At 35.0% G+C, this 60948-nt stretch overlaps 2 protein-coding genes across 2 annotated transcripts in view; one reads left to right on the top strand and one right to left on the bottom strand.

The window, feature by feature from the left end:
• LOC144450675 (2',5'-phosphodiesterase 12-like) overlaps positions 1 to 993 on the top strand; it is a 9861-nt gene extending 8868 nt beyond the window's left edge. The window contains exon 7 of the mRNA XM_078141327.1: positions 1 to 993. This exon is cut by the window's left edge and continues 813 nt beyond it. The gene's annotated coding sequence lies outside the window, so the exon portion shown is untranslated.
• A 2607-nt stretch (positions 994 to 3600) lies between these two features.
• Positions 3601 to 60722, bottom strand: LOC144450770 (uncharacterized). The gene is made up of 12 exons (XM_078141481.1): positions 60543 to 60722; positions 37297 to 37438; positions 15965 to 16124; positions 14697 to 14915; positions 12482 to 12626; positions 11162 to 11265; positions 10804 to 10919; positions 10290 to 10478; positions 9506 to 9636; positions 9012 to 9118; positions 7856 to 8049; positions 3601 to 5382 (listed from the first exon to the last, which is right to left on the bottom strand). The coding sequence occupies exons 1-12, from the start codon at positions 60658 to 60660 to the stop codon at positions 5352 to 5354; spliced, it is 1656 nt and encodes a 551-aa protein (XP_077997607.1). The 5' UTR covers positions 60661 to 60722; the 3' UTR covers positions 3601 to 5351.
• Positions 60723 to 60948: the final 226 nt, after the last annotated feature.

Genomic DNA, 60948 nt, shown 5'->3' on the forward strand with positions numbered 1-60948 from the left:
AATTTTCCCAACTTCAGTAATTGTATGAGGATTTATGATTGGCTAGAGCTCCTTCATCAATAAGCCAATGATAGGCTTCTTTGTTTATGAATAAATTAAAACTAAAAACATACGTCAATTCTAAAAACCAGTTGTTTGAATTATGCCACCTAGGTGAGTGTTAAAAACATACATCAATTCATAGAATTATGCCACCTAGGTGAGTGTTAAAAACCATAAGTTTTCCCTTGCATTCAACAAGATGGGAGGTTGTCCTGGGTGGATGAAAACAACGTAGTAGGTAGAATGAACTTTTTTTAGTCATGTGACTTGATAAATTAGACAAATAATCATATACCATGGTTCTTCCTATGTACTTGTTTGTGTTCATGGTCAAGTCAAGCCAATGGATGGCAATACATACGTACGTACACACACACACACACACACACACACATATACATAGACAAGCATAGCATACATACTCAATTACTTACAATCACAACATTTCAATTACAAAGTTTTTTTATTTTGTATATTTTATCACCATGCCTGCAAGGATATGATGACTTAAAAAGATACTGTACAACGTCTTCAAGAAAATGAAACTGGAAAACTGTCTTGTTCAATAAATAAAAGTCTGAGAATGATTGGAAGCTCCTAATAAGTCATGATTAAAATTTAAGTTACTCAAGTCATGTTATACTCTTATCTAGATGCAGAATAGAACGAAGACTAAAACATGAAAAAAAAAGTCACTTATTTTGACCATTAATGAACAAACTGTACTAGTGGTTTATGCAAATTACATATCTTTTGATTTTGTAGCCGTCTACTAGTGTATACCAACGATTTACCAGATTACACTTTTTTAGTTCAGATTACTAAATGTGAGTTACTTACCTTGTTACCATGACTACAAAATATACTCAGCACAACTGAGTATGTATACATTTAAATAATGTTCAACATTAAATCACAAGTTCAAAATCAAGAATGTAGTGATGTCATTCCTTTCTGTATTCGCAATGTGATGATGTCACAAATCTGTGTGCCCACAATGCAATGACATCATCAGTTTGTGTAGACCGATTACTGACATCACAAGTCTGTGTGCCCACAATGCAATGACATCAGTTTGTGTAGACAGATTACTGACATCACAAAACTGTGTGCCCACAATGCAATGACATCAGTTTGTGTAGACAGATTACTGACATCACAAGACTATGTGCCCACAATGCAATGACATCAGTTTGTGTAGACAGATTACTGACATCACAAGTCTGTGTGCCCACAATGCAATGACATCAGTTTGTGTAGACAAATTACTGACATCACAAATCTGTGTGCCCACAATGCAATGACATCAGTTTGTGTAGACAGATTACTGACATCACAAGTCTGTGTGCCCACAATGCAATGACATCAGTTTGTGTAGACAGGTTTGCTGTTATCATAAGATTATGTGCCAAAGATGCAATGACATAATCAGTTTGTGTAAACAGGATTACTGACATCACTAGTTTGTGTTCTCACAATGCAATGACATCATCAGTTTGTGTAAACAGGATTATTAACATCACTAGTTTGTGTTCTCACAATGCAATGACATCATCAGTTTGTGTAAACAGGATTATTAACATCACTAGTTTGTGTTCTCACAATGCAATGACATCATCAGTTTGTGTAAACAGGATTATTAACATCACTAGTTTGTGTTCTCACGATGCAATGACATCAGTTTGTATTAAAATGAAACTGAAGAATACTAGAGGTGACATACATTGTTGAAAATACCATGTGCTGACAATGACGACTAATGGTAACAAATAGAACAAATATATACAAACAGTTTGCTAAGTTAACATAATTGTGTGTTAGTTTTAATTTTTATAACTTTTTCTTCCATTACATTGATAAATGATTGATAAATGAACTTTGACCTTTCCACTGTAACAAAACATTTCACCCATCAATACTTGGAGATTGACGAGTAGTATAATACAGACTCAGAGTTTTGTTTTTATGATACAGATTCCGACACTCTGCAAGTACCAAACACGACATTCTCACAAAATAGAGTTGATATTTCTTCAGCAACACTGTAAAATATCAGTACCTCTTGACAGTGCATCTTGGACAGTGTCATAAAAGAGGCTATGATTTATGATGATGCAAACATGACTGATAAACAATGTAGCCTTCAGAACAGCTTCTAGTCTAGTTGCTATATGTTGGGCTTGATTTTCTATGATCTCTCTCTCTACCTTAGTCTAGTTCCTGACGGACCGTATTCCATACTACATTATCTTCATACTACGTCTAGTCAATCCTGTTACTCTCACACAGAATTCTGTGCTCCCCCCCCCCCTACAGTGTTCATTTAAACATGATGACATCGCATCCCAACGTGATTTTAGCTTAAACAGACTGGAGGTAGAGTCCATAATGTGACAACTTTCCAAAAATGTTATACAAAAGTTTCTAAATTTTGTGACAATTTTTGAATCTTTTTGACAACATATCCGATTTCAATATCTTAATGAAATAGATCAACTAACACAGAAGCAATCTATTGAATGGGAAAATATCTATGGCTGTGGAAGGGTCAAAGGTTAAAGGTCATAGCTGGGTCATTTGTGTTTTCTACTTGATTGTCTGTCGTTGCATGTACATTATTTCCATATCTTCTCAGTATTTAACTTTGCAATATACAATTTGAAATTTTCAGACTCAACTCTGGACGACAAATATACAACAGTATTAGATTTGATGGAAAACACAGACTTAAATAAACAAGACAGGCATATTTATATGTAAACCTCTTCAAATAAACGATTAAAAAATGGCTGGGTTATATGTTTGTACATTTATCTTACCAAAATATTGGATGGGACTGAACATTCCTTCAATAAATAAACAAGTTTAACACTTGGAGGAAAACAGTGAAACAAATTTTCCAAGATAGTGTAAAAACTTGTTTTCACTTATTTACTGTTTTTTATGATTTTAATCACATTATTTGCATAAAATTCAAATTGGCTGAATTCCTATAACGGAACCCCTAGGCTAGTCAATAAATATACTTAGAAAGGCCACTTAGCTGTAACATAATTGAGACTTTCTCATTGACTCCCTAGTTCCACATAATTTTAAAGTATGAAGCTATTGTAATATGAATGAGGCCACCTAACTTAAGCATATAAATTACCCCAAATAATGTATAGTATTGTCCATTACATTTAATCTTGAGAAAAAGCTATAACACAAATTGATGTTACATTTGGCTGTTCAAAAAACCACTGAAAAAAGTATCCTTTGACAGGGCTGTAAGCATAACAAAAAAACAAAATGTACATCACATGTACAGTATCTATTTTGTCCATTTTAGTATGTTATCTGTTATGATGATCACCATGGTTACATATTCCTGTGATCACCATGGTGATATGAATGTGTAGCAAATAATTCTGAAAGAGAAAATGTCTGATTGTTTTGATTGAATGTCACTTTAAATTGTATGAACAATAATAAGAAAGTGACTCCCTCACTTGTCTTGTCTCTTTGTGACACCCCCACCCCCCACCCCCCACCCCCACCTCTACTTGGGAATGTCACTCAACCCTCAAACACAAGACAGTATGTGATACTGTTGAGGTCAAAGGTCATCCACGGGATGAAGCAGAATTTACATACTCAAATGCAGCTTACATACATCTATATTGATCTATTTCAACTAATTTTGTCCTTTTTTAGGTGATTACAGGTTTAGTATTTTCTGGACTAAAATGACAAGATCTTGGTTACAAATACAATATATCAACTATTAAAAAAACCACAAATACAGTAACCAATTATTTACAACTACTAACCACTTTCTCAAAATGTTTACTTTGCATTTGTAATGCATGTGACTGTTTTTTTATTGTTAATCTTAGTCGTAACGTAATAAAAAAAATATTGGAAAATTAAAAAAATAAAATTCCATAACAACATCAGTTCAACAGTGGATATTCCTTTCTGAGATCTCAATCTGTTTGTTTTACTCTCAATGCTACACACCACCAAATTTGTATTCCGCACTGAAGCATGCCCTCTAGAGTTCACTAATCAAGAGACGTTTGTTTTTACTTGAAACACTTCACATCAGCCATTTACTGTGATTGTATCAACTAGTATTTCTGGTTGCCATTGGCAACCAAATGACACTAAATAAACACTCCTAGCAACAACATACTCTTGCTAAACATTTGAAGAACTAGGAAATACCAAGATGAAAAACATTCAAGCATCTAAAAAAAAATTGATAAACAAAAAGTTCTCTGCTCATTCTATTCAAAGATATGTACATTCACTGTAGAACTAAAAAATAGTCGGCCAAGAGTATGGCTTAGTCAAACGAAAAAATATTGAATATTTACACCACTTAAAACAAAGCACGCAGTTTTTGGTTAGAAATGGTCTACACACCCATTACCAAGATAGACAGAATAGACAGAATAGACATCTATATTCATCAAGGATATTGGATTTGAAAGTCTCACAAACCTTGAGTTGTACGGAACAAATAAAAAGACGATTCATCGTATCAAAAAAAAGGACTAGAATTATTTCAGACGACCAGTATGTGTTAAATGTACTGAGAAAAGAGTTCAAAGTCAACCCCAAGATATTTCAGAACTTCTTTTTCTAAGATGTGCATCCAATCTTCTGCAAATACGTTCTAACTCTATCCATCTTTCTAATGCTCCTCATAGTACAATTAGTCACGGCAATCAACTTCCATCATTCTGGTCATGTGATATGCATAGTGGGTCATGTCAGTCACATGACATCCAAGTCACTTCAGGGCAATCCTGTGATATGTCAATCGCATGACATTCAATCATATCAATAAGAGTGTATCAAATGACTTTAAGCCACTTTGATTAAGACAATTTTCACATATTTCCATATCCAGTCACATGTCGATCACATGACATTCCATGGACAGGCTGATCCATTTATCAAAGTTCTCTATATGTTCCATGTTTAGTCACTTTTATATCGTCATCTCAGGGCGTTCATTCTGATGAATCAAATTCTTATAGACCATGTGACTGTCATGTGATACTTGTCAGTCCAATCATGCTCCATCTGTTGACATTATATTCTTTATTCACCATGTGACCACCATGTGATACCTCTATCTGTCCAATCATGTCCCTCTCTAATGTCATGTGGTCCTTATCCACCATGTGATACTTCAGTCTGTCTGATTGTTGTCATGTACATATATTCCTATATACCACATGACCATCATGTGATACTTCAGTCTGTCCACGCATGTTCCTTCTCTGATGTCATGTGACTGCCCACGTGCCTCATTATCATAAAGATCCTTGAGACGAATAACTTTCCCTGCAATAACAATAAATCCACAAATCAGAAAAACTGTTCATACTTTTATTCAAAATCATTATACAGAAATTAAAATATGATAACAGAAAACTAAATTATTAGTGTGAGTAGACTAAATTACAAATATTTCTATCACATTAGTACAAGAAAATCATTATGTTTCCTTCATCTATTCCTGTTTAGTTTTTAAAATCTTACAACTCTGATTGTAAGGCTGGATAAATAAAGTTGTGTGCATCACAAGTTTAAATCTACAATACGTCAAACGGATAGAAATCACAATATTTATTTGGTTATCCACTTATTTCGGACTTTGTAAAAAAATGTATTTCTGTTCTTACTATTCTTCATACAGCAAAGAAATTCTCAAAATATTTCACAAGAAAAAGATTACAACATGGAGCACATCTGTGAGTGACATCACAACACAAGATGCACATCTGAAAGTGACATCACAACACAAGATGCACATCTGAAAGTGACATCACAACACAAGATGCACATCTGAGAGTGACATCACAACACAAGCACATCTGAAAGTGACATCACAACACAAGAAGCACATCTAAGAGTGACATCACAACACAAGAAGCACATCTGAGAGTGACATCACAACACAAGATGCACATCTGAGAGTGACATCACAACACAAGATGCACATCTGAGAGTGACATCACAACACAAGGAGCACATCTGAAAGTGACATCACAACACAAGAAGCACATCTGAGAGTGACATCACGTACAACACAAGATGCACATCTGAGAGTGACATCACAACACAAGAAGCACATCTGAAAGTGACATCACAACACAAGATGCACATCTGTGAGTGACATTACAACACAAGATGCACATCTGAGAGTGACATCACAACACATTAAGATGCACATCTGATAGTGACATCACAACACAAGATGCACATCTGAGAGTGACATCACAACACAAGATGCACATATGAGAGTGACATCACAACACAAGATGCACATCTGAGAGTGACATCACAACACAAGATGCACATCTGAGAGTGACATCACAACACAAGATGCACATCTGAGAGTGACATCACAACACAAGATGCACATCTGAGAGTGACATCACAACACAAGATACACATCTGTGAGTGACATCACAACACAAGATGCACATCTGAGAGTGACATCAATAAAATACAAAACCAAAAGTTGATCCACAACACAGCCAGAGTAGTGTTAACAATCTAAAACAAGATGGTGGCCTATAAAATAGTGTCAATGTTACCATAGCACACAATGTCACACACCATGACACAGTGTGACACACCACAGCACACATTGTCACATACAATGAGTGACAAACCACAGCAGTGTCATGTACCATGACACACGAGTGACAAACCACAACACACAATGTGTCACATACCATGGCACACACTGTGACAGATCACAGCACACAACACACAACAGCTGTACCTCAAAATTCCACACAATATTGAAGAGCTTTCCTAGCCTCTATTTCACGCCTGGTTTTACCAAGAGGTCTTGCATTGAAAAGAACAAAATATAATAGTTGGATTCTGATACTGTTATTAACTTTATGTCTCTATGGCAACAGATTTAACGATTTTTTTATAGACAAGGAAAAAACCTTATAATAACCTTTTTAAAAAGATCACAAAATATGAATAAAATAAAAATGAAATAAGACAAAATAAATCAAATTATATAAATACTATAATATAAAAGGAATATACATGAATGAATGAATAAATAAATAAAGTGAATGACGTGAATGAATGAATGAATGCATGCATGCATGAATGAATGAATAAATGAATAAAGTGAATGACGTGAATGAATGAATGAATGAATGAATAAATGAATGAATAAATAAATAAAGTGAATGAATGAATGAATGAATGAATAAATAAATAAAGTGAATGAATGAATGAATGAATGAATGAATGAATGAATAAATAAAGTGAAATTTAACGATATCTATAACAGCTTGTGAATTTTTAAAAAAAAATGCTTGTATAGTTCTTTTACACACTTCTATAATGAAATCCTTGGTTAGTTCTATGTTTTAATGATGGCTCAGTTAAAAACAAAGAAATAGTTTATGTGTATATATTGGTAATACTTTCAATTCCTAATTTCACTTTTACAGGCTGAATGACTTAGAGATGACAAAGTCAGGACACATACAACAACGTTTTATTTCAGTTCCTAAATTTCAGCAATAAATAATAATTTTCAGTTGGATACACATTTGTAGGGTCGCCATCTTACAAGCAGAGATGTTATAATTGTTGTCTAATGTACCACAGAGGGCATAATTCTGCTTTATTATATCGCCAGATTGAAGATATTTAGAATTGCAATGGTCAGGATATGGGAAACACAGAATTAACTAAGACCACCACCCTACAGTAAATATTACTTTATGGTATGCTTTCCAACTCACCAAACTGTCGTGTTTTTATGATTTCTTACCTTTTACTTTTTAAATTGTTAGTATCTGCAGAGATAAGTTTCCGTCCCGGAGCTGATTTGGTTCGTTTTCTATGTGAATTGTTATTACTATTATAAGTGCTACTACTTTGTATTGTCTTATTATTTGTCAAACTTTCTTCAGAAGTGCGACGAAATACACCAGTTTTTGGCCGTTGACTCAATTGCTGAGATAACTGTAAATAAAAAACAATGAAAACTTTAAAACAAATGCCATAATGTCCATAAATAGCGCCCTCTTGTGTTTGTTTAGCATCAAAGTATATAGTGCCCTCTTGTGTTTGTTTAGCATCAAAGTATACAGCGCCCTCTTGTGTTTGTTTAGCATCAAAGTATATAGTGCCCTCTTGTGTTTGTTTAGCATCAAAGTATACATTCGGTGGACTTGATTGATTCCCACAGTTTATCACGGTGTATTCCGGTTCAGTTTTTTTACACTTGTTTCAAACGGGGGTGTAGCGCACACCGTCATTCTTTCGGGGATACCCGAATAGCCCATCCGAATTTGTCGGTTATAGACGATCAAACATGGCGGTGGGGAGTGATAAATGTAATCTGAAAGTTTATATTTCTGTTATATGTACATAAAGTAGCAAAATAATGTACTTGCATATGAAGCTAAGAGTTGAAATATAATTTTAGAGTAGCTGTGCGAGTTTCATGACATCTATCAGGAGATGTCATATTTGAATAAGTGAACACTGTCAACTGACACTTGATTGGATTCGTTAGGCGTCGAACTATCCCAAGTGTGTGGTGGCATAAGCCGGTCGTGACCCCGTTGGAATCGACTGGGTCACTCAATCAAGTCCACCAACTACCCTCTTGTGCTTGGACGAGTTCAGGAAAAAAGCAGTTAGCGGTCTGTTAACTAGCCTGTCCATGGCACTAGCATAGTTTTCATCTGGCAAGAATGTCAGGAAACCTTTGTCAGCCATTTTGTTTATTTGCATGATGGGAGAAATTCTCTCCACCAATAGGAGAGCAGGCAATTTCAAAGCCTATTCATTGTACCTGTACAATTTACAATAGGAAACCAATTGAATGGCAATATTAATTGTGCTTTTAGTTCTTTTTTTAATGTTTTTTTTTCTGTGTAGGTGACCACTTGGAATGTATATTGGACAAAAAAACTGACCTTTTTGTTAATGACACAAATTACATCTTGCATTGGTAAAAAGACACCGTGATTGCGATGACACCAAAAATATCGTTTACCGTTCAAAAACCCATCATGGCGACCAACTACAGAACAAAGAAGAAATATTGCAATATTAAATGATTATAATCTCGAACTGATCAAATAAACAAACATCAAATAATCAAACAAAATAACTACATTACTTCAGATAACCAAACATTTCATATAAACAAATACTTAAGCTAACTAATCAGAATTCAGAAAAAAAAAACATTTCAAATTTCAAAGCACACAGGCTTTCACACTTCAGCAGGAAGAACTAAAAACATAGAAATCTGAATATTGACTATTTTAGCAAAATGCCAGACATGGTAAGGAAAATGTTGGAGAAAAACAAAGCACTCACACGACCAGATTCCAGGTTAAGAATTTTTGAACACTACTACTATTATAAAAGCACTTTTACACAACTTTATAATCTGTCAACTTACCGGGACTATCAAGCTGTAGTCCTACATATATAATATGAGTAGAACCTACATTGTCTAAGTGTCCAATATACCGAACATAACCAGTTCTCTCTCCCCTTACCACAACATGGTCATCCAACTCCAATGGTAACCTGAAAATAAGACACAGGAATGTGTGACCTTTGACCCTACAGAACGCACCTTAGATCACTCTTAATTATTTGAACGCACCTTAGATTACTCTTAATTATTTGAACACACCTTAGATTACTTTTAATTATTTTGATCACCATTCATTTAGTTAGTTTTATTCACTTTACCTTAACCATTTACTGCAATTATCTCAAAACACATTTGTTTAAAAACTAAACTAAAATATGAGATTCATTAGAAATACACAGAAACAACCACAAAACTATAATTTGTCACGATGGCAAATATGTTTTTTCTCGTGTACATCATACCTGAAAGAAGTACTTGAAAAATCACCACTTGTATTACATCATTATTTCAAATGTGTAAAAAAATTTATATATATAATATAAAAAATCTTAATATTCACTGAATTTATGATACTACTGTAGCCCATAAACACCTTTCAATATCTCACCTACTGTAGCCCATAAGCACCTCTCAATATTTCTACTACAGTAGCCCACAACTCTCTACTAATGCAGCCCATAAGTAACTCTCCAGCTCTCTACTACTGCAGCCTACAAGCCTTTAAATCTCCCTACTTCTGTCAATCCTAAGCAGTATTCAATAATTCTACTAGAATAGTCAAAGATAAATACTTGAATCTTACCTTCTATGATTAATGACGACATTTTTGTCCATCAAAACTTGTAGTGGCACTCGTTTCATACCGTTATTGTCCAGGGAATAACATGAATTGCATTTACATCCCTGTAAAGGCCCTGATACCGCTAGCAATGCTGGTGTACTCGTCCCCTGAGGTCGGGGTACCTTTGGTCGCTTCTTTTTAATATTCACACTAAACACACAAAAAATAACAACATTTCTCTTTATGTCTCCGTTGTACATGGTGTTTCATCCATAAAAATCTCTTTATTTCTCCATGGTACATGGTGTTCAATCTCTTAAAAATCTCTATTTTTCCATGCTACATGGTGTTTCATCTACATAAGACCTTACAAATTACTGCACAGTATTTAGAACTGATAAAAATGTTGTACATCTCATACTTCTGTTTTAAAATCATTTAAATATCAGAGGTCAGGAGTATGTCAGGGGGGTCAAGGGTCAAAGAGTAATCATGTCAGGGGTCAAGGGTCAAAGAGTAATCAAATTACACTTACCTATTGATATCAGGTAAATTAACAGACTCTTGCTCTGAACTATCGTTACTACCCTGGTCATCACCATGGTGACCTTCCACTTCATTTTCTATCCTTAATTCACAAATTCTTTCCCTCTGTAAGTGAAAAAGAGAATCCAGAATTAAAAGATTGCAGACAAACAATGAAACAAGGAAGGTAGGAACTTCCACGCTTGTAATCACACTGGCATCTTATCACAGTCACTGTTATGTTGCCAAGTAACCAAAGCACATTTTAGGCACTTCATGCATGTTGCCCTCTAGTGGTGAATTGGTGTTATTCTCTCTTTTAAGGCTGATGAGAACTTTCCATTCAGAACTCCTACTATAATACTTACATCTTCTAAGAGTTCTTCCATCACATGGACTTTACTTCCTAGCCTTTCAATTTCTTCTCTTGCAGACAACAATTCCTCTTGAAGCTGAACTTTGGCATTATTAGCTGGAAGGGAAAACAATTTTTTCATTAGACCAGTTTTGCATCTTCCGGCAACATCTAACCGAAAATTTTAGTGTTCTGAAACGTTATCAAGTTCATTTCTAAAGATTACATACAAAAGAATAGGAAACTTGCAATCCAGACTGAGCATGCTCAGATGCAAAGGACTATGGGATTATCTATGGTTATCGTAATATCTTATCTGAAGCTACCGATGCAATAAACCTCCCACACTGGTCAAGCTAAATATGAATTGATCATTTGTGGTATAAAAAATGTATCAACATTGTTTACAATACTAATTGATTAGTATATATCATCACATTTGGGGGGGGGGGGGGGGGTTTACTCCCTCCTATTGGGTATACGTATATGTGCCGCCCTTTGAGGTAGGGTTTTTCACCCTTTGGTTTTGGGTCAAAATTGGTGTAAAATGGGGTCTGGGGTTGACAGCATTGGCCACACACCTCTACTAGTCCTGGCCAGTGGTACCCCTCTTGGGGTGACAACCTCACATGTTGCTATTTTAACCATTCTCCGTGAACATACTATCATTTATCAGAATAATATTCTAGTGACAGAGTTATACAATCAGTTCATATGATATAACAGCATAAAGTGTATAAATGCAAGGCATGGAACATAAAGTGTATCAATGCAAAGCATGGAACATAAAGCTGTCGGGTTAAATAAACAATGAAATATAAGTCTGCACAGACACTCAATCTTAGATAAACCAAACTGAAATTGTTTATACTACAAACTCTTAACTAGATGTCTTGGACAGTGTGCTGAAAGAGGCTTTGGTGTACAATGCTGGAAACTATTCCAATTTACAGCAGAAGGTAAGGAACAGACTATTTGAAATATCTGCTGAAGAATTTTTTTTTTTTTCTTTTTTGCTAGAAATTGCTCCCAGCGATTTTCTTTTATGCAGACAGCTATACATAAGAATATGTTGTTTCCAATTTTCAAAGTAACTATATTTTACTGTCAGTGTCACTACTAATTTCATTAATGTTGAGAAACTTTTGTGACATATTTTGAAATGGTCTGACACATTAGTGAAATTAAACAAATAAAAAAGAAAAATGTGTAATTTTTTAATATCAGATTCAGTGTGCAATGGATGGAGCTACATAATCCCAGACTCATTGCAATGGATCTCTACTATTCCTGATTTATTGCAATGGATGTCCACTTTTCCTGACAAACTTACCTTCTTGCCATTTCTTTTCCAGTAATTCTACATCAACAAGTGAACACTGTGTTTCTTTGTTAGTTTTAGCAACAGGTCGGATCCTCTTTACTCTGTTTGTCTCATTCACAATTTCCACTGGCAAAGAATGGTTTTTATGTGCCACCTGCCATCAAGAAGAAAATTTATGTTATACACACTGATTAACACTTAAGGATATTCACTGGCAAAGAATGGTTTCAGTTTATGTGCCACCTGCCACCAAGAAGAAATTGAATTCTTCCAAATGTGTGCAATCAGATATTTGCTAAAAATGCACCCACCAAAGAATCATTTTTTCCTTCAAAATGCAATAAATGTTTTTTATGTACCATCTGTCTTAACGGAGAAGTTAAAAGTGATTCAAAGACAAGTATACTAAGATTTGCTAAAATTGTTTGGCGGTATTTTGGGGCACCTGTCTTTCACCTTAATTAAGTATTTTGTAGAGTGTAGGCAAGACTGGTTTTTATGTGTTGTGTATGAATATGAATGGATATCAAATGTGGGTGTTTTCATGTTTATAATGAACGAACCTATTCAACACAAAAACTGGTCAGACAATTCTCATAGCATTTTACCTCATGCTAAAGGGTCAAAATAGAATGAGAAGGTTGGCTTATTCTCACATGCGTCTATAGTAATGCATGTGAAGCGCGTTGAACGGGGGTTATGGTGTCGACCAGGAAATTGAATGTTTGTTATTTTTGTGTCGTGCCTAGGCAGTAATATTCTACTTCAGGTATGTAGAATTACATTATTCATAGTCCTAGTTATTGCAGAAGATGTACAGAGATAATTACAAACATGTCCTCAGAGTAAACATTCCTGCCTTCATTCACACATAATATTTATGGTTGTCCAAATAAAATTGAGAAATTTGTTGAACGGTCACCACAGGATCAGCACCCTAGTGCCCCAGAGAAACTCTGTGTTGTTCAGTAGGGTCAAACTAAACATCACCCTTATTACATGTACATACAGACCTGGTTAAAATTTTAATCAAACCAAGCCAACACTGGGCAGGTTGAAACCCTGGCTGCAAAGGTAAGAGGCGTATGAGTTAACTACTCGGCCACCGACAACCAGGTTTGTGTATCTGAGCTAGTTCAAACTTTTAAAGTATAAATAACTGTATGTGTGCCATTGATCAAAATATTAGGAAATGAAGCTGCTATTCACATATACATGTAGTGATGCCTTTCAAAGTGCCAAAATCAGGAATTTTTATTCAAACCCATACGTTTGCAAAGGCAGGAAATTTCTTCATCAAATACAGAATGAATAAATAGTCCCTTGTAAGTTCAGCAGTGTTAGACTCATTGCATATAACTCTAGTGTACAGCCCTATTCATGTCTCTCTATGGCACCACTAAACATGATCTCAATCTGACATTTGGAATGTTTCTCTGCTACTTCATTTAGCATTTTTTACCTCTCCAATGTATTGATTGTTGACTGTTGTAACCAGCTGCATACAAGAGACATGTCAATTGCTGGTTTGCTACCTGAAATGACCACTTCACTTCAACACATTCAAATGTCAGTATGTCAGCACTGATATCAAGGTAGCAGTGTGTAACCCTTGGCAACCATCCAAGTAGATCACTAGCCTACCTGGCACACAACTCAACCTATACTCCTGAGTCCTGGCTGTCTGTTTCTCTCTTTCAATACAATCCCATATACACAGCACATATTTTGTACAATTCTAGAATTGACAACACACAACTCAAACTACTGTGGATACTCCCGAGTCCTGCCTGTATCTCTCTTTCAATACAATCCCATATATATAGCACATATTTTGTACAATTCTAGAATTGACGACACACAACTCAACCTACTGTGGACACTCCTAAATCCTGTCTGTATCTCTTTCAATACAATCCCATATATATAGCACATATTTTGTACAATTCTAGAATTGACGACACACAACTCAACCTACTGAGGATACTCCCGAGTCCTGTCTCTCTCTCTCTCTCAATACAATCCCATATCTATATAGTACATCACAGCACATATTTTGCACAATTCTAGATTTGTTTCCCTCTAATTTTTGACATAAGGTCATTTGTCAACGTAACCATCTCCTGATCAGTTGACATTTGATTGGTTGCTGAGGTGTCACCATTGTAACTTATTCCCATTAAACCAATCAGAATAAAGCTATAGATATTGATAATTAACATACCCCATTGATTGGTTGTTGAGGTGTTGTCTTTGGTAAATGATCATTCTGTAGACTCTCATTAGAGCTGGTAGAAGGCCTGGCAATAATCTTGGAACCTCTGGCTCTCCGAACAGGTGAACTTTGAGGTGATTCTTGTGGGGTGCTGTTTGACCTTGGTGATTTGGGTGATGACATTGACGATGAACACCGACTGCATATTGAGCAAGGTCTGTTAAAATCCTATCAAAACAATTCAATCATATCAAAAGTTAAGAACATAAGAAGTACATTAAGTTTTCACAAGTTTGTACTGTGGTAGACATACTATGCTGTCTACAACAGATATGTGCTGTTGTACAGTGTTGTGTTGTGCTGTGCTGTGTATAAAGATATGTGCTGTTGTACTGTGGTAGACATGCTATGCTGTCTACAACAGATATGTGCTGTTGTACAGTGTTGTGTTGTGCTGTGCTGTGTATAACTGATATGTGTTGTCGTACAGTGGTAGACATGCTATGCTGTCTACAACAGATATGTGCTGTTGTACAGTGTTGTGTTGTGCTGTGCTGTGTATAAAGATATGTGCTGTTGTACTGTGGTAGACATGTATGCTAATATGCTGTCTACAACAGATATGTGCTGTTGTACAGTGTTGTGTTGTGCTGTGCTGTGTATAAAGATATGTGCTGTTGTACTGTGGTAGACATGCTATGCTGTGTACAACAGATGTGTGTTGTTGTACAGTTTTCGCAAGTTTGTACTGTGGTAGACATGCTATGCTGTCTACAACAGATATGTGTTGCTGTACAGTGTCGTGTTGTGTTGTGCTGTGCTGTGTATAACTGATATGTGTTGTCGTACAGTGGTAGACATGCTATGCTGTGTACAACAGATGTGTGCTGTTGTACAGTTTTCACAAGTTTTATAATTTGGCGTATATAATCTAGCCTGTACAGGATTTTACATATTTTTATTAAGTGATAGGTAGTATGACAGCAGTGGTGAACAAATCCCCTGGTCCTGGATCCGGAACTAGCGATTTTATTGGGCGGACCACACAAATTTAACCTTGTCTGGTCCGTCGGACCAGTACCTTACTGTTAATAACTATGTTAAAAAGTCGTCTGAATATACAGATTCATAGGTTAAGATTTAATGTTTCACATTAGTGGGACCTGGGACCACTAATTCTTTCAGCAGGACCACTGGGTTTTTTAAGGCACTGGTCCGGGGACCACCAGTTCACAAAATGATTTGTTCACCCCTGGACAGAATGATAATTAACTTACTTTATTTTGATTTGGTTGTGTTGGCCCTTGGTATGAGCTGATAGACGGTGGAGTAGGGCTAGTAGAAGTACTGGTTCTACTACTTCCTAGACTAGCATGACGGGGAAAATTTCTCACTCTTTCAAGCTCTCTTTTCTGATCAATTATAATACCTTCAAGCCTGAAATAAATAAATAAAAGGAATTGGTTTAGTTAGGAAAATTTATGCTGACAATATATCACCTTGACATATTGATGAGGAGAAATGTAAGCTATTGAAAAGACTGTTCAGTTTGGTATAATGAACAACATTGTCGGTGTGGTGTGTGATGCAGTACAGTGTAGTGTGGTGTGGTATAGTGCAGTGAAGTGCAGTGCAGTGCAATGTGGTGCGGTATAGTGTGATATGGTGTTGTGTGGTGTGGTGTGGTGTGATGTGGAGTGGTGTGGTGTGGTGCAGTGCAATGTGGTGTGGTCTGATATGGTGTGCTGTGGTGTGGTGTGCTGTGGTGCAGTGCAGCTAGTGCAGTGCGGTGCAATTTACTGTGTGCTGCAAGAATGGTATTTTTTGGTGTTAATACTGTTGTCATTCAAAAAAAAAATTGGTATTTCTGTATAGTGTTGTGATATGTTAGCTATCCAGTGATGCAATCCTATACAATCCTATAATATGCTAGTAACAGTTATAGTGTGCACAGTGTGGTAGACATGCTATATGCTGTGTACAACCGATATGTGCTGTTGTACAGTGTTGTGTTGTGCTGTGCTGTGTATAACTGATATGTGCTGTTGTACAGTGGTAGACATGCTATGCTGTCTACAACAGATATGTGCTGTTGTACTGTGTTGTGTTGTGCTGTGCTGTGCATAACTGATATGTGCTGTTGTACAGTGGTAGACATGCTATGCTGTCTACAACAGATATGTGCTGTTGTACAGTGTTGTGTTGTGTTGTGCTGTGCTGTGCTGTGATGTGTTGTGCTGTCCTGTGCAGACGTGCTGTGCTGATGAACAAATTAAATCAAACACTTTTGATTTTGAGTTATAGATGCAAGTATTTGAGAAGGGAAAGTACAGAAAACATATTTGAAATATATAACATATTCTTATGGTTCAACCAATTGTAATAGTTTACATATGTTATGCATATAATTTGCATATATTAAACATGGCTTCCTGACAACACAATTCACTTTTAAGTTCTACTTCAACATCTCAGAATTGTGTTGCACAAGTAGGTCAAAGTATGACAAGTTAGAATCAAAACAGAACTGTGTAGGGGCCTACAGAAACTATGTTTTGGTGTCGTCTCACAATGGTGAAACTTTAGAGCCTGTTTCACTTCGATCTAATTTACAGGGAAATGGGTTCCCATTAGGTAAACTCACTGAAGCTAACTTTATCCATTGCATAACTTGTATGGTGCTAATTCAATGCTATTCTGTTACCCTTTCTTTTCTTATCCACTATTTTCACTACATCACAAATACGCCTTTCTGACTGTCAAATCATTGATTTCACAAAGGCTTCTCCTTTTCTTTCAATTTAAATCAACAAAGGGGTAGACACACAGGTTCATTTTGGCATAACACTGTTTTTTTCTCTCTTGATATAGTCTACTAACAGACTATGTTCCACCTCTATACAAGTAAAAAGTACTGGCAGTCATGCGTAGCAATCTCTTTGTTCAACTGGTTATCAGATTCCAAAACCTGATAACTTACATGAGTATCATGTATCTTTCATCTCGTGGGACTATTTTGTGAGTGATGTTGGATGTGGTGAGAAGCTAAGAATATCTCCAACTCTGTCAGGCATTATGGAATAAAGTTAAAACAGGAACCCTGATTTTCTGATCAAATTAACAGCCAAAAAAACTCCAAAAAGTTTGAATTCATCAACTTTGGATATCAAATTATAACATGAATTATTCAAATACACCAATACTATGTTCCTTTTTTTCCTTTTTTAAAAATTATTTCTCCAATTTTTAAAAATTTAATAGTTTTTATCATTTTTGTTTTTACATCAAGCAGTTCAATGAAAGAATCAAAAGTAGGGGTGTCTGATACCCATATATATAAAGTATGTACACATGCAAATGTCACAACATTTCACAGTTTGTAAGTTGAAAGCTCTCACTTTATCACATAATGTTGGGTGAATTTGGTAAAATGTCAAGTACTCATCACAAGACTTTACTTTCATTTTTTCAAACTTATCACAAGACTTTACTTTCATTTTTTCAAACTTGCAGAAGGTAAGAATTGCCTCAAGAAATTTCCAGAATTAGACTTTGGAACTTTGGAAAGAAAAGTACAGTGTCATGGAATTTAAAATGCCACCATTTATTCTTTGTGACTCAATTAATCTTAGCTCAGAAATATGAACTGTCTCAGGTTCTAAAATTCCAATGTCAGTGACTATTTCTGTTTTGAGTTGCCTGTATTTACTCAATCAATCAATCAGTCCATCAATCAATCAACCAACCAAATAACCAATCAATCAATCAATCAGTCAATCAATCAATCAATCAACCAACCAAATAACCAATCAATCAATCAATCAGTCAATCAATTAGCAATCAATCAATCAAATAACCCATCAATCAATCAATCAAGTAATTAATTAATTAATTAATTAATTAATTAATTAACAATCAATCAATCAATCAATCCATCAATCAACCAACCAAATAACCAACCAACCAATCAATCAATCAATCAAGTAATTAATTAATTAACAATCAATCAATCAATCAATCAATCAATCAAGTAATTAATTAATTAATTAACAATCAATCAATCAATCAATCAATCAAATCAATCAATCAATCAATCAAATTTCTACAGCACCAATCTCTAGTCTCTTCATTAGCATTGAATGTTCTATATATTAGGTAATAATATCACATAAAACATATGAAGTACTAACTGTCTCTTGTGAATCAAAAGACAAGGTTTTAAAATTCAAACAAGTGACTATTTAATCAATCAATCAATCAATCAATTAATCAATTAAATTTCTAGTAGCACTGAATGTTCTGTATATTTGGTAATGATATCACATAAAACATGAGTCTACATAACACGAAGTAATAACTGTCTCTCGTGAATCAAAAGATAGGGTTTTAAAATTCCAACAAGTGACTATTTCTGTTCTGTGTTGCTGTATTTAATGTTCTGTGTATTTGACTATTATGTCAAATAACACATTATGGGTCACCATAACACACAAAGTATATAAACAAAAATTATACTTGACACTCCATTAAGGCAATTATAGCTGTGTTCTAGTCCCTGTTGGTGATAAACCAAACACACTTAGAACTTTATTCAAACAAATTTATTAAATTTCAACAACACTTTACACAGATTTAATGGTGCTTAGTTTGTTTTGTAAGACATGCTAAGATTGTTCAGCTGTACATTATCAATTCAACTCTATTCTACTAGGACTTGGGTCAAAGATTCTAACTTAGCAACCGGCGGCAACTCAAACTCTACCAATACCATAAAATCATAGTTCTGAAAGAATTGATATCCTGAAGATTTTTATATGGTATGAGATTCTCCAGTAGTATAATTGTACATCTATGTTTAGACAAAGTCTAGTGTTTAGTTCGTCATAGGTCAATGCACCCATCTCTGTGTCTATTCCTTCCTCCCCTAAGGTGATCCGGGCCACTGACTCCATCCATGCGTAATGCTAAAAATCTGTCATTTCCTGAGGCAACTTGATGACACTCTGCAGTGCTTCCAACCCTCAGGCTTATTCCTCTATTGACTAAATTCTGTCAATTTTAGTAGAAAACCAACCTTTCATCCTGTACTCTATAATGTCTTTGTAAAAACCTCAACTAGAAACTTTCAATCACAACAAACAACTGTTCATGTCTCAGCGCCTATACTTACATTTCCTATACACTTTGCTATACTGAACATAGAGTTAAACAAATCTTTTTTTATGCAGCATGTTAATTTCTCACATCTCAACATTTTTTTCAGAACTGCTATCAACGTCTCTTTCACAATCAGATGTCTTGTTTAAAACCCTTTCATGACTGGAGATGAGTTTTAAATAATTTTGGGACCCAATTTATATGAACATTTTCATAGTTATAATAATAATACTTCATTACGAAGTAACATTTCTTTAATTCTAATCTAAAATGAAGCTGATATATGCCAAAAACTTACATAAAAACAAGAATTTTATTCAAATAATTTTGGCAGCAAAGTTTTCAGTACTACATGGTTTAATTGATGTTAATATCTGTTAACAGATTGTTTAGAGTTTCCTAACAATGTAACATAGACATGTGGGAGTTTTCCTTTTTTCCATTTCTTTTCTCAAGTTCCTAATCTAATTAATTTCAACATCACATAAACATTCTCTGTTGAACATACAACACATTCTAACTCAAAATTCTTGCCCAAATTCCATGATAAGGAGCATGCCCCTTGTCAAAATTGATAAAAACATCAAAACGTAATACCACAACTGTTATTCTCTTCTGAAAAAAAACTAGGTAACTTGAAACTAAACTTTTTAAAAGATATTCCCTTTATGATCACAACCAATTAATACAATGTAGAATAAAGAAGACAAATCGGTGCTTATACTAGATTTTAGGTTTGATACATTGAAGTTATGACCTCGTCTGTAGTCTACTGTCGTCATCACAAATTCAATCTGTCATCATTGATAGAAATGTTGAAGCATCTTGATTGACCTCTGACCTCTCCTGACCTCTGACATCACACTAAAATAGCACTGCACATAATCCATATTGTTACATTGTATAAATACAATTCTTTACTAGAATATTCCAACCAAAAAAGTCAGCAATCTATAAAACTTTCTCCAGTTACTGATTGGAAATCAAGAATTGAAAATATGGGTTCTGGTGGCTGTTTTAAAATTTAAAAAAAAAAATAAAGTATGTGGTTTTGGGTATGATTTTCATTTTATTATGATGGTGCACAGAAATTACACTACCTAGCAAACTTTTGACATTAATGGAGAAAACTAATGTTTTTGAATATAATAAATATATTTTGTGTCTTTGACAAACACTGTAAAATTGGTGGGGTGGGGGTAGGGATAGGGGGAGAACCACATTGGTCTAGAAACCTACATAGCATCTATGGGGATCATGAATATAATAAAAGATATATACACACAAAAGGTTGTATGATTGTTACCACGTCAATGTATGTATGCCAATACATGTTCCAGGGCCTAACCTAACTTATTTAAACTCTATATATGGAGGTGTCAGTGCAACAATGTTACATTATTGTCAACCTATCAGATTTCATTATACTCTATAAAAATCTCTGTCAATTTAGGTTCATTTTTTTCCATCGTTAACCGTTAACCTGATATCATATTTGTCTGCAATACGACAGAATTTTTATCTGAATTTATCTGAAAGTTTTGTTCATACTGCTAAACATCACTAGTATATTATCAAGTGTGTTTTTATACATTCATCTGACCAATTACTTTTATCATATGCCAGAAATTGGTTCTTCAACGTAATTGAACTGATCTACAATTCTCTACACCAACTAAACCACCTGATAGTATAAACAACAAACAAACAAACATGGCAGGCCATTTTTGTTTCCCAAAAGTAAACGACATTTTCTACCATTGAAAACTTTCACGTCAAACAATCATAGGACGTACAGACATTTGACTTGGGTTACTTTTAAGTTTTTACTAAGCAAACTTTAGTTTTATTCAACCAGAGAGAAGCTAAGGAATATTTGCCGACAATGACCAGTAAGATTTACATCTGAATGTGGTATTCACTTCTTTTTGTTTCTCTATTGATGGAGACTTTACATTCACTGCTTAGAATGATTACATAACAGTAAACCTCTTTACATTTCAACCATACAGCCTCAGGTCTGAATTTAAAACATGTGTGCATGGATGCATCATGGAGGTACGACTTTTTTAGCATCACCACACTGATACTACTCTTTATATACGACTACATTAATCAAATCACAGAAAGAAACAAATCTGATAAAATTTATTTATATTTCTACATATCACAAACTTGTAACTGACTTCATTTCAATGCTAACATTCAATATCTATGTAGCCTAAAAACTCTACGATATTGTGGATTTGTAACAACATACGTTTGTAGCCTTCATACCAACAATGCAATAGGATTTAGAGGCCATCTTGAATTACACCTTGTGAAACATCTACCTAACTTCACTAGACCAGAAAAAATTAGCCATTTTTTTGTAAACTGTAACAAATTTTGTTATGTCAGGCATTTCATTTGTATAAAATATCATGTGGAAACAATCATGAACTTGAATTCAGAATACAAAGTCTCAAAAAACCAACTTTCCTTGTAATTTCATCTTTTTTTTGTTTTTTCATATATTAATTAGAAAGTTTTGTAATGGCAAAGTTTATGGAATCACAAAAGGCTAAACAACATTTTTTGCATTTTTTTAAAACTTGTTCTCAGAACAAATGGGTCAAGAATACATATATTTCCACAAAAACTGAATTCCTTCAAATCTTGTAGATCTGTTTTAATAGCTTGGCAAATTTCTTTCAAGTTATAAAACTACACAAAACAAAAACAACTGAGTGATTTTAAATATTCCAATCTAACTATAAAATTAAACCAAATTTGGTAGCTACTTTGACTAAAACTTAAATTTCAATTTTTGGGTTTGTTTATTATAACAAGTTTCCTGGTGAACCCTGATATTAATCTGACGTTACATTTATGGTAGTTTTGCACTATGAAGGCATCTATTGTTAATGCATTTCTAATTCAGATAAACTTACCAGACATAAATATTACAACTCAATTTCATTACTTTTATTATAAATCTAATCACTTTTAACCTTATTTTTGATATAAATGTATGATTTTAAGACTACTTCTTACATTCCAGCCTAAAAAGTAAAATTTAGTAAAGTTGTGCCAAAAAATATGAAAATTCAATTTGATCACTATTTCATAATTGAATCACTTTAACCTTAGATTTTGATACCATTATATGATTTAAGACTATTTCTTTCATTCTGGTCTAAAATTAAATAAAGATGTGTCAAAACTTAGACATACGACATAAAAATGAAGATTTAATTTTGGTTATTTTTTGTACATAAAATCATTTTCACCCAAACTTTTGATGTAAATTCATAATTTCTTTCATTCTAGTAAATAATTGTGGTAATACGTGAAGAAAAGCTAATTTTTTTATAAAGTTGGCGGGAAAGAAAGGAAGCAGATGCAGTCAACCTCAATGACGCCATTTTGTTTTTGAATGATAAATCCAATGTCCAATGTCCAAATGTCCAAAATCCAATGCTAAACTAAATGCAACAAGTCCAAACTAGAAAATAACAGTGTTCCAGAAATACAACAAAAATGTTTTTTTAAAGTCTTTATTTAAATGTCAGTGTTAATCAGGTGTCTTTACAAGAAAGGAAAAAAGGCATGACTAGTCAATAAGAAGTATTACACTAACGACACAACTGATACAGCCAAGAGGCATCAAAATGAGAAAATCTCACAACATGAAAGACATTCTACGAAAACAGAAAGATGATGCTGAATTGTGAATAAACAGATACATTCACTAAAATAACATTTTATGTATGCATGAGTCATTTTACTGAAAGGAGAACCAGTCACAAAGTAGGAAATTACAGTTAATTGCAAAGTTCAACTCTAGTTTTATGTTGATTCTTTCTACATCGGACAATTTAACTTATTAGGCTTGTAAACTGGCCTACAGCTATGAGGACTGCAACACGTCACCAACACAATTAAAAGCGGTAACTAAACAGGCCGATAAATGCGTCCCTGTGGGCCATGTCAACGACAGTTGTCTGTTGAACTATATAACTTTTATAACAACACACAAGTGCTAAATGAACGCACTCTCATAAAATTAAACCACAGTGATGGCTTTAATTGTTGGCTAAAAACAAAAAGTTTTAATTAGTTACTGGCTTTTATAGTTCCTACTGCAATTGCTTTTGTTGCCAAATCTCGAAATGTCGCACATGCTCACTAGGATATCACCACTAATTCCAGACAAATTCAAGCTACAAATGGCGGGAAAGTTTGTTACATATATGTTAAGTTCTTCTAAACACCAGAATTTAGTCATTTTTGTTAGAATACGCTATAGACTTGTCTACCATCAGGGAACTCTTGACAAATTTCTGGTTGCAAACAATGGTATATGAACCGCTTTCTGATGAAACATATTTTTCAGAAAAAGGGACTACCATCAACATGAATTGGGCAAGGGGTTTACAGTGTTTTTAAACAAAGTATGAACTATGAAGTACTGTGCATCAACGTATCTTCACTGTTGCCATGGTAACAATGTAGGCTTCAATTTCAATCAATGAACTACTACATACAATAGAATTAAACTAAATCTTAAAAGGTAAATAAATCTTCCACCTGTAGTGGTTTTTTAAAAAATATCTTTGAATCTATTGCAATGGCAACAATTTATCCCCTTTCTTCATTGTAAATATATATGTGAAACAGAGCAACAAGATGTCCAATCTTGATACCATCAGCTAAAATTTATATTCCATTACTCATTTTGTGGCTCTACTGTTGCTATGGTAACAATTTACATCTTATCATCTATGCCAATCTTAGAAACCAGATACACTGGGATGTCCATGCACATTTCATAGTCTTTCTCATCTTTTTAACTTCTTTTGCTTTAATGTTGCCATGGAAACAATTTACATCCTACCACCAATGTCAATCTAAGAAACCAAATATAATGGTATGTCCATCAATCTTAAAAGTTAAATCTTCAGCCACCCACATTGAATTGTATAGTATTTTTGGTTGTTTTTTTGGTCCTACTGTTGCCATGGTAACAATTTACAACCTATCATCAATGCCAATCTTAGAAACCAGACATAATGGGAATGTCTATCAATCTTAAAGTTAAACAAATCTTCAACCCACAAAGTACACATCTTTTGGCTAGGTTGACAAGAAGCAGTAAGCTTGGTATAGTGTATATAGATGGATATACAGAGGTTTCTGTTAATATCCTGCTAGATACCCCAAGGAACAAGATTTCTTCTATGTAACTCTTGACTCAAAAACAAATATGTTCAGTGACATATGAATACTTATATTGGTTCAAAATCTTACAGGGTGATAAACTGCACAACAAATACCTGAAGCTAGTAGTGTAATCGTTTATTGATACACTTCGGTATAGCCCAGAGACTTAGAGAGATGACCCACCATTATACTGGCTTGAGTGAACATCGTAAGCCAGCTAGCCAAGATGCCTGGGCTAATACACATCATACAGAACTGTTAACATTACAGTCTCATAGTTGATACACTTGACAGGCAGAGCTTCATCCAATTTGATTAAAATTCAATGTAGAGTACACGGTGTGACACGGTGTGATTTCTTTTTGGCCGTTAAATTTACTGTCGTTTGTTCTTTTGTGAGCACTCATTACATATATCTGACACAATACCATAGATTTTCCCGAACCCAATCTCGTACTTACAAGTAGCCAACCAGAATCCGTCTTACAATATAACACTCAACGTTCGAAATTAAAAGAAAGAGAACCACCAAACAATAATGATAACATCGTTGTCTGCTCTCTGCTTGAGCCCTTTTCGAACAGAGTGTTCTGAAGAACTGTACAAGTTGGCAACAAACTTGTAGACAGCTTGTAGGGTCTAGTTGAAGATTGCACCAAGCTTGCGCAAGCTTGCAAACTAGGCAGCTAAGTTTTAGTCTCATTGCTACAAGCTTATGACATACTTACAATACACTTGAAGCTTACAAAACCCTGCAAACTTGCAATACCCACAATACCCTGCAAGCTTGCAGACTTTCTTGAGGCAAATAAAAATTTCAGAAGATTCTTCTCATCTCTGCAAGTTTGTCACATGCTTGCAGTACGACATTAATGATTCACAGCCATGTTAAATCTTTGAGACATTATTATGGTTCACTACTTGATATTGTCAATGATACACATAGCAACACACATAGTTTTATATTTTAATCCATTTCACACATAGCTATAAATATATTTAATTCCATATTTAACAGACTAGACACCATCATAGCATTAATAGTAATATGAACATCGTTCCATATTTCATACATGGCACTTATGGCACTGACAACTTTCATAATATCTGCGCTTATCAAAAGGAAAGAAATTCTGCAGAGTTAAAAGATATTATATATTACATTTATCTAACCTAAAGTTTATACTTTCTTATAAACCTTATTTTGTTATTTTTGTTAATGATTATTAGGAATATTACTGTAGTTTATATATTTACTTATAGTTTTAGCATCAAACGCTTATTGCAGAAAATCCAATGAAGAAATGTAGTTTTCTTAACAGATGCAATAAAGATTCTATTTTATTCTATACATGTGACACACACAACTGCTATTTAACAAATACACCATACACTAATGCATATAGCTACAAAACATAACTTCATATTTCATACAAAACATAACTTCATAATTCATACATGTGACACACGTCATTGCTACGAAAATAGCATCATATTTGATACACTTGACACACATTGCTATGAAAATAGCTACTACATTCAAAACAAGACTTTGAATTCATTTTCTTAGAAAGATAATCTTGCAAGTCAACAATGTACGACAATGATTTTTGTTATCACAGGTGACAAAATGTCTAAAATTAGCTAAGAATGGCACTGTGGTTGATAGATCAATGAATTATGTAACAATCTATGATGTTTTCACGCCTTCAAGTTGGTTTAAAGTCAACACTAACATCAAGAAAGTGGGTCAAGAAAAAGTACTGTTGTTGAATTTCTATCACTGCATGAAAGTACAATAGATAAAACATGATTGCATCCAGTATCTGTTCATACCAGAATCCTATGACAGGTCAGAACCAGTACAGTAGTGCAGTCTATAGTACTATCCATCACTGATTTAGAATCTTGAGGGTTAGAACTGATTGGATACCACATTGGCATTCAGACTATGACTATGACCATGCAGTGCAGGTATTCACCATATTTGCACTCATGTTGGTGGGGTTTTTTGCTGCATCACTACGCTCATGAAAGTAAGCCTAGGCTGTAGAGAACACCACAAGCATTCATACCCCTAGCCCAGAGACTTGGCTGTTTCTGACACAACATACTGGTTTTTCATAGTTCTGGCTGGTGAAATTGTGAAGCAAAATAGCCAAGTCTCTGGGCTATCATGCCCCGAGTACCCACACTGGCACTTATGGGGATTCTGTCATAACTTTGTTCACACTATAGACAAGACAAATAGTACCATGTTTCCTCAGATAACACTGTGTATACTAGGTCCATCCTCTTATTTACATACACATGTATACTAAACCTCCCAGTTAACACTATCCAAACATAAGTCATTGATTTACATCTACATTTAACTGTTACATTCACATTATGTAATGTATCAGTCAGCCATTTTGTTTTTGGTCATGTGACCAGTTACATCTAGTATATCACCAAGTTAGCAAATAAATCATCTCAGTGCCTCCTTCTTAATTTGTTGAACTGTTAATTAAAGATTACACTGTGTACTCTGGTTTTATTGTCTTTTATTACCTTCGGTGTTTTCTCTGGTGCCAAAGATGAATTTCTGTAGTTTTATGGATAATAAAAGTATATTTCATCATATCTTATGTTGTAGTCAAATAAAAACAATACAAATGCTGTTTTCAGTCTCAGCATCCACAGTACAGGCATGCCAGTATATATGATTCCAAATCATTTGAATAGTTAGATTTTGAATTGAATTTCAGAAAACTTACATTTCAACTGGTTTTACCTGTATGTCACCTGAAAGAATTAACATCTCTGTTATATTGAAAACATGCAGAAGGCAGGCCTTCTATAGTCATTTAAGTCTTCAATGTTTTCAAATGAAGGCTCTCTGAAGCCCTTCTGGTTTGATGTACAACTAAAAGTTTGAATTTTTAGAAAGTTTGAAAAGGATCTTTGAGCTTTTAGATTAGGTGTTTTATAAAGTCCATTATTCACATACCAGTGATCAAATTGTCATGGTTACTTCAGCCTAATTCAGAAAAGGTAACTTTGTGTCAACAAAGATATCAGTAATTTGGTAAGTTCATCTATAATGGCACTGAAACAAAAACACTGCTTTGCAAAACTTAAAATGGCTCATTCTATGTCAGAGACCCCATTTTCTACCAAAGGCAGAGTACTACATACATAATGCACAGTCTTGAAAGTAACTTTGTATCAACATAGCATACCTTGATTGAGGGACCTGAGGTTTGGTAACAGACTGTGGAGTTAAAGCAATTTGGGCATCTCCAAAAAATGTCATCTCTATAGATTATATCTGATACCTGGTGGAAGTCTATTGTTTGCTAGCAATGATTCCACAAGTTTTAAAAGTTGGAGAAATATAAACATTTCATCAAGAAACGTTTAACACTGAAAAGTAGTTACACAGACCGGGCACCTTTCAGCTACAAAAAATGTTACCACAGTAAATGATCTGTTCCATAGGTTAAAGTAAGTTTAAAAGGAGGAGTTATCCAGTATGGAAGTTAATCAAGGCTGCTGAGTGTAAAAAGGAAAACTTTTCATGCTTATTTTACACCAATGCTACATGCACAGTGACAAAAACCGTTTTGAATGCCCATTTCTTCCTTTGTGGTAGAGTGAATAGGAATGTAATTATATTCAGTGTTGTAGACTTCATGCTAGACAAATCACATTGAGAAGCACTATACACTCAGCTCTGTATAAAAACTTCGGCAAACAATGACACAACTTAGAGTCTTTTCATTCTCAATACAACCTACTATTCACAATACAGCTAGCTGAGCTGAGTTCAATGGAATGCTACCTAAGTCACGTGACAAACGCTTTTATTGAATTTCGGTAAAAAAACAGAACAACAACAATCAAGTTCCTGATTCATAGATTGATTAACCGTTTTCTGATTTGCTTTCAAAAAGTGTTATCTTGTCTTTAAACTGTCAGTTGTGGTTAGACATTGTGAAATAATTCACGTTCTCATCAAGTTGTTCAAGCAAGATGTATTATGTCACGCCGTTGGAAATCAGGGGTCCAAAAATAATGGCAGTGTTGGCTAGAATTCAACGATCATTATTTGCTAGCTTTGTGTTGTGTTGTTTTGCGTTGTATACTCACATTCACAAATTGATATGTGATTGAAACCAATAGTACCAGCACATACACATAACGGATTGTTATAGCCCCTTGTGGCAGCATGTATTCATACCACTGAAAATAGTGATGACACCATTGGCTGGATGTCAACCGTTGTTCAGACTCTTTTAGTCTCGTCCTAGATGCATCACAATCATCTCCATCGTATAGTCAAATGGATTTCTCTAGCATCAAAGTCTGTTTTTACCACCAACAGTACCAGTTTATGCTATTGAAGCATTGATATGTGATAACATTATCATGTCCTCATGTCACTTACATTCAAACTTGACGTTGAATTTGTAGTTTACTAAAAAAAAGTAACCAATTGTGTGACTGCTTACTACTGACATGTGCTGTTCATCCCTTCCCCAGCAGGAGATTTAGCTAGATTTTTGACAGAATTTGTCCGTTTGACTGTATGCTAGAAAGAGATCGTAGAGAATGACTGCACGTATTGTTACTAGACTAAGACTGTCTACTCAAGACTTTATGTTTAAAATAATAAACCAATGAAAAGTTTATTTCATCAATGTAGGAAAAATATCAAATACTTTTAATATTACGATGACTATAGGGCCAAGATGAAGACGGCAGTCAGTTGTTGAAATACTGTCACTATCTGGTATTTTTAACTGCATTGTTGGTTGGTGAAATGAATAAGTTTCTGTTGAAAACTCTGGAATGAAACATTCCATTACCGTGTATATCAAACTTTCTAAGGCTTTTTTTTTCATGAAGTAAAGAAGGAAGACTATGAAGTATTTTCTTGTATGTCTTTGTAACTATTTAGCACTGTATGGTGCAATGGAAGTCAATAATGCATAAACTCTAGTAGGACAAGGTTCCAGACTAAAAATGTGTAGAATTTTCTGGTGTGAGTTGAAAGTATCAAATTTGAATACCCTACAGCCAGTACACTGTACATAAATTCCTTCCTTGTGTTGTGTTGGGTTGTGTTGTGTTGGGTTGTGTTGTGTTGTGTTGTGTTGTGTTGTGTTGTGTCGTGTCATGCTATGCTGTGTAGTGGTGTTGTGTTGCATTGTGTTGTGTTCTGCTGTGTTGTGTTGTGTTGTGTTGTGTTGTGTTATGTTGTGTTGTGCTGTGTCATGTCGTGTCGTGTTGTCATGTTGTGTTGTGTTGTATTGTGTTGTGTTGAGTTGTGCTGTGTCCTGTTGTGCTGTGCTGTGCTGTGCTGCATTGTGTTGTGTTGTGGTTTACTGTGTTGTGCTGTGTCATGTCGTGTTGTATTGTGTCATGCTGTGCTGTGCTGCATAGTGTTGCGGCATGCTGTGTTGTGCTGTGCTGTGCTGTACTGTGTTGCACTGCACTGCACTGTGTTGTATTGCATTGTGTTGTGTTAAGCTATGCTAGGTTACTAGTATCTTATGTTATGTTATGTTCAGAAACAAGTATCCATAGACAATGTGTTTTACAAAACTGACCATTTAATATCTTGTTTTTCCTACCATTAACTAATGTTTATGTAAACTTTATGACATATTTTACTTATCATGTTATGTCATAAACCATGGATATCATAGGCTTGAATTATATTGGGTATGGGCTAGCAAACTCTAGTTAGTTATGGTTGACTGAACATAAACTTTTACTACCATTAAGGAAATTTCCTTGCCAAAGGAGATTCATGGACCTTTGTAACCTTTGACCCCATCTGGTCACCTCTGACCCATTTTTCTGTTTTGTTGTTTGTCCCTCTAGTTTTCCACCAGAAGGGAAATGCATTAACAGCTGACATATAGATTGAAAAAGGTTAAATAAACATTACTCAATAATCGCTGGCACATTAACTTCAGATTCAATTAAGGTATATATATGGAGAAAAGTTTAAACAGGTGGTTGTGAATTGAAATCACAGGTCACTGAAATCGACTGAGCTAAGATATCTCTGTTGCTGCACTGTACAGTTCTGCTAAGCTAAGATATCTCTGCTGCAGCACTGTACAGTTCTGCTAAGCTAAGATATCTCTGCTGCTGTACTGTACAGTTCTGCTAAGCTAAGATATCTCTGCTGCTGCACTCTACAGTTCTGCTAAGCTAAGATATCTTTACTGCTGCACTGTACAGTTCTGCTAAGCTAAGATATCTTTACTTCTGCACTGTACAGTTCTGCTAAGCTAAGATATCTCTGCTGCTGCACTGTACAGTTCTGCTAAGCTAAGATATCTCTGCTGCTGTACTGTACAGTTCTGCTAAGCTAAGATATCTCTGCTGCTGTACTGTACAGTTCTGCTAAGCTAAGATATCTCTGCTGCTGCACTGTACAGTTCTACTAAGCTAAGATATCTCTGCTGCTGCACTGTACAATTCTGCTAAGCTAAGATATCTCTGCTGCTGTACTGTACAGTTCTGCTAAGCTAAGATATCTCTGCTGCTGCACTGTACAGTTCTGCTAAGTTGGTAGTCTAAGAGTCATGTCATCTCCCATCACCATGACTACTGGCATCCCTACCCCCACAATCGCTCCGAACCCTCCACTACCCTTCTACTATTAATTACTCATAAGGGGCACAAGGTGAGTCTATGCTGTACATCTAAAAAGAAAGACATTTTATATACAGAGATAAACAAATAAAAAATATTATACATTATATTTATCTAACCAAAAGTTTACACTTTCCTATAAACCTTATTTTGTTACTTTGTTAACTATTATTACTGTAGTGTATATATTCACTAGGGATTTTTTTTAGCACCAAATATTTATTGCAGAAAATCCAATCAAGAAATGTAGTTTTCTTGACAGATGCAATAAAGTTTCTATTCTATACTATAAGGTACTCATAGTACTGTATTGACAATATTGATATTTATAACCATAAGTAATCTCTTCATGGTTACCCTGACCATTGCAGTAAGTTTATTCTCTCGTTAGCTCCAGATTAGCTGTTATAATAACTGCAGATAATCCCACAGTCCTTTGCATCTGAGCATGCGCAGTCTGGATTGCAAGTTCCAAATTAAGTCAGTAAAAATGTAAAAACCAGAATAATAGTTAAGTACTGGTCTAGGTCATCCCTCACATTCATGCATTGAAACTAAGAATGAAATGAATAGATAACAAGGAAAGTCAGACATATCTTTTGTGTAGGTTCTTTTAATAGAGCGATTTCAAACCTCTCTGCTGGACTGTAGACTTATGGTATCTGTGCTTTTGAAAGTCTTTTATCAAACTGCTAAGACTTAGTAAGGATTACATGATTTGTATAATGTAGTTATTCAGTCCTAAAGCTAATGATAGCTAAACTGTAATTGTGTGTTATACTTCATTAACATATGATTGTATATAGGATGAACAAGGTAAAACATAGTAATAATACATTCTTGTACCACAACCATGGGTTCTTTTTACTTGTGAGTAACATTTACTAGTAAGTAATACGACCCTTGTTATTATTACGTTTTACAGACAAAACAAGGTAAAACATAGTAATAATACATTCTTGTACCACAACCATGTGTTCTTTTTACTTGTGAGTAACATTTACTAGTAAGTAATAAGACCCTTATTATTATTATGTTTTACCAACAAAACAAGGTAAAACATAGTAATAATACATTCTTGTACCACAACCATGTGTTCTTTTTACTTGTGAGTAACATTTACTAGTAAGTAATAAGACCCTTATTATTATTATGTTTTACCAACAAAACAAGGTAAAACATAGTAATAATACATTCTTGTACCACAACCAAGCGTTCTCTTTACCTATGAGTAATATTTACTAGTAAGTAATAAGACCCTTGGTCGTGGTACAAAAACGTAATATTATTATGTTTTATCAACCTGATTAACGTCTTTAAGGTTCAGGTTAAACATACTTCAATAACTTTGCCTTTTTAATATTTTTCTACACTTTTCACATATGATCTCTGGGCTTTTTCCACACTTTATTTTCATTTCTATTTTTTTTAAAAACAAAATTGCATTCTTTTGTATGAAATGATAAGTGAGGGATGTGAAATAGTCAGACGAACGTGTTTGGAGACTAAAGCGGGAAAATGTTTTCAAAAAGTTGAAGACATTTTCCTTAAAAAAGTAATAGTGAATAACACTCAAAACATTTGAAGATTATGAGGGTTAAATCTCCCAAGGGACTGGAGCTAGTGTATTTTAAACTAGTGAGAAATACTCAGATTTTGTTGGTCTGTTATATAATGTAGAAAATATTATTTATGACTAAATATTCAAAATGGCGACCATACTATGTGCAGAGTATGGAGAAGATTCTTTAAAAACTAAAAATAATTATTTTGTTTTTTCATTTGGTAAAAGATTTAATATATGTCTGCAATAAAATACACTTTGACAGATTCTAAGTATTTTGATTATATCTTTGAAAATGTCTGTGAGGTTGTTAAACCATTCCTTTAATTTTGTGAGCTGACCTAGCCCAAGCTTCCTGGCAGGAAAACCAAGCAGGTGTTGACAGTCTTAGTATAAGATATCATTGACGTAAAACATACGCACATCAAGTGATGATTTCCTTCTGTTGCTAGACATATGGTTGAGATCTCCTTAGGACTTCAACAAGCTGTCAGAAATACATACTCCACATTCTAACAGATTTTCAATCTCCATCAACCCTTTTACTATCAGGCATGAAAAAAGAAATATGGCAGATCAATTTTTTTTGGTGAATTTTGACACATTTTATAACTTTTTACACCAATTTTCACATTAATTCATAGTCAATATTTATTTGAATGGTTTTTGTCTAAAATTAAATAAAAATATGAATTTTTTTTTTACAGACATGGAAGAAATGTTGACCAAAAAACTTGAGAACATAAAGATAGATCTCATGACTGAAAGAAGCTGTCAGCTAAACATACTCTGCAGTCACTGATTGACATCATCCTGCTTCTAATCTTTTTACATTCTGGTTGCCGCACATCCTCTGAATGTTTTAGGAAAAGCTTTCACTATTCAGCAATTTGAATTTGAAAAGAGTCTTCATTCAGAACTTTTATCTAACAATGTCTTTTTATGATGCATCATTTCCAAACAACCAATTTGTTATATATACTTTGAAACTTTTGCATTTTCTCTAATTATTGGCTTAAACTCAGCAAAAAACCCAAAAAAACAGCCCTTTAATACTTTTTTTTCAACAGATATTATTTGGCAAGATTATTGGCAAGGTATTCTCTCTCTCACTGTTAACATGACTTCACTTTACACTGGTAATTAAGGATGATAAATTATAGCTATTAGCTCACATTCAACTATGGTGGCCCTTTCTATGTTTAAATGTTGACAAGTGTATTGACCCTTGAGATTACTCTTGACCTTGGCTAAAATCAGTATTGAATCTATACTTGTTGTGAGGTTCTTTAACTGATGTTAATGTTGTACTAGTCTAGAGTTCTAAACTGGTACAGTATTACGTATTAAAAACTTCATTACTAATACCAGTCTAGTCAAGACAGTTGTTCGAACACATATATCTCTGCTCCCCCCAACCGTGTTCATATAAACACGATGATGTCGTCGTGTCCCCACATGATTTTAGTTTAAACAGACTGGAGGTGGAGTCCTGGTTCAACATTTGCATATCAGTGTAGTCCTAGAAACGTTAGAAAAGTCAAAAACATTTCTGTATCAAATGAATATCAATGAGCAATGACGACAGCCTGTCAGTTTGCGATGGATTACTACTGACATGTGCCCTTAGCACTCCATTCACTACAGGGGAGCACCACAATTTAACACCTTTTGTAACCGTCTTGACTGGACTGGTATTAGTAATGAAGTTTTTAATACGTAATACTGTACCAGTTTAGAACTCTAGACTAATGTTGTACTGAAATATACATACTTCAAAACAAATTAGGTACTCTTATAGTGGCCATATGAATGAGATTTGATATTTATTTTGGATTGTTAATTTATAAAACAATTTTATTATGGCTTCCTACTTGAAAAATCAACATAAAACAACATATATCTATTAAGTCCTTGTTTGTAACTTAATAAATCGCAAAAGATTACTAAATGTTTAAAAAGTTTGTTATTATATGTACACTAACAAACTTTTTACACATTTTTTGGCTAATTGCAAGATATTGAGTTACAAACACAGACTTGGTCTATGTTGTTTCACATTATTTTTTCAAGTATGAAGCCATGATAAAATTGTTTTATAAATTAAAAATCCAAAATAAATACCTAATCCTCATCCATATGGTCACTTTAATCCTGTCTTAGCAACTGTTCTAGATCACGGCACAGTACAACCCTTTTTGGAGTTGACTCTACATGTGTTTATACTTGTTGTGAAGCTCCTTCACTGATGTCAATGTTGATACACACTGAAAAATAGACACTTCCATACAAATTACTCCTAATCCTGGTTCTTCATAGTGCTATCCATGGCATCAAATCTCAAGATCTCTCTTTATGGGGTAAAGAAATCAAGATTAGCTTCTTCATAAAGCGCATGAGATTCATTCTAGATGACGGCACTATTATAACTTCAGAACAGGTACTGAATTCATCAATGTACAATCACATTTATGTGTCCCTCGTGGTTGCAATTGTTTGAAAATAACAGTAATCGAAACGAAGTTGACAGCTGCCAATTTCATTGAGTGAAATTAAGGTAATTTAGCCTGCAAACAACTTGACAACATCTTTATTTCTCCCTTGTCTTGAAGAACAATAGATGCAATGATTGATTTGGAATGGGAGGGGCGGCCCAATGTCATTTTATTGACATCTCTTCAAAGTACATCAATAAAGTTTTCAGAACATTTACATGGGAACAATCAACAGCCGGATACAAGACAAAAATTGTGGTAGCCACTGACAAGTGATAATGATAATGAGGAACTGTGTAGGAGGAGTGTTAATGTCCTTGTAATCACATATCATAGTTATAAATCAAGCCAATTTCAACATCAATTTACATTTCAAAAGACTGTGCCAATAGTGACTATGGTTCCAATTTACTCTTTTAGTGAGTGGTCCAAGCAGATGACCAGTTTTAGGTTTTGGTGGTAGTCCAAGCTGACCAGTTAGGTTTTGGCAGTAGTCCAAGCAGACAACCAGTTTTAGGTTTTGCTGGTAGTCCAAGTAGACAACCAGTTTTAGGTTTTGGTGGTAGTCCAAGCAGACAACCCGTTTTAGTTTAGCCAAGTCTATGGGCTCTTTGGTTGGGAAATGCTTTACTAAGAACACTGACAAGTAACCCTGGTAGAATAACTAACAAACTCACAGGTAGATATCATTTCCCACCACTAAACACAAGGTATGATTGCACAAAGTTCTATAAGATATCGCCATGGTTACTGGCATTCTAAAACCTCACCAGAAATGATTATGATTCCTGAAAATTACAGTTCTATAAAATATCTCCATGGTTATTGGTGTTCTAAAACATTGGAAGAACTGCTTATGATTGCTGAAAGTTAGTTACAGTATTACAGTTCATTTAAATTACTAGCTGACACTCTACCACTTGAAAATAAATACTTTAACAAAATATAAAGTGATTGTCTGACCAGACATACATAAATTATACGAATTGTGGTGTACTTAACATAATGTATTTATATCAAAAATCACTTAAGTGTATGAAAAACCACTTAAGTGTCTGTTTCTGTTGTTATCAATAGCTAGGTCAATAAAACCAATGACTGCAAATTGAATTATGGTGTAATTATTACTCAGTGATCATGTGTGAATTGTACCAATTAGGGGTAACCCCTATTGTGACTGGGTGATGCCATTGGAAGGTATGTAAACACTTCACATAGGATGTCTTGTGTATCTCGAACTTTCTTGAACTTTTAGTAATGTATGTATTTAATTTAATTTTACTGCCTGTTCCACTCTTAACAGAAAGATGAACACACACATACACACACAGAAGACAGGCAAAAGGAGACAGACAGACAGACAGACAGACAGACAGACAGACAGACAGACAGACAGACAGACAGACAGACAGACAGACAGACAGACTGAAGTAAATTGAACCAATACAGTGAGAAGAGATAAAGTTAGGACCTGATGCTGAGAAAAAGAGACAGAGATATATAAATACTAAATAGAAAGTGAGAGACTAACCTTTTCTTTGACCTGAAAAGGCCAGCTACATCAGCACAAAGAGGTACGACACCTTTTCTTGTACTGTTTATTACGAATGCTACAGCTTTAGCAGCGACATCTTTGTCTTCTACTAAGCCATCTAAGTCATTGCTACAAACACCTGTAAACAACAACAAAAACAACAAAATAAATTAAATCACAAGAAACAACATAAACATGTCTTATTTTATATTTTACCATAAACAACAACAAAAACAACCTAAATATAAACACTGGAAACAAGATAAACATTTCTTACTATACATTTTACCAGTGTTCCTATACCAAATGACGGTAGCTTCTAGGAGGCTAAGACTATGACATGTTCACCCCTCTCCCCTTTACTGTTTATACTGGAGTTCCCAACATTGGACCACTCTCTCTACTCAATATTCCGTGTGTGGTAAGTGCAACATTTTCATATGTTTTCACTATTTCCTGGGACTAATTCACTTCAATTACATGGGAACGGTAGCAAATTGAAACCATGTACAAGCATACAAATAAACTTGTAGTACTAATTTGCTTGTAATGTCCTTTCCACAAATCAAACCTCTTAATGTGTGTCTACATTACCGATTTTTGATTTGATGAGTGTAAGTTTCACTTGTGTGTGCTTTTGTTGGGTTTTGTAGTTAAAAGAACAAGGTACGGGGTTAGCAACTGTCCCACAAATCATATTAGTAATGATAGTCAATCCAAAACATGTCATTCTATACACTTATTTTCGTCTAACCTAAGAACGTAAGCACCCCAAATCATCTTTTTTATTGCGTCAGTGTCCCTGATACATGGACAATTTAGACTCTGAATCGACATTTTAGAGTTCAGAAACTCAGATATATATATGTAAATTACTAGTATGTTGTTTACTTGGATGATATAGCTAGTGGTTCTTTTTTTATATAAAACCTTGTTTCTTAACCATTATGGGCAGCTTTCAATATCTTTGTCAATGTTATAATATGATTGAGTCACCTACGAAACACAGCAAAGAAATATTGCAAAATTTAAAATTTCCTGTATTTCAAGGAACCTTGGCAGGGGGTCTGGGGAACATGGGTGGATTGTAGAAGCTTCACACAAACATCGGTTTTGAACAATTATATAGTAAGATATACATTGGGATACATTGGGATATATCGGTTTTTACCAAAGAACTATAAAAAAAATCCGCAACATCATGAACTACTAACTCACAGGTTTTTATTTCATTTATAAAGAATTAGCGTTACTGCACGGTTTCTCTAAAAAAAACTGCCATCATTTGCATATGGAATAAAATTAAAACATTTTTTTCATATTCTTCATTTGGAAAAAAGTTGTATGAACAAACTGTTTGAAGTTTTCATCTGTAAACAATTTGTATCAAAAAGTATAGACTGTATGTCGTTGATTTTGACATACTGTCACATAAAACCCTGTGAACTGACGCTGGCCATAAACAACACTCCTTCCATTTTATTGGCACCACTTGAACTGCATGTCAAAACATAAATATCAATAAGTAGTTACATTTTACCAGGTACCAATAAATGTCAACCAGAAAACATTTTGAGCATTTTTAGTACCAACATTGATCGTTTTACAGTTGATGAAGAAAACATATCAAGAAGTGTAAAATAACCAAATGGTATGTAACTAATCTCAAATCTGTTTTTGAATGGATTTGTTGCAATGTCATTTATTCCAGACCCTCACTGTAATGGAGGACTTTACAGGGCTTTATTCCAGACCCTTACTGTAAGGGGGGACTTTACAGGGCTTTATTCCAGACCCTCACTGTAAGGGGGGACTTTACAGGGATTTATTCCAGACCCTCATTGTAAGGGGGGACTTTACAGGGCTTTATTCCAGACCCTCACTGTAAGGGGGGAATTTACACGGCTTTATTCCAGACCCTCATTGTAAGGGGGGGGGAGACTTTACAGGGCTTTATTCCAGACCCTCACTGTAAGGGGGGAATTTACACGGCTTTATTCCAGACCCTCATTGTAAGGGGGGGGGGGGGGACTTTACAGGGCTTTATTCCAGACCCTCATTGTAAGGGGGGACTTTACAGGGCTTTATTCCAGACCCTCATTGTAAGGGGGACTTTACAGGGCTTTATTCCAGACCTCACTGTAAGGGGGGAATTTACACGGCTTTATGCCAGACCCTCACTGTAAGGGGGGAATTTACAGGGCTTTATTCCAGACCCTCACTGTATGGGGGAAATTGACAGGGCTTTATTGCAGACCCTCATTGTAAGGGGGACTTTACAGGGCTTTATTCCAGGCCGTCAATGTAAGGGGGGACTTTACAGGGCTTTATTCCAGACCCTCAATGTAAGGGGGGACTTTACAGGGCTTTATTCCAGACCCTCAATGTAGGGGGAATTTTACAAGACTTTATTCACAACCCTTTTCTGGATGCCAACATTTTTGACTCCTTCTAATGCTAAATGATTCATCATTACTTTGTAATGTTTTCCCATGTATGTATTGACATAAACTGATGGAAAGGACTCAAGAATTCTCAGGTGATAGTAGAGGCTGAGTCATCTAGCTGTGATAGTAGAGGCTGAGTCATCTAGCTGTAATAATCTTATATTTAAATGTCAAGGCTAAAGTCTTCCGTAACTGTTAAACATGTTGATGCAACTTTCAATGCAATGGCCAATCCAGTACTATTACTATATCTGGGTGACATGACTTGGGAAATTTCAAAATCTGTAACCAAACTTTTTGACCTATTGCATCAAGGTTTAACATGTCTGAAAGAAATATATCCCAATTCCCGGTAGCTATAATATAGCATATTCCATATAGGAGAGGGGGGAGACAAGTAAGGGAGAATTTATCCTGCGCTATCTTCTCATCAGAGTTAAATGGCAGTGGAGGTAGGTGTGGGGTGGGGATCCGATGGGGTGCAATGGGGGGGGGGGGGGAGATATAATTTATAGCAATGAGGGGGAGATGTAATTTCTAGATCTGTTATTCCATCTTCACTTTACAAATTAATAGTATAGCGAATCTTATCAAAGTTGTATTTCTGTAAATTTTGAGGTATTTTCATATGTAAATCTGTAACCAAACTTTAATATATTCTGATCCTTTCCCATATCAAAGTACATGTTTTAATTTTACCAACGCATACAATATTAGCCAATGGCAATTGAGACATTTTTAGAACAGCAAAACATGCAAAACTTGTAGGAAAAAGATTACAGAATGTCAGATGATTCAGATTTGACACAGTTTTTATGTTATCTTACTACAAGACACAGCCAGTAAAACTGGGGCAAATAATCTTTCTTTATCGTGAAGTCAGTAGTAGAAATGTGATAATATCGCAACCTTACATGTTTGACCTGAATTACACATTTACTCTTACTTAGTAGCAGTCAACAGACTTTCGTTATCACTTGTTTGCTTGAAATCGTGCACACGAGTGACTGACACACCCATCAGTCTTATCAAACGCTAATGAGGTGGAAGTACGAGTCATCAGGACTTATTCTACAATGTCAATGCATTATTGTTTCCATTGACAACATCAATTATACCATTTCTATTAATTATTAATATTACAATTAACAAATGAAACTCTTTAAGGTCATGGCCTCATTCCCAGTCACAATGTCACTCATGAACATTGATCTAATATTTTGTACACAGTAGATTTATTTATTGGAAGTTTGTGCCTGCTGTGAAGATGTATACAGGGTGGCAGGATTAGGTTCTGATTTTAACAGCTTGACGGCATTGAGCAATAACCTTGGCAGTGGATATCAGCATGCCTTGACTAGTTACAATGTTGTACAGCTGGTTACTGAAATTAACTTTTGTTCAAAATAAAGTTATATTGGGGTTTATACATGTAGGAGAATTGGCCCAACAGTTTCATTGTCTGAAATTCAAACTATTTTTGTGCTACAAAGAGGAAATAAAACATTTTTTTTTAATAATTCATTACATTGCGAATAGAAAGTTTAGTTGTATATATCAAAAATATAAAGTAACCTTTCAGGTCAAGTACATGCAACAGATAATGGCTGTGGTAGGATTGGGTTGATGGTTGGCTATGGTAGGATTGGGTTGATGGTTGGCTGTGGTAGGATTGGGTTGATGGTTGGCTGTGGTAGGATTGGGTTGATGGTTGGCTGTGGTAGGATTGGGTTGATGGTTGGCTGTGGTAGGATTGGGTTGATGGTTGGCTGTGGTAGGATTGGGTTGATGGTTGGCTGTGGTAGGATTGGGTTGATGGTTGGCTGTGGTAGGATTGGGTTGATGGTTGGCTGTGGTAGGATTGGGTTGATGGTTGGCTGTGGTAGGATTGGGTTGATAGAGACAATTTCTGGCACCATACTGTAGATTGAATGATAATGTCTACTCTGCAGATGACACAAATCAGGTTTAAGCTAGGGAGTCAAAACCTATTCCTGTCCCTAACCTAACCCTAACTCCCTAACTTGAATATAAATGTCTACCTACTATACAATTAATAAATCAACCATTCTACATTCTTGACATTGCATGTTTTTAAATAACAAATTCAAAGTTTTGGATTTCACACATCAGTTTGACAAAATTTTGGAATGTTTTCTAAAAGTTGACAAAACTACAATTCAGAAGGAAAATATGATACAGTATATTATTTTATTTTATTTTCCTAATTCTGCTTCAAACTTGGTGAATCTGTTTCATCTGTGAAACTAAATTTGAAATACAGAAAGAAGCATTAATCTACTAGAAATATGCAAGCAGTCCTTTGATTATCAGGAGAGTGTCCATAGTTAACACACACCCATTATCAGAGTCAAAAAGGTTATCTGTTCAGCTTATGCTTGTGTGTATGCATTAATTTACTGAAAGTACTCAGGAGGGTTAGCTGTTGGACTTCAAAGAGTGCGGCTTCTCCTGGGTTGACTGTAATCTAACTGTGTGTATAAATCAGATATGGAAACCAATAGAAATGACAGTGTTCTACTAATGACTAGATTACTGAAAGTATGTCAAACTAATATCACAGTGTACAGTTTATTACCTTGGTATTCAAGCTCTCTTCGTATATCGATGGAATTACAAAGACCTGAAGTATCTAGAAATGCAATCACTGGGCTCAAATTTAACATCAAAGCTTGATTGTCAGATTTAGCCCAGTGAACTCTTTCAGTTACAATTTTTGTATTGGTTTCCATTGGTCTAACACAGACTACCACCACATAAATTTGGTAGTCTAGATACAATGTTTAGTCGTCTATGTGTCCTGGACTACTGCTAATTTGGTACTCTAGACACAATGTTTAGTAGTCTATGTGTCCTGGACTACTGCTAATTTGGTACTCTAGACACAATGTTTAGTAGTCTATGTGTCCTGGACTACTGCTAATTTGGTGGTCTAGATACAATGTTTAGTAGTCTATGTGTCCTGGACTACTTCTAATTTGGTAGTCTAGATATGTTTAGTAGTCTATGTGTCCTGGACTACTGGTAATTTGGTAGTCTAGATACATTGTTTAGTAGTCTATGTGTCCTGGACTACTGCTAATTTGGTAGTCTAGACACAATGTTTAGTAGTCTATGTGTGCTGGACTACAGCTGATTTGGTAGTCTAGATACAATGTTTAGTAGTCTATGTGTCCTGGACTACTGGTAATTTGGTAGTCTAGATACAATGTTTAGTAGTCTATGTGTCCTGGACTACTGCTAATCTGGTAGTCTAGATACTATGTTTAGTCGTCTATGTGTCCTGGACTACTGGTAATTTGGTAGTCTAGATACAATGTTTAGTAGTCTATGTGTCCTGGACTACTGGTAATGTGATAGTCTAGATACAATGTTTAGTAGTCTATGTGTCCTGGACTACTGCTAATCTGGTAGTCTAGATACAATGTTTAGTAGTCTATGTGTCCTGGACTACTTCTAATTTGGTAGTCTAGATACAATGTTTAGTAGTCTATGTGTCCTGGACTATTGCTAATTTGGTAGTCTAGATACAATGTTTATTTAGTAGTCTATGTGTCCTGGACTACTTCTAATTTGGTAGTCTAGATACAATGTTTAGTCGTCTATGTGTCCTGGACTACTGCTAATTTGGTAGTCTAGATACAATGTTTATTTAGTAGTCTATGTGTCCTGGACTGTTAATTTGGTAGTCTAGATACAATGTTTAGTAGTCTATGTGTCATGGACTACTACTAATGTGGTAGTCTAGATACAATGTTTAGTAGTATGTGTCCTGGACTATTGTACCAGACTGGTACATTGTGTTCATATACAAGAAGACATTTTAGTCACTGCTTATTTTTACTAATTACCAGACTGGTACATTGTGATCATATACAAGAAGGTATTTTAGTCACTGCTTATTTTTGCGTGTCTGTTTTCCAGCGAAAATCAAAAATAAGTTTTGAGCAAAAATTTGCAAGTTTATAGTATCTCCCTACCCCTCAAACATTATTACTAAAAAATAATGACTTGTAAGGGTAATTTTAGTAAAATTAATTTAGTTTCTACCAAATTTATAAACTGCAGTGTCTCACTTTGGTGGTAGCCTTGGTGAAAAGCTGAGTGAAAACACAGTAGATTTTACCTACTCCTGACAAAAACTCAGCTGTATCGTTAAATCAACTGAAGTTGTGAAGAGTTGACATAGTGATGCAATCATCAATATCTGTCATTCATACAATTACCCATTCTATTATACTCTTTCATACAAACATAGTGACACTAGCAAACACTACATGAATTGGGGTCAAAAAAAGCTGACCACCGTTTCATACATTCTGCCTTCTGTCTCCATTATTCTTTTATACTTAGATGTATTACCATCAAACTGAAACTTTTGAAACAAAATTTTGTTGTCCTTTTTTTAGAAATAATAATGCTACACCTTCTGAAGTATGTATTCAACCACTGTGTGTAACTCTCTTCACTGTTTTTGATTTACAGTAACCTTATTTGAAACTTTTGAAACGGTTTTCTTGGTGATTTCTTTAGAAAAAGTGATACTCCATCTTCTTAAGGATGTATTCAACCATTATTCACACGTGCCTCTGTATTTTTTTTTTCACTTACAGCTGCAATATCTGTAATTGAAACTTTTTAAACAGTTTTTCTGGGCGATTTCTTTAGAAAGAGTGATACTCCACCTTTAGAAGTATTTACTGAAGAAGTGTTTGAAACTCTCCTCCCTGTTTTCACTTCCAGCTGCTCTCTTGTTACTCAAACCTTAGAAACAGTTTCTCTTGGCCATTTCTTTACAAATACACACTTTTACTTGATGCTTCACTTCCTAAAGTACACATATATGATAAACAGCTTTTTGAACCACCTCTCTGTGTTTGTCACTTATAGCTGTGCAGTATCTCACTGAAACTTTTCAAACAGTTTTTGTACACCATTTCCAGTATTTTTAATAAGGATGGTAAGCAGGTATTCAAAACTACTCGGGTTCCCCAGACATTTAACCAGGGTTCCCTACCAGTGTTTTTTAAAGGTACTATGCAGGCAAAATTATGGTACATGGTATGGAAAGCTTTATAAATGTTACCAATATTCTCATTTGTTACAGGGGTTCCCAGGCCTTAGCAAAAACATGGATTTCTCCAATACAAATAGTGATAATTGCTTGAATGGTGTTCTTATATTGCAGTAATATGTTGAAAGGACTATGAACTGCACCACCAACACATGCAAACTAGTAATTCTGTCCAACAGTCTGCCTGTGACATCTGTACCAGCACTAAAGCAGTTATGTCTTAAAGTCAGACAGGCCACACAAAGCTCTGCCTGTGACATCTGTACCAGCTCCAATTCCCCAGCACTAGAGCAGTTATGTCCTAAAGTCAGACAGGCCACACAAAGCACTGCCTGTGACATCTGTACCAGCTCCAATTCCCCCAAGCACAATCATGGCAGTTATGTCTTACAGTCAGACAGCATACATGCTCAAAGCACTGTGTGCAAAGTCTGTCCCAGCTCCACCCCCCCCCCCCCCCAACCCCCCAGCACTATAGCAGTTATGTCTTACAGTTCGACAGGCTAGCTGTCCCTCTAAGCCAATTTGATGAACTACTAACACACAATTTCTAGTGACGCACCAAAATTTTATGTTCCCCTATCTCTTACTATGTAGTGATTCACAAGAAATGCCAGTTTTTATCATTTTGACTCACAACAACAAAATTTGGCTATCATCAGAGGGCACACACGGTGACAGCACACATGCCCAAAGCACTGCCAGTGATGTCTGCTACCAGCTTCCACTCCTTCGAGTATAGCCTGATACCATTTATCATCTCTTGTAGGAAACAATCTCCTGGACACCACATGACACAGTGACTGTTTGACAACCAGTTATCACATACTTGAAGCGACATAAAAGAACATTATCTCTGTTTACAAAAATCGTGTACTTGTGAAGTTTTCACATTGCTAGTGGCAAGACATATGCATTGTCTATAGTTTCATTTACTATATACTATATACTATATACTATTACTATATACAGCTATTACTACTACATTGATTTATTTAGTTATTTTGCTACAATTTTCTATTGATTTCCATTGTCTAACAGACTACCACCATATAAATTTGGTAGTCTAGATATGATGTTTAGCAGTCATGTGTCTTGGACTACAGCTAATTTTGAGCCCTGCCAGTGAATACACTTTTCACAAGTAGTTACCATGTTCAAAAAATTATCTCCAGGCAAAACAACCAGGTCCTCTTTTCAGCAAATCAAATCCATTGAACATGTGGTATATCGTCCATACTAAATTTGTACAGTGGTTTGTTCGTGAGAACAACTTTACAAATCTATGTTACAGCCTACCACTACCAGTCCTAGCATCACATCACATATCAGGACATGAACTTGACCTAGTTTCAAGTACACTGGTTTTCCTGTATGTTTACACACCACAATTAAACAAACAGACATGGTTCTAAAACAAACTATGGCTAATAGATGTCATGTAAGTGTTAAATACAACAGTATATGCTTTCGGCAAACAAACTTTGTCTGTAGCACAACAGCAGCTGACATTCAAGGTTAAATTGGCTCCATTCATTTATAGTACTAGGCTCACATTCTACACTCATATTACAGAACCACAACTCTAGTCTTAATTGTTGTAAAAGTGATAAGCTTGTTTTTGGACTGTGTTCACATTAGATTTGTCAAAATGTGCTACCCATCTTTGATCTGACCCCAACTAAATGGACAGGTGAATACTGAGATGCAAACCATGACACCAGGACCAATATCAACCAAAATGTATACATATACTTAAACATAAATTTAAACCAAGTTCAAACCTACAACTGTCACCTTGCACCAGGAAAACAAGACCAACTATGTCTGACTTTATTATACTATTCACACTCAGTCTGTTTTTAATAGTCAGTTGAGACATGACCAGACTTGATACGTAAAGTGTCCAGTGTGTACCTCCTGACTGAGAAGTTTACTATAGTATAAAGCAATATAGTCTAGTGCACAATCGGGTTGTCGGTGGTCGAGTGGTTAAACCACTTGCCTCTTACCACTGCAGTCGGGGTTCAAACCCCATTCAGGGTTCGATTAAATTTACCACACTGTAAGTAACTAAGAAGAGTGTCATTCAGTTTGACTCTACCGAACAATGCAGGTTTTCCCTGTGTACTCCAGTTTCCTCCTGCATTAACACTGAACCCATGAGGGATGGCCCTCACTGGACTTCTTGGGAGACAAGTGTTTATATGCTTAAAGAATTATCCAGTATAAATAAAGATGATTATTATTATTATTATTATTAATAGTGGATCTACCAGAACATTGCTTTTAGATATCACTCTCCTTACCAAGCTCATACTTTGGACATTGCATCATTTTTTATGCCATAATTATAAAAATTTTGTCTATTAGTTCTCAATATATATACACAATTATAAACTGCTCCACATCAATGTAAAATTCTCTATGTTAGTTATCAAAGTACTTCAAATGTAACAACTTCTGAAATCAAAGATACTTTTAAGAGACAAAAACAGTTTGACCTATGACCTGTAACCCCTGACCCTAACACAGGTAACTGCGTGTGGGAAAAATCTTGATATGTGGGGTCACCATGATGATGTCCTTATGTAGACATATGCATGCCTGGGGACATACACAGTATAGTATAACCTGGTACTACTAGGTACATTGAATTACAACATACAATTCACTATGTTATCAAGGTATCACATATCAGTGTTTTATGCGTTCTTGTCAGGTGTTACAAAACCTAAAAGACAGACTACTGTGTTCTAAAGTAGTCACTGAACCATGATTCTAAACTCTGAACAGACTGCTGGCAACCAGATAACTGATGGCTATCATAAAATACCATAACATTACAGAACTGTACGTCACAGAACCATGGTTCGCGACTAAACTCTGAACAGACTGCTGGCAACCAGGTAACTGATGGCTAAAATACAATACCACAACATTACAGAATAGTCACTGAACCAAGGTTCTAAACTCTGAACAGACTGCTGGCAACCAGATAACTGGTGGCTATCATAAAATAACATAACATTACAGAACCATGGTTTTAACTCCGAACAGACTGTGGCAACCAACTGTTTGCTAGCTATCATAGACAGAACACTGGCAACCAGATAGATGCCTGCTAGCTGATAATACTAGCAACAACAAAATCATGTTTATAACAGCAGACAACTAGTGCAGGAGACATTTACAATGTATCACCATTCCTGTTTCTCCTTTGACCAGTCAGAGAATTGAAAATGCTACAAACCCTTAAAGCAAAATTATTTAGATTCTTTTCAGCTGTAATTCAAGTCAACTGGTATGGTATGCTATTCCATGTTTTCAATGTGTTCATGTACGACAAGTAACACGTACTCCAAATTTACTTGTGTGTAGGTTGAGGCCAAATTTACATTAGAAACTCGGCTGAAACTAAGTAAACACAGTAATATAAAGAAATTCAACTGTGAAACTGAGCGAAACTGACAAAAGTCAAAGACATTTTGACTGTGAAAATGAACAAACACAGTACATTTAAAGAAATTCATCTGTGAAACTGAGTGAAACTGAGAGTGCGTCAGAGATCTGAGAGTGAAACCGCGCAAACACAGCACATTTTACAGCAATTCAACTTCGACACTGATTGAAACTAAGGAAACTGACTGAGGAATTCAACTGTGAAACTGAACAACTACATTTATACAGAAATTCAATTACCAAAACAAAGAAAATTTAAACAAATTTGACTGTGTAACTGCTGGGCCAAACACACAGAAAATCTTAAAGTTACTTTATTTTTCTTGCCAATAGAACAATAAAAATTACAACATGAATCTGAAGCCATTCTACACCAAATAAATTATACTTCACGTTTAATATAAAAATGTGAATTGAAGTCATTTTACACCACATACTGATACAAATACATATACAGTATTTTTCATGTCATATATGAGAATGCAATGTTAACATAAAGTCAGTTTACACCAAAGTATTTCTCCCGCCAAATACAAGAACACAGAATCTAAAGTCACTTTTTGACCAAATACAATTACTGCAGGTGGTGCAGATAAAGTGTTCTTCGAATCAAATTGACTATACATACAGACGCAAAGTATTTTTGATGCCAAATATCCTGTGAGAACATAGAATCTGAAATCACTTTCAACCAAGTAGCGCTGCAGGTGAAGATCAAGTGTTCTTCACAGTGAATATAAGAGCGCAATATGAATCCAAAGCCAAAACAAATACTTGGGCCTGGTGATAGACTAATATAAATTGAAAACAGCTATGAATACTTAGTGGCACGTTCCTATATCCAGTAATGCTACTTCAATAGCAATTATATTTCAATCATCCAGAACCCCTTCTTAGCACTGTCAACACTCAACTGATATAAAGTATTAGTTAGTGCCTCCACTAACATGAATCATGTACCACATACCAAACACTGTTTACATTACCATAGCAACCAGCACACTCTTTTGTTTATCTAAGAGTCTGCAATCTTGTTAATATTATTGACTGATATGCTAATGATCAACAGAGTCAACAATGGGAAATCTTGAGGTCAATAGTTGTGCCCTGTCCTCACAATTATAAACATTAAGAGACTTATCTGAACTTTGACCTCGTATGTACTTGGCTTAGATTACGATTTGGTCCCTGAAAAACAAAACTTCGTGTCTAAATTATACTCAAGTAGTATCATAAATATTGGGTGAAATTGACAATGTGGGGTTCCCTTTCAATATCAGGTGGTATTCTACTTTTTACTTGTCAAAAAGTTTTCGTAGAAACGAGAGGCAAATGAAAATATTTATAAACTGTCAACACACCATATTATAACCCCATTAATATCAATCAGTATCGGCATCACTTGGTGATTGCTTGTTTTCTAAACATATATTTTGATTATCTGGCAGTCCCACACTGATATAGATAACAAAAATAACTATACATTTGTCAATATTATAAATGGTCTGTCAGTAATTACGTGACTCTATTTCAGACTCCTTACTATTTTGAAAACTTCAACTGATTTCTAAAAGCTAACTACATAGCTACAACACTGAGTCACCAGGGATTGGCCAGTGATCTACTTTCTCCATTTTTCTACATTTCACTCACTAATTTTGACAATTCTTCGTGTATTTGTCCAGCGTACTTTTTACAATCTTCCATATACTCTATAAATTAGCTATAGCCCTGGATTCAGAGTGTGTTTTTTGCATAGTTTTTACAACCCGGGTATTAACAGGAGTTGGGGGGGGGGGGGGGGGGGGGACTCTGGTAAAAATCTATCAGCGTTTCTTGAGAACATCTTAAACCATAATAACAAACAGGTGAGGGAATCTCTTATGATACATTTACGGTTTTCAAATCTTAGTGAAACAGAGAAATCTGATATATAATAATTTATATTATTTTATTTTTACTTAGTGTTTTTACTATGGTGGTACAATTTAGACAATTCGCACTTGTTTACTTGTGTTTTCAAACCCCAACAACATGGGAGTTACATCTGGTAAACTCATCTAACTATTCTTTGATACCTCAACCATTAATTATTTATATCGCAACTTTACTATATAGTCAAATTAAAGGTTAATAGAGTATGTCAATTTGAAAGACTTCGTAATAATTAAAGTGATACAAATCACTGATACCGACTAAATTGTCGGTACAAGTGAATCATAACAAAATTCCAGCAGTCAGAATGGCGTGAGAATCGTAGAGTAAATTCAAATCTAACATACTCTACATTTTTCAACTCTTTTAAGTCTCTAATAGTCATTATAGGTGTTATGCGATACCTTTGTATTAGTTCAGGTTGGACATGTAATTAGTGTCACAACTAAATACCCATTGTTTAATCTAATTTGTTGCCTTTGTTTTTGACATTTGTTTGTTGCGTTGCCAGTTGGGGGTTGGGTAAAAAAACAGATGCCATTACCTGCCATTAGAGCCACGGTAGTCATAGTCGTAACTAAAGGCTATTTGCATTGGCCTACACTAACCAACAGAACTTTCACTGGACACGGACACAAATCAATCCTACAATGCTTTTGTGCCTGTCAATATGGAGCCAACTTTTCTCCACTTTCATCGTAGCTTCCTACGAAAACAGTTATTTACAAATACTTCAAAGACTCATGATAATCCATTTTCACTTTGACAATGAAAAGACGGTTTAATTAGTATTTCTAATATGTTGTTTATCCTGTCAACACATACCAATCTTCACTTTCAATTTATAACCCTACTTTCAAAGATACACCACTTATGGTGTTTTTGTGGTGTCTTTTTTTTGTATTTGAGTGTTTTTAGCAATGCCAAGGCACATTCCTCTCGATTCTATCAATTGGCAATAAAGAATATTATTATTATTAAGTAAGTTTGATTTTCTTGACATTATCAGCTACACTTTTCCATTATTCTGTTGATTCCTTAAATTCAAGCTCTACCTTATTTTTATTTGATTTACTTTGCCTAAGTACTTACAGACAAAATAAATTATCATTGCAATATCATTTCCAGTGCTCAACTCTGACATAGTAAATTGTGTGTCCTTGTATTTTCTAGAGTAGGACCACCACAATGGCTACCTATTGATTTCTGGATTTTTAGATTATCATTTCTTTAAAAACAGCAGTCCAAACACTGAAGGAAGCCAACATCATAACTTATATATATACTAGTAAACATAGATATTTTCACTACTAGAAATTTTGCAATTTCATATTCTTCAGCTAGTTCTCAAAGACTAATTCTTTTACTAATTATCAATTTGGTATTGTTTTCATGTACAAGAAGGTATTTTTAGTAAATATTTATATTTGCATTTTTGTTTTCTTGTGAAAAAAACCCTGAAATAAGTCTTTACCAAAGATATTCAGGTTTACAGTTACTGTATATGTTTTACCTAAATTTGTATGTGTAGTTTGTTTTGAGCCCTGCTTGGACCATATGAGATACAGTATTTAAGTGCTTTTAATATACTTGTCAAAACTTGATATTTTAACCAGAAGGTTTTATTTTTCCAGCCTCATAATTTTATACAATTTCACACATTTTAGTTCAGTTGCTAGACAACATAATCCGCCATTTTATTTGATTCCTACTTGCATCAAATCAAATAAAGTAATATGTAGTTCTAATGCCATACATTTCAAAACATCAACAGAAAAAGAGGCAAAATTTCCAGCCCTAGGGCTTCGATTATAAGGATGTTTTACAACTTATATTTTCCTGAATTTATAATCTGTTATCTTATTCTAAAACTAACAGAGAAATCAGTTCTGATTGCACTCATGGCTTCATACACAAACTTACACCAAAAAGCTATTTACATTGCTTGGTCACATTGCCAAGGCTTTAATACCGAACATCGACTCTAAAACTCTAGAAATTACATTTATCGAACCACACATATTATCTTTTTTGGTGCTGACCTTTGACCTTGCACGACACAAGACTACTTTTAAGCCACAGAGCATTATTTGTACATCATGTTGAATCTAAGGTTGTCAGTGAAAAGGATGCAATTTTCTTCTTTTTTTGTGTGTACAAAGCCGTCTCCAAATCACTGATGTCGTTTTCACTGAGGTATCTCAACAAAAGCAACAGTGAGGAGAAGATCTAACAAAGCTACTATTCTTTAAGAACGTCTTTGGGATGCAAATCGCGATTCTTTCAATTGAAACGATGGCCAATGTAAAAGGAGAGAACAACCTATAAACTTAACCCAGTGTCTAATACAGCAGGACGTGAACAAAATGTGAACGAAAACACACGTAGACTTAAAAAACTGTCTTTGTATTATTTCAGTCAAAAGAATCAATGTCGGTTGCAATTTTTTTTTTTGACCACAGTAGTGGAGAAATGGACACGAGAAAGAGACACAGTGATTTGCATAATCAGTATTTGAGTAGTGTTTTCACAACTGCTTGTTACACAAAAGAGGAACTATCCACTGGTTGCCAGGAATGCTGTCAACTGCTTTACTTTCAACTGAAAAGTTGCCCTACCAAAGGGCATCACCTTAAAAAACGTGTAAAACTATCCCCCTGGGTCAAATACTCATGGTCTTTCACTTTAACTTGTACACATCTGAATTTTTCACTAATAAAAGAAGTGTTCCACAGGTCAGCTTTCCTCTAGAGAACCATTTTCTACTGTTCATCAGCCAACAATGAGGCCGTAGAAAAACAAAAGATTTCACAGTATCCCTCTATATTCAAAGGAAAGGACAAAACAGTCAGCAACTGTGAAGAAAAGTGAGTCAGCAAGTGATGAATTCTGTAAGTAATCGCGGCCAACAACAGGTGAATTCTGAAGTGAATACAGTCAGCAACTTGTGCATTCACAAGCAAATGTAGCCAGCAACTGGTGAATTCTGAAGTACCAGGGGTAAACATAGCCAACAACTTCTGAATTTTGAAGTAACTGCAGCTATCAACTGGTGATTTTTTAAGTAAACGCAGCCAGCAAATGGTGAATTTTGAAGTACCAGTGGTAAACACAGCCAAAAACTGGTGAATTGTGAAGTACACGCAGCCACTAAATAGTGAATTCTGAAGTTAAACTGCTGCTATCAATGGGTGAATTCTGAAGTAACTGCAAATAGCACCAGGAACTGATGAATTTTGAAGTAACTGATGACAAAAATATGCCCATTTATAAAAAGTGAATTTTGAAGTACTACAGCCAGCAAGAAACTCATGATTTCAGAAGTAAACATGGCTAGCAGCAAACTAGGTTGAAAACCATGGAAACTTCTTCAGTGTTTTTGTTATGGTTTGAGAACCATGGTAACAGTGAGTGGGGAAATCTGATAAAATTGGCATAGTTTCCCAGACATTATTTGGGTGGGAAACCCAATGTTTTTATGGAAAAAATCATGTTAAGTGTTGGTATTACAGTGGCATGAAATCATTGATGCACAAATCATGCATTTTTATTTTTGTATTTCCCCACTTTGTAGACACTCATTCTGGTATAAACTCGATATACATAAACTTTGAATATCAAAGCTTAGGGAATGATTTCTGTACAAATTATATCTTGAAAACTTTTACAAACTGAAGTATTTGTTCGAGAACAGAAAGCTGACGTAGAATGTAGATGATAACGGACATTTAAAAAAATCTTCAAATAATATGAAAGTAACCACTAAGTTTGCCACCTGAGAATAGCATTATTGCCTTAGGTTTGAAAAGAATAGATCGCCTGTAGGTTTTTGGCCACCAGCAAGGCCAGCAGAAACAATACACACTCAATTAATCTGTTTCTCTTTTTTCCCCAGTTGTGAAATAAGTCTCTTTTTTCCTGTTCACTTCTCCCGTCACCTTTGATTCACTTTCTACCCATGACATGACAATTATAAAACTGAATGAGAGTCTGTAAAAGAAAGACTATGACAATTATAAACTGAATAAGAGTCTGTAAATGAAAGACTACATTTTCCAGACTAATCTGTAGGAACTACTCTTTTTATCAATTCTTAAAAAAGCAAACTTACTGCAATGTGCCTGTAGGTATGCTGTACATTTGTTCTAGTAAGAATGGTTATAACTGTAGGATTTAACTATTCGTAGTTTCTATAAATGAATATATTTGACAAAAACACTGTTAACTTAAAACCTCCCCCTCTGGGTGTAGTGAAGGGGAGGGTTTGATACACAGATGGTGTTCATGTTATATTGAGTTCTGTTACCAACTACATGTACCCTCCAGTTGTTGGGAAATTGATCAAGAAGAAGACTCTCTATGTTATTAGGATTTTAAAACCTTCTTACCAATACCCTCCAGCTGGGAAGTGGTGTGATGGAGGGTACATCCACATAGAGGAAGGGAGGGAGGACTAAGAAGGTGCTAAGTTATTAGGATTCTGTTAAAACCTTCTTACAATACCCTCCAGCTGGGAAGTGGTGTAATATACAGTACATCCACATAGAGGGAGGGGGACTGAGGAGGTGTTATGCACCAATACCTACATACCTTCCAGCTGGGAAAGAGTTGAGGATAAGGGTCAATCTATATAGTTTATTTGGGCACAGTTAAACATTTTGCATGAATACCTTCCAGCTTGGAGGTGGGGGGTGGGGGGGGGGGGGGGGGTGGGGGTAATGAGTGAGAATGTGTCATGTTATTTGAGTTATGTTTAAAACGTCACACCAACACCACTGCAAGACATACAATGTAAATTCTATGTGATTTGAGCTCTGTTATAATCACCCATACCCTTTTGGCTAAGACTAATAAGAGATAGGTAGCCTGTTTATGGCACGTCGGTATATTTCGTTCAATCTCTCACGAGATTGAGCGAATATACCATAAATGCTGTTAAAACAGCCTAAGCGATAGGAGGAAAGAGGAAGAATTTATTTTATCTGTTATATACCCCTCTGGCAGAGATAAGGAAGGTGATTGAGAAGGAGGTGCCATCTACATCATTTGAACTCTGCTAAAATAGTACCCCTTTATCTAAGGGAGGGTTGTGAAGTTGGTGGGAATGGGGGGGGGGGCAGGAGAAGGTGGAATGGGGGTTGCTATTAATTTTATTTCAATTTCAGTATGTGTACTTCAGTACAAAAGTAGCTTCAATTTCTACTTTTGAATTTTAAATTTTGAATTTTTTGAAGAAAACTTTTCATTTTTGCTTTTGTTAGACAGTGAACATTGTAAACACAGTATTCTTTCATATACTGAAGAACATGGCTAATATGTCAACAACATGACATGTGACATGTAACAATACCTCATTGTAACATGACATGTGACATGTAACAATACCTCATTGTTCAGTAGTACACCTCTGACAATACTGATGAGATGTAAGCAAAAATTTGGGATTTGCTTCTAAGAAATATTTTGACTCTGTGAGTATTACTAAATGTCCAAAACAATCCAATAGTTAAGTTTGTTAAATAATTTTGTTTGTTAAAATTAAAACGTATAACATTTTCTTTTACTACATTTATATTGAAATTAATAATACTAGATTAAAACCGTAATTTAATTTACAGTAGAAGCAGAGGCATAAACTTTTCACTCAAGTCACAATTTCTACATAAATTAACCTTAATAAACTATTCTAGTATAATGTATGTCTTCTATAACATTACAATTGTCTTCTGGCATTGTTAGAACAGCTGATTGGATAGTAGGGATTTCCTCAACATTTTTTCATAGTATGAAAAATAGCATCATCAATTCATGTATAATAAGAAATATGTTTCAATGATACTCGGTTTGAGTTCAGTCAGTTGTAAGTGTTGACTACATATGCTTGAGTACGTAGATTCTTCATTCTCCATAGGAGTATTTGTTTGTACACATCTAAATACAAGTTGGGAGAAAGCGGGATACTATGAGTTCATTTTGAACTTGGCGCAAATTTTACCCCAAAAGGTATCAACTCTGCTTATAGCCCTTTATATCCTGAAGTTTTATGACTCAAAAAACACTAGATTCAATAAACAATAACTGCTGAATGATTATTTACTTATTTATTTTATTTAAACTTTATTTAAAGAGTGTTAAAAAATCATACAGATAACCTGGTTAGCTAAAATGTTTTGTAAATACTAAATTTAAAAAAAAAGTATGAAATTTATTTCATCTTAATTTTGTAGTAGTACCAGTATCAAAATCTAATTTCCCTTAGATGAGAGAGTAAAGAGCCTTGGTAAAAAAATAAATATCTTGACAGGAATTGTGTTTTAGATGAAAATAGATGCCGATGAAATTAACTAAAATATAATTAAATGAAAGGAAACAAGGCGAAAATAACAAACTTACAACACTGAGACTTTTCATGTTAATTTCACTGGCAAAAAATTGTCCTGTAATGAAATCTTTTACAAAAAAATGCAAGGAACGTTATTTTTTTTTCTCTATTTTTTTTCTTCTGAATAACCATGGTAAGGGGTCTTAAGACCTGTCATGACATATTAGGCTTGGCACTAAATCAGACATAGATCTGATTAAAGTAAGGACACTATGGCCCTACCATGTCTGCACCGATTTCACCAAATTATCCTAAGATGTCTAAACTAATTTCAGCCAAGAAAGTTTATGAGACAATAAATTGCTTGCTGCTAGAGAGACTTAAATAGAGCAAATAAATATCCCAAAGGGCCATGACCTAGAAAGAGCTGTTTTGATTATCAACATCAGCACACATCTTTTGTGTTCACCAGCAACAACCATCTTTTATGTTCAACAGCAGTACACATCAAGTTTTATGTTCAACATTAGTACACATCTTTTACGTTCAACATTAGCACACATCTTTTATGTTCAACATCAACAACCATCTTTTATGTTCACCAGCAACAACCATCTTTTATGTTCAACATCAGTACACATCTTTTATGTTCAACATTAGCACACATCTTTTATGTTCAACATTAGCACACATCTTTTATGTTCAACATTAGCACACATCCTTTATGTTCAATTTTGTTTTCAAGCTACAATCACAGGAACATTAGTTGAAATTGTTTTATTAAACATAATGAATTAATATCACACACCGGCAATAACTTGTTGGTACTCATATTAGTATAGTTCCGCCTATAATATGGTACAATATATCCAATCCACATCCTAAAAATTAGCCCCGCCTCCATGAGATCATGAGTTCACCTGTTATTGTACTATTCATGATTATATCAAACTCTAATTCATATGTATAATGTTTAATTATTGATATTGAAACTATTTTCAGTGAATATATTTTTGGTTGTCTGATTGAAAACAACAAAACTAACATTCCAGTTGCAGTAAGTGCAGCCTTAATTATAGATACAAATTAATGTGATAAAGAATTTGTTACAAGGTTTGTATATTGCACTATTTATGTTATATATGTCATGTCACAAAAATGGATTGTAATAAAATATTAAAATATTTTTGGTTATTTCTCATGATTTTCATTTATATCAAATGTTAACTACCTCGGTACTCAATACTGGAGTGGAAACAAGGCAGTGTTGCCATGGAAATGAAATAGATATGTTTTAAATCGTATTATACAATAAATCAACCCAAGGTTCTCACATTAGTGTTATCATATCAGTGAAGTCTTAGGATTCACTCTTTTGTTCAGGACCAACTTTTTCTAGAACTCTGCCAGGCACCTGTTTTTTCTCACCTAAGTTTTAATCCTAATCAAAACTGGACTTGTTTTAATCAAAACCGAATCCCCAATAAATGCAAATTGACAGGTGATGTATTGGTATTAAACACGAGACACAGTGACGTCTTTTCATCATTGTTAGCTTTCTGGAAGCCGTCACTACATATGACCAATTTTCCAACATTTTGATTTCGCCATGACTAACACTTTGTTAAGTTTTGCATTGACATATTTTCTCTGTTTACTCTGTTTGTTTGTTATTCACAATAATGAACAAAACCAGGACTGTGTCATGAGTTACAGTAACTTTACAACTATAATTTTTAAATCAAAGTTTGTGAACTTAACAGCAACCAAGAAACATGAAATTAAATTAATGACCAAAAATATGAGAAAAAGTATCATGAGTCATTATCTTAAATTAAAGTTTGTGAAAATAACAGCCAACAAGAAAGCTTGGAAATGACAAACTGCATGTAATTGGGTCAAGCTAGCAGAACTGGCACTACATTGTATACTGTAAGCATAAGTTGGTTTACATTCCTGGCAAAATGTACCATCTTTGGTTGTACCATATTTGGACTCATATAGAATGCCAAGGCTCAAAATTAGCAGTAGTCTGGGGGTAGATAGATAGACTAGTCTACTTAACATTGTATCTAGACTACCAAATGTATCTGGTAGTTGTCTGTCAGAATAATGGAAATCAACAGAAAACCAGTAGAGCTCTGACATAGTTCACTTGTTAAATCTGACTATCAACTTAAGAAGTTCAACTTGAGCCCGAACTACACTACACTACAATTATTATTTTGTCAATAACCATAGTTTTAACCCCCTCCCCCTCCCCTCCCCTCCCCTCCCCACTTCATATACAATCTCTGAGACTAGCCTACCACTTTAGCTATTTCTTCACATCAGATAAGTTTTACAGCTATTTTCATGTTTGTTTCTGGGTATCTTTGTCTTTATTTATCTGTTTGTTTGTTTGTTAGTTTGTTTGTTTGTTAGTTTGTTTTTAGTCTGTTGGCCTGTTTAATACAATACAAAATTTCATTCAATAAAATCTCTGGAAAACTAAGATTTCTCAGATTAACCTTAAAATGACAGCAAATGACTGGAGGTAAATTTGTGTAAAAATTTACTTTTTTTCATTACTTGTTGAAAATAATATGAAGAATATTAAACATTAAAAATGTAATCATCAGACAAATTCATGTTCTTACACCAACATGTTTGCTTCCCTTTTTTTTTCTTTTATTTTTCTTCAAATTTGAATTCTGACGACACTGAGTATTTGACCTTGCAAATCTGTCTTACAACACCATGGGTAGAAGCTGTTTTGTTGAAGTAAACAGAGACGTTAGTTGATGATAGTACTACTCGTAGTCTCAGAGCTACCGTGTTCCATGTTATGTAAAACGTTATGTCAATAGTTAGCTATAGAGCGGAACTCCGTCTGTGATCAGATTTACATTGTAATCTCAATTCCAGCCTCTGGAACGTTGAGAGTTCCTGATCGCTTACTAAACTAGTCGTAAACAAACTTTAAAGACCGCTGATCCTATTTTCTCACGAACTATACGTTAAAAGACGGTAATTGTTGTTAAACCGTAGAGTTGGGTTACATTTCAAGTGAAATCGTTACGCAAACCTATCGAAATCCGGGTCTGAAACAACGAAACTGTCAAACGTCGATTTTTTTGTTAGTAACAATGTCTTTGATTAGGGTATTTTCAACGCATTTCGCTTGATGGATATCAACGACGTTGCCCTAACGGTCGAAATTTTCCCTGGAGCTTTTCAAAGGTAAGGCGGGTTAAGTAGTAGTTCGTGTTACTCGGACCGCTGACAAATTTGTATAACTTAGGTGTACCTGGTCGCACCTTGTAACTGTTAACAGTGTTTCATACCTTCTAGACAGTATTTAACACCTAATACGAAACTGCATTGTCTGTTTGTTGAAACAATACACATTTATAATTATCGGAGTGCTAGTTCAAAGTAAATTTCTACTTTCTGGTATTTTGAATGAGCCGTTTTGGTGGGTAGGGGATCCGGGATTGAATACTGGAAGTTTTCAGAGTGACCACATAAAAATGTACACGATTTTATTACATTGCGATTTGTGCCAAAGCCTCGAGGATGTTGTTTAGACCACATAAAAATCCTTTTTGGATTGAAACTGCTATTGTCATATTTTGGTAAGCTACGTGATGATGGTTGCCAGTTCAATTCATTTAAAACGTGTGTTCACCAATCCATGGTTAATTCCCCCTTTCAATTAGTTAGACAGACGTCCTGCCTTCACGACGACAAACTCTGAGGCTGCAACAAACCTCAGACAATTTCAAGAAAATGTCGCTTTTGGGGAGCGGAATGCTCTAAAAACTACAATAATTTATCGATGTACTTATTACCTATACTACAACAACGCACTTAGAAACCACAATTTATATAGTCATTCATGTTTGTCGGGTCTCTGGCGACACCGCGCGAATGGGTCATTTGTGGTAAGAAATAAAACTTGAGAATACACACTGTACGAGAGTGGAGTCCGAATACTTACTCAAATTGCTGAAATTCGCTCCAGAGCACGATCCACTTTCGTTCTCCCAGTGACGAAGCCACGACCCAGTGGCACTCTCGCTTAACGGAGGACTCCGATCTGAACTAGAATTGTCCATGGTTTCATCATGATCGTCACAAAACTTTTCGCGTACGATGTGTTTGCCCTCTGTGGAAGGCAGCCATGTTGTACAACAAAATGGTTTCACCGGTGAATAGGAAGGAAGGGTGTGTCTGACAAAAAGAACAGCTACAAATAATGTTGAAGAAATATGACGTAAATCACTCGCCCCGAAAACCTTTTGGGGTAGACGTTACACTTTTTGACGTTTTGATATCAAAGTAGACTTTACATTTATACTTATCTCTCGACGAATGACTTCAACAAGATAAGTGGTGTTATTTTT

The sequence above is a fragment of the Glandiceps talaboti genome, chromosome 20, assembly GCF_964340395.1.
Source record: "Glandiceps talaboti chromosome 20, keGlaTala1.1, whole genome shotgun sequence".
Classification (NCBI taxonomy): domain Eukaryota; kingdom Metazoa; phylum Hemichordata; class Enteropneusta; family Spengelidae; genus Glandiceps; species Glandiceps talaboti.

Bases quoted from the DNA above. Each gene is read 5' to 3' on its own strand.
- LOC144450770 (XM_078141481.1), bottom strand. From the start codon at position 60,660: ATGGACAATTCTAGTTCAGATCGGAGTCCTCCGTTAAGCGAGAGTGCC. The intron at 11,266-12,481 runs GTAAGTTTGTCA...TTTCCCTTCCAG, and splicing joins GGAAAAGAAATGGCAAGAAG to CTAATAATGCCAAAGTTCAG. The intron at 10,479-10,803 runs GTAAGTGTAATT...TTGTGTGTTTAG, and splicing joins AATTTACCTGATATCAATAG to TGTGAATATTAAAAAGAAGC.